The following is a 72,089-nucleotide window of genomic DNA, read 5'->3' on the forward strand; positions in this document are numbered from 1 at the left end:
CAAACACCTTCACCTTGTTGCTGAGCTACTTGGAAGCTTTATTTGAGTTCTAAAAGCTAGTTTTGGCTCAAAAGTGGTGCTGTTGTTGCTGTGCTTCAAGGGTGAGTCCCATAGCCTCTTTAAAGCCTTATTTTCATTGTTTATTTGGCCCTCTTCGCATGCTATTTTAGGCCTAACTTGCAACTACAAAACCTTTGTTTTAAAGTGTTGAAAATGGTTGTCTAAGGCCTTGTTTGAGTTAGGGGTGGTCTACCCCCTTTTGTGGCTGATTTTGCTTTGCTTTGTGCTATCCTTTAAGGCCTTTGAGATCATCTTTGTTTGGCCTTTTTACCACTAAATTCCAGAGGAATTTCAGTGGTAGAAAACTTGTTTTGAGGTCCTAAATAGGAGGGGGTGGTCTCCCCTCCTTGTCTCTCCATACTATGCCTAGTTAGCCTTGCAAAGTAGCATGTTTTTGTGACTTGTCTTAGCTTGGTTTAAGCATGCTTTTGCCACTAATTTTCCATGTTATAAGTCTATTTTTGGCTGGTTTGGTCACCTCTTGCATGCATCTTGCACTTGTAGTGTAAACTTCCTCACTAGCCTAGTGTACTTGATGGTTTAGCCTATTAATCTAGCATATGTATGCTCCACTCCAGCATGTTTTTGGCTTTGATTTAGCATGCTTTAGGACTGTTTTGAATGGTCTTGGTCATATGGTTCATGTATTGCATAGCTATAGTGCAAGTGCCTTAACTAGCTTTGAGTTTTATGGCCTCTAGCATGCTTTGCTTGGGTTGTTTGCATGCCATAACATCATTTAGCATGTAATTTCAGAGCATATACCTCTGTCACACTCTCACACATACCACTCGTTAAGTGCTTTTGAGAGTTGAGCGTTATGCCTTACTTGCGAGCCAATGAATGAGCATGTATTTCTTGCTTTTTGTGCCTAAGTTTCAACATGATTTGGCCACTTTTTTGGAGTATCTTAGGTCTGTCCATAGCTAATTTGACCATTTGAGCTTTGTGTTGCATGCCTCTAGTGAAGTGCTCTTCACTAGTCTTGATGTTTATGGCTTTTCAACACGTCTTGCATGCTTTGCTTGCATGCTTTAGTGTCTTTAGCATGCCATTTCAGTGCTGAAATTTGTGTCATTGCACTCCATGCTTCACTCTTTCATTTGCCTTGAAAGTGGTCTTAAGCCCCTTGTTGGCTTGAGCATGGAATGGAGGCTCTCATGCCTAATGGTTTTAGCCTTCTCTTGAGGGTTTCTACCAACCAAAAGCATGAGGCTTCTTTCATGCTTAAGGTGCTTATGGCTTAGGCCATCTTTCCCATTAGTGGACTCTTGCATTGGACTTAACCAATTAAGGAATGGATTGGTAATGTAAAATGTGTAAACAAAATGAACTAAGTAAAACATGCCAAGATAACATGTTTGTGTTGCATTACATGTGTTTGGATCGGACGTTAATCCAAACACGAGAAACGAGGGTTGAGTCTTGTGTGTTATTTGTGCATTCATCGACTTGTACAAACTTGGCTTCTCGACCATCGTGCATTGTCATACTTGGTTGGTGGCCCGAGAGTTGAGTACCACACTCCTTTGAGCTTGAGAAATGATAAGGAGGGTGGTTGTACACACATACCCTGCAAATGCCTTGCCTTGCCCCTTTTGTACTCTGTTTGCAGCAAAATTGAAGTGTGCAGGAGCAAGTGGCCGACCGGCCACTTTAAGTGGCCTACAGCTTCCCCTGGTGGCCAACAGCCCACCAGCTTGAAGGTGGTTCAAAGTTGTTCTAGTTCTGGAGCAAAAACAACCTGGAGATTGGTCCGGTGTTCGGGATCAAGGCGAATGCAAATAGAGGCAACCGGTGGCAAAGCGACAAATTTTCGGGAGGAAGCCGATCAAGCATGCATGCATCCTTCACCCTCGAGGCCATTTTAACTGTATTGCTTAGATGGTTAATTCGTTGGTTCTGTACTTAAATAGTTAATGTGTTTAGCTATTCATTTGTGTTTGTAATTAGTTAACTAGATAGTTAATTAGTTATGATTTGTAATAGTTAGCTTAATTAGCGTAGCTAGTTAGCATTCATTTCATTCGGACCCTCTGTCGAGAGGGCAAATGCTGTAATAAGTGTACGTGTGTGTGAATGTCTTCCAACCCCACATCTTTCTCCCTTTTATTTATCCGCTTTCAGTGGTTAGATTACGACATATCTCAATTAGCATACCTTATGCTTGCATGTTTGCATCATTCATTTGTCTTGCATGCACCGGGCTCAGCGCATCATTCAAACCGCATCGTATTTCAATACACTTACTTGAATACGTGTCTCAAAGCATGTTATCAAGTGTTGCATTCATATGCCATCTTAGATAGCCGTGCCTATTTAGTTGCATTATTGCATGTGTTACATTAGGCATTCTAGCATAATTAGGATCATGCATTGATTTCTAACTAGCTTCTGTTTTGGCTCGAAGTACACTGGGCTTTAGCATACTTGCATGAGTGTGAGTGTCATGACCCAAACCCGCCCCCGTGGGTTAAGGACATAACCAGCCAGTAATCGAGAGATTACCTACGGCCTCAAACCCAACCAAACGTATTTTAACAGAGTTAATAGGGGCCAAACAGAAGCAATTTAAAAACTTTGTCTTTAGAGCTGTGCTTACATGGCACGTCAAACAAGTCATACATATAAACATTAATAACTCGCAACAGAATTAAAGTATCAAAAAGTTCTGTACAGACAGGATCATCCAAAACTAAGTCAACCCATGAACTGTATACAGACATATACAATAAAATAAAATAACAAAGGCGAAGGCGAGTCTCATGCGTGAGACACATAGGCTGACTTTCCAAAACTCGGTTGTTCCATATAGACTTCACATGGGCTGGGTCTGGACCTCTCTTGGCTCACCTACAAACACATGAATGATCGTGAGCGGAAGCCCAGTGGATAATATCAAGGAAAGAAAATACTTTGGAACATTATGCATCAGACGGTCTTTGGCCCAATTCATTCATGTCAAGCTGGCCTTTGGCCCTTTTTGAACGTTTATATTAGGCTGGCCTTTTTGGACTTATCCAACTTTCGTATCAGACTGGCCTTTCGGCCCTTCCAAACTTGTCATATCAACTGGCATTTAAGCCTTTCAAACTTGTCATATCAAACTAGCATTTAAGTCTTTCAAACTTGTTATGTCAAACTGGCATTTAAGCCTTTCAAACTTGTCATATAAGACTGGCATTTAAGCCTTTCAAACTTGTCATGTCAAACTGACATTTAAGCCTTTCAAACTTGTCCACCATTCAAAATTAATGAACTTTACAAAACTTACATAGAAGTAAGCAATTGGACAACAATATGTATTTCAGATATTACTCACAGTGATCGGCTTGTGGATTTGCCCTGGAGCTTGACCCTACACATCACATAACACATATGGGTCACAATTAATTTAATCCGTTCTTTAATTCACATTTTCCTCTTTAGGCTTCATTTTATCTCTTTAATTCAATTACAATGCTTAAAGTATGCCTAAAAGTGATTAGAAGTGAAAGAGGACGGAAAACGAAACACAGAACGCGTAATCAAAATTTCAGAAAACAGGGTCCCTGCTCGAGCGTGGACTTCCCCGCTTGAGCGGACCCTTAAGGCCTGCAAAAGTACTGGTTGCATGAAAAATACGCTTGAGCATGAAATAGGGTGCTCAAGTGGAAGGCCTGTCTACAAAGCTCCCCCGCTCGAGCGGACACCAAGTCTGCAAAAAGTACTGGGAGCACGTATTTCCCGCTCGAGCGGACATCAAAATTCTGGGAATCCCAGATTGTGTTCTTGAGTTTCATTTCAACCTTCAACTAACAATTTATGCATTTTATAGCTCCAATTCCACACATACTTGTACTAACATGGTATAAACACCAAAACACATCATTATGGAGCTCAATTTCAAAGATTTAACACATGCATGGCTCAAATTGACACCAAACTCAATTCTAACATACACATTTATGCATTCAAAGCTCTTATCTTCATAGATTATACATGCATGTTATGTCTAGCTCCCATTCTCAACTTAGATGATACCAATGGTGATTATACATGAGCTTCAACTACAAATTTACATGGATTTCAACCAAATTGCAACATGAATCATGTAATTCAAGCTCAATTATGCAAATTCCAAACAATTACATACATGCATGCATATATGGTCTTCCAATTCAACAAAACAAATTCAAAACATGCTCTTGACCATTAATTAACTTTGAACACACAAGATTACACCTTAAACTCATGAATTCAAGAATCAATGCTTACCTAGAAGCCCAATCTATGGTTAATTCTTGAACTAGACTTCAAATTCCCAAGCTTGAGTAAAAAATTACAAAATTCTCTCCCTCTCTCTCTAACAGCCGGCCCCTCTCTCTTTCTTAGAGTTTGATCAGCCCAAGTGAAGATACAAGAGGGAATGGGAGGTGTAGTGCTCTTACACAACAAATCCCACTAACCAAAATTACAAATATTAACAATTTGAGCACAAAGCCATTAAATAAATCAATTTAATCTGACCCGAATCAATTTTCAATTAAATTTCACCGTAGGCTCTAAAAATTACACTAATCATAATGCCGCAATCAATTTCGGGTTCTGTGGCCGATAAAGCCTTCAATTTAATTTCCAAAGCAGATAATCAAACAGATATTCCTACGGTGAACAGATAGAAATTCAAAACCACATATTTTCACATAATGGTGCACAGAATCATGTCAAAACACATAATCACATTCATATTAAGGACTAATTAACATATTACGGAACAGGGGTATCACAGTCTTCCCCCCTTCAAGAAGTTTGGTCCTCCAAACTTAATTTATCTTCGTCGGGAAACAAATGTGGATAGCGTAGTCGCATTTCCTCCTCTTTTTCCCACGTGGCATCCGTCCCATAGTGTTCTTTTCATTCCACTTTCACCATTGGGATGGACTTGCTTCTCAATTGTTTCACTTGTCGATCAACGATTCATTCCGGCCATTCAGCGTATTCCATATTCTCATCAATAGCTACCCGGTGATAATCAATCACATAAAACGGGTCTCGGAGGTAACCCCTCAACATCGACACGTGGAACACATTATGTATTTGCTCAAATCCTGGTGGCAAAGCAACTCTATAGGCAACTGGACCAAGTCTTTCCAAAATCTGAAACGGCCCAATGTAACGGGGCGACAACTTGCCCTTCTTTCCAAACCTGACTTGGCCTTTCATTGGAGACACACGAATGAACACATGGTCACCGACCTCATACTCAAGAGGTCTTCTTCGAACATCCTCATAGTTCTTTTGTCGGTCTTGAGCTGTCTTGAGCCTTTGACGGATAGTCTTGATTTTCTCAAAAGTGTCTTGCACAATTTCAGGCCCAAGCAAAGCTCTATCCCCGACCTCTGTCCAACAAATAAGTGATCTACACCTCCTACCATACAAAGCCTCGTATGGTGCCATACCGATGCTGGAGTGGAAGTTGTTATTATAAGCAAATTCTGCAAGTGGCAAATAGTCTTCCCAACTCCCTTGAAAATCCAAAGCACACATCCGAAGCATATCTTCCAAAGTCTGTATTGTTCGTTCCGATTGCCCATCTGTCTGTGGGTGGAATGCAGTACTGAACCTCAATTCTGTTCCCATAGCTTCCTGCAAACTCTTCCACATTCTAGATACTAATTTCGGATCTCTATCCGACATAATGGATACTGGAACTCCGTGTAAACGGACAATCTCATCAACATAAATAGTAGCCAATCTATAAGCATTAAATGTGGTTCTAACTGGCAGAAAATGTGCAGATTTAGTCAGTCTATCAACTACAACCCAAATAGAATCCATACCTCACGAAGTCCGAGGTAGGCCAACAACGAAATCCATAGTCACATGCTCCCACTTCCATTCAGAAATAGGGAGAGGTTGCAGTAGACCACCTAGTTTCTGATGTTCAGCCTTGACTTGCTAACATTGGAGACACTTGGACACATATTATGTAATTTCTTTCTTTATTTTAGGCCACCAATAGGTTTGTTTCAAATCCCGATACATTTTATTGTTACCCGGATGCATAGCAAATACGGATCTGTGGGCTTCATCTAAAACTCTCTTCTTTAGTCCGGAACATCTGGGACACACATTCTGTTCCGAAACCTCAACACTTCATTCTCAATGCTAAACTCTGCCTTCAGATTTGTCTCAAATTCATCAATCACTTTCTTGAGGAATTCATCCTCCTTCTATTTCTGCATGATTCCATCAATAATTGACGGCTCGGCTATAATGGCGGCTATCAATCCGCCCTGTTCACACATTACCACTTCGATTTCAGACCTCTCAAAATCTTGCAAGATCTCTTTCTGTTTAGTAAGCAAACAAGCCATACTCCCCGTTGATTTTCTACTCAAGGCATCAACAACTGTATTAGCTTTCCCGGGGTGATACTGAATCTCTATATCATAATCCTTTATCAATTCTAGCCATCTTCTCTACCGCATATTCAACTCTTTTTGTGTGAAAAAGTATTTTAAACTTTTGTGATTTGTGTAGACTTCACACTTTGCCCCATACAGATAACGCCGCCAGATTTTCAAAGCAAAAACGACTGCGGCCAATTCTAGGTCATGTGTTGGATAATTCTTCTTGTGCAGTCTCAACTGTCGGGAGACGTAAGCAATAACCTTTTCGTTCTGCATTAACACACAACCCAAACCTTTATAAGATGCATCACTGAAAATCACAAAATTTTCCGTACCTGAAGGTAGTGTCAAAATCGGTGCAGTGGTCAATCTTGTTTTCAATTCATGAAAGGCTGATTCTCTTTCATCATTCCACTCAAAAGGTTGCCCCTTGCGTGTCAGTTGGGTAAGAGGCACAACTATTTTTGAAAAATCCTTCACAAACCTCCTGTAGTACCTAGCTAAGCCCAGAAAACTGCGAACTTCTGTTACATTGGTCGGTGTAGGCCAATTCACAATTGCCTCTATTTTCTGTGGGTCCACTGAAATCCCTTCTCTGTTGATCACATGCCCTAAGAAAACAACTTCATCCAACCAAAACTCACATTTCTTTAGTTTAGCAAACAATTTCCTTTCCCTAAGTATTTGCAGGACAGTTCTCAAATGCTGTTCATGTTCAAATCTATCTTTAGAGTATATCAAAATGTCATCAACAAAGACTACGACAAATTCATCAAGGTAGGTCTTAAAAATATGGTTCATTAAGTCCATAAATGCTGTCGGAGCATTAGTCACTCCAAATGGCATAACAAGAAACTCAAAATGACCATACCTTGTTCTAAACGCTGTTTTCTCAACATCTTCTGCCTTTACTTTCAACTGATGGTACCCAGACCTCAAATCAATCTTGGAAAACACCTGTGATCCCTGCAACTGGTCAAATAAATCATCAATACGGGGTAGGGGGTACTTGTTCTTTATCGTTACCTTATTCAGTTCCCGGTAATCGATGCACAAACGCAAGGTTCCATCCTTCTTTTTCACAAATAATACTGGTGCACCCCAAGACTAAGTGCTAGGTCAGATAAACCCCTTGTCGAGCAGGTCTTGTAACTGTTCTTTTAATTCTTTCATTTTGGTAGTAGCCATTCTGTAGGGAGCTTTAGAAATAGGTTGGGTGCCTGGCATAGTCTCAATTGTAAATTCTATCTCCCTGTCTACCAATTCCCCTGGCAATTCATTTGGAAACACATCCGAAAATTCTCTAACAATAGGGACATCATTCAATTCAACATTCACAGATTGTTCAGTCAACATGTAGCACAAATAACCCTGGCACCCTTTCCTGATTAGTTTACATGCTTTCATTGCAGATATCAAATAAGGTGGAGGCATTACCCTATTTCCCACAAACACAATCTCATTCTGTTCTGACGGTCTAAACACAACTCGTTTTGTCACACAATCTATGGTGGCACAATATTTGGTCAACCAATCCATGCCCAAAATTACGTCAAAATGTCTAAAGTTCAAGGGCAACAAATCTACATATAAAATAGCATCCTCAACACACATCTCACAAAATCGGTATATAGATTCACATAACACAGATTCCCTAGATGGAGCAGATACACATAGCAAATATGGCAGTAATTCTAAGGGTCTATTCAGTCTAGATGAAAATTCATATGTCACAAAAGAGTGTGTCGATCCAGAGTCAATTAACACAAAAGTATCTTGATTACATATAGAAATAGTACCTGAGACAACTGCGTTGGCATTCCGTGTATTGCCCGGAATAAGCGCAAAAACTCTTCCCTGTCTCACGGTATCCCTAGTGGTAGCGGATCTCAAAGTGTTTCTTGGGTTTGGGATCGATGCAGTGGAACTAGCAGCTTTCTTTCCTCCATTTTGATTACAATCTCGGGCCATGTGCCCTTGTTTACCACACTTGAAACAGGCCCCTGACACATGGTAACAAACCCCACGGTGCCTTTTGCTGCAAATGTTACACATGGGAGATGTGTCTTGGGAAAAATTCGAGGTATTTGAGGAGCCCGTGTTTTTCTTTTTCAGAAACTTCTTTGAAAAGAAACTTTGTCTTTTATTACCTTTCCATTTTGTTGTTGGCTTGGCTTGTCTAGCTATGTTGGCCTCTGATATGATGGCCCTGTCTAGCACTCCAATGTAGGTTTCTAGCTTTAAGACATTCACTCTTTCAAGGATGTCACTTCGAAGCCCACCTTCAAAATGTCTCGCCTTCTTATAGTCTATATCAATCACATGTAGTGCAAACCTAGCTAATTCAGTGAATTTAGCCTCATACTCAGTCACTGTCATATTGCCATGCTTTAATTCCATAAATTCTGCCACTTTCCTATCCCGAACACACTGCGGGAAGTACTTGTCGTAGAAAATTTCCAGAAATTTTGCCCAGTCAGCGTCTTTGTAACTCTCACGCATTAACATCCACCATCTTCTTGCTTCGTCCTCTAGCATAAAGGTGGCTAGAAGCACTTTCTGTGTCTCCAAACACGGCAACACTTCAAATAGTTTTCCGATCCCGAGAACCCAAGCTTCAACTTTCAAAGGATCTAGTCTGCATGGAACTGTGGTGGTTTCATTTTCTTGAACTCTTTGGTGAGGGCTATGATTCGGTCATCATTCTGATTATCTGGCACAGGAGGTGCCGGAGGTGGAGGTGGCGGATGTGGTTGCTACCACTGTTGTTGCCACTGTTTTTGCGACTCCTGTTGTTGTCTCAAAGTTTCTGCCATTTCCTGTATCAGTCTTTCCATTCTGTCCAGTCTGGTAGTAGAAGATTCCTCTATCTCATCACCTCTTGTTCTCACCATCTAATTAAACTTGCATTATATTTTACACAGAAGATTTGCAAGTACGCATATATTTAAGGGCATGCATATTCAAACAAATTACAATGCAAGCAAATCATAACTTATAACACATAGTTGTTTATATCAAAACATTTAAGCATATAGGCCCCGTTTGGTAGAGCAGTGGGAAAGTGATTATAGCTTATACCTTAACAGCTTATAGCTTATAACTGTGAGCATAAACTGATTTTTGACTTATAAATTAAGCTTCTCCTCCCCCACTCAAAGAATAAGTTGATTTTTGACTTACAAAAAGCTATAAGCTGTATTGTTAAGCTGAACCAAACACACCAAAATAGCTTAAATTAAGCTAAAAGCTAAAATAAGCTGGAAATAAGCCCTACCAAACAAGGCTATACTTGATGCTTTCAGATTCAGACTTATCGCATGAATGAATCCTAGATCTTTTCTAGACGTTTATTGCTCATTTGGACAAGTGTGTGAGTTATTAACTCGTGCTCTAATACCACTCTGTCATGACCCGAACCTGCCCCCGTGGGTTAAAGACAAAACCGGCCAGTAATCGAGAGATTACCTACAGCCTCAAACCCAACCAAACGTATTTTAACAAAGTTAATGGGGGTCAAACGGAAGCAATTTAAAAACTTTGTCCTTAGAGCTGTGCTTACATGGCACGTCAAACAAGTCATACATATAAACATTAATAACTCACAACAGAATTAAAGTATCAAAAAGTTCTGTACAGAAAAGATCATCCAAAACTAAGTCAACCCATGAACTGTATACAGACATATACAAAGGCTCCACCAACGTGACAATATAAAATAAAATAACAAAGGCGAAGGTGAGCCTCATGTGTGAGACACATAGGCTGACTTTCTAAAACTCGGTTGTTCCATACAGACTACACTGGGGCTGGGTCTGGACCTCTCTTGGCTCACCTACAAAAACATGAATGAGCGTGAGCAGAAGCCCAGTGAATAATATCAAGGAAAGAAAATACATTGGAACATTATGTATCAGACAGCCTTTGGCCCAATTCATTCATGTCAAACTGGACTTTGGCCCTTTTCGAACGTTTATATCAGACTGGCCTTTTTGGCCATATCAAACTTTTGTATCAGACTGGCCTTTCGGCCCTTCCAAACTTGTCATATCAACTGGTATTTAAGCCTTTCAAACTTGTCATATCAAACTAGCATTTAAGTCTTTCAAACTTGTTATGTCAAACTGGCATTTAAGCCTTTCAAACTTGTCATATCAGACTGGCATTTAAGCCTTTCAAACTTGTCATGTCAAACTGGCATTTAAGCCTTTCAAACTTGTCCACCATTCAAAATTAATGAACTTTACAAAACTTACATAGAAGTAAGCAATTGGACAACAATATGTATTTCAGATATTACTCACAGTGATCGGCTTGTGGATTTGCCCTAGAGCTTGACCCTACACATCACATAACACATATGGGTCACAATTAATTTAATCCGTTCTTTAATTCACATTTTCCTCTTTAGGCTTCATTCTTATCTCTTTAATTCAATTACAATGCTCAAAGTATGCCTAAAAGTGATTAGAAGTGAAAGAGGACGGAAAACGAAACACAGAACGCGTAATCAAAATTTCAGAAAACAGGGTCCCTGCTCGAGCGTGGACTTCCCCGCTTGAGCGGACCCTTAAGGCCTGCAAAAGTACTGGTTGCATGAAAAATACGCTCGAGCATGAAATAGGGTGCTCAAGTGGAAGGCCTGTCTACAAAGCTCCCCCGCTCGAGCGGACACCAAGTCTGCAAAAAGTACTGGGAGCACGTATTTCCCGCTCGAGCGGACATCAAAATTCTGGGAATCCCAGATTGTGTTCTTGAGTTTCATTTCAACCTTCAACTAACAATTTATGCATTTTATAGCTCCAATTCCAAACATACTTGTACTAACATGGTATAAACACCAAAACACATCATTATGGAGCTCAATTTCAAAGATTTAACACATGCATGGCTCAAATTGACACCAAACTCAATTCTAACATACACATATATGCATTCAAAGCTCTTATCTTCATAGATTGTACATGCATGTGATGTCTAGCTCCCATTCTCAACTTAGATGATACCAATGGTGATTATACATGAGCTTCAACTATAAATTTACATGGATTTCAACCAAATTGCAACATGAATCATGTAATTCAAGCTCAATTATGCAAATTCCAAACAATTACATACATGCATGCATATATGGTCTTCCAATTCAACAAAACAAATTCAAAACATGCTCTTGACCATTAATTAACTTTGAACACACAAGATTACACCTTAAACTCATGAATTCAAGAATCAATGCTTACCTAGAAGCCCAATCTATGGTTAATTCTTGAACTAGACTTCAAATTCCCAAGCTTGAGTAAAAAATTACATAATTCTCTCCCTCTCTCTCTCTAACAGCCGGCCCCTCTCTCTTTCTTAGAGTTTGATCAGCCCAAGTGAAGATACAAGAGGGAATGGGAGGTGTAGTGCTCTTACACAACAAATCCCACTAACCAAAATTACAAATATTAACAATTTGAGCACAAAGCCATTAAATAAATCAATTTAATCTGACCCGAATCAATTTTCAATTAAATTTCACCGTGGGCTCTAAAAATTACGCTAATCATAATGGCGCAATCAATTTCGGGTTCTCTGGCCGACAAAGCCTTCAATTTAATTTCCAAAGTTGATAATCAAACAGATATTCCTACGGTGAACAGATAGAAATTCAAAACCACATATTTTCACATAATGGTGAACACAGTCATGTCAAAACACATAATCACATTCATATTAAGGACCAATTAACATATTACGGAATAGGGGTATCACAGTGAGTGATTGCCATGATTGCATGCTTGCCATAAGGCTATTTGGTTAATTGTTAAAACTGCATGAATGCTTGTGGATGAAGGCTTCATTACTTGAATTGGAACAATTCATCCAAATATGAGTTTTAAGCCCACTTGGAGTGGCAAATCATCATGTGTTTAAACCCACCTTGTTTGGTGGCAAATCCGTGTTTTAGCCTACTTACGAGTAGCATCTTCAAACCATTTTCGAAAAACAAACATGAGATGTTTTGTTCCAAATTGAGCGATTTAGTCTATACTTGTGTGTTGTGCGCATCACATAGTAATTTAGCTAATAATCAAATAAGAACACATGTGTTTTCAAAACAACATATCATGATTAGTAGAGGCCGATCCTGTGATCGGGGGAGCGGGGGTGCTCATTTCATGACCTTCCCCTCTCGTACCCAAGTTCCCGAGCCGAAACAACTTTGGTGATGACTGACACGTGGCCTTAGGCATGAGTCAGGGTTTCCTAAATTTTCCAAAGCAAAATATTTAGGTGGCGACTCTGAAATCTGGCAAAGCAGTTCATGTTTGGTGTTTTTTTATTAAAATTGATTTTCCAAAATGATTTTCCGGATTTGGACTCTTTGGTGATTTATCAGTCTTGCATTGCACTTTGTGAGATTAGATTCAGAACCGTGATAGGAGTTCGAACTGTAGTAGCTAGAACCTAATTCGCGCCCTCTCCGAAAGAGGGGCGTGCGGAGGAAGTTCGGGCGGTCTACAATCACATATCTAACTCACATCATAACTTACCTAAATAGTAATAATTAAAAACAAATAGAAACCATAGATAAATTAAATTAGAAAAAAAAAATAGAAACCCACAACTCCATCTTAAATAAATTGAAAAAAAATAAAATAAAAAACAAACCAAATAGAAATCACAAAAAAAAAAAAAAGATAAGAATTTAAATATGGATCTCAAAAAAATATGACAATATCTAAATTTGAATTATAATTTAGTAATATAATTATCTATTTTTCTTATGTATATCTATCAAAAATTTAAATCACTTAATGGGACAAATTAATCAATTTTCAAGTCTTATTTGAAGAATAATCTGATTAGTCATCTCAACTCCTAACTTCGCGGGCACTGGCGGAAGAGCTAACAGATTGGGTTTGGTGAGATCTAAGTTTTTGGAGGTAACATTCTCTCATTCCATAAATTTATTTGTTTTTTAATTCTATTTTTTTCCCTGTGGGATTCTCTTTCTCTATTGTTGGTTTGGTTTTGATTTTGGTTTTGGTTTTGGTTTTAGTGAGGTTTATGTATTTGTTTATAGGTTTGCATGGTGGAGAAAAATTATTGGTAATTATGGTTGCAATCGAAGTATCTATGTGCGTTCTGTGCCAATGATTTTGATCAGATTTTGTTTTCTTCAATGAAGACCATAAAATTGAAGTAAAAAAAAATGGGGATCAAATTTTTTATTTTTTATTGTCATTTTACTTTATAGAAAATGTGAAAATTTATTGAGAATTCAATATTTTACTATAATAATAGATTTTTGTATAACTAGGTAAATTTAAAACTTTTAAATATCATTGTGTTATTTATTTGTATCCTCTTTCTATCCCATTATACCATTATTGCTATTTGTTGGTTTGTTAATTATAATTCAATTAATTGAAAATGAAAGCTTCATATAATTTTTCATATATATTATAGTTAATTTATTACAACTATAATTGTATATAATAGCATAATATATAGGGATAATCTCTGAATATAATTTTTATTTTTTATGTGATTAAATAATCCATCTTAAATAGTATATAGAAGAGTTAGATGACTTCTTTTATCTCTAAAAAACCTAATCTATTTTTTTTTTTTACTTTTTAATTTTTTTTTTTAAATTGAAACATCAATTGTTTATGTCTATAAAACAAAACTGATAAACACATATTCAAAAGTTACACATTTTTTTTAATATGTAGGATATTTATAAATGGAAAATGTTTGACACCTCAAATTTTTTCCCATAATTTGACTTATAATGATGTGGTCATAAATGTCAATTTTTATACAAATATGAGAAGAGAATTAATTAAATTATACATTTCAATCAACCACATACTCAAACTTTGACTATTTCAAGATGTTATTTCACTATAATTCCAATTAAGAGAATCTTCAACCCTTAATATTTTTTTTTATCAAATTCTAATTTGAAAAAAATTTAAAAAGATGAAACGTAGAAAATTATTATTTTTTCCATCAAAATTGGTGAAAAGAAAAAAAAAATGGGATAAGAATGAAATTCTTTTAAAAATTGATAAAAATTTAATAAAAAAAGTAATTCATATCAAATCAAAATTTTTATTCAAATTTAAAATCAAATTAGATAAAAAAAAAAGAAGAGAAAATGATGAAAGTTTGAAAATATTTTGAAACTTTCTTATTCTTAAAGATTAGAAATCCACGTATGTATTATATTCATATTGTATTTTTAGTTATGAAATTGAAATTAAAAGAAATATAACTTAAATTATTGGATTAATAATAGCAACATCATATTAATTATTGTTAAATATTGCTTCACTTCACATTTAGTAATAAAATTATATATTTGTCTTAATTATAACTTTTAAATTTGTATATTTTCATAACAAGAAGAGGTATGTCATAACGCATTTAATATAGCGATCCCAGTTTTTGACCCAACCTTTATTATGTTTTGAACTCGGGTTCCGTGGTTGTTTATTGTGTCCATGTGTTGTTTTCCTCCTTTAACTCTTTGAATTTGAGCTTTGGAATATGTTGGGCGTGTTTGGAACATGTTGGTTGTTAGTTGGTCTAGATTGTTGTTGCCCAGTTTTGGCTTCTTTGCTCGAGCGAGGCTTCTTGCGCTCCAGCGAGCCTTGTGAAATTTGCTCCTTCGCTCGAGCGAGGTTTCTTGCGCTAGAGCGAAAATTAGGAGTCCTCGAGTCTCTTTCCCAGACGCAGAATTTCTGGGAATGTGAAGTGCTTCGCTCGAGCGAGGCTTCTTGCGCTCGAGCGAGCATGTGCATCTGTGAAATTTTTGAAGCTTTGCATTTTATGCTTGAGCGACGCTTCTTGCGCTCGAGCAAGACCACTTGTTGTGTTTGGTCGCTCGAGCGACAACTCCTTCGCTCGAGCGAAGGTCACGTATATCAGTTCGTAGTAAAGCTTTTTTGTATCACTTTTTGTATCTCTTTCACTCAAAACCCTAGCCCAGCTTCTTCTCTCTCTAAAATACTCTCTCTCTCTCTCTCTCTTTCTCTCTCTCTCTCTCTCTCTATAAATACACCTTGATCTGGGGATCTCTCAACTATAGTCCCTTTATTAAAAAGATAGAGCATCTTGTGAGTTTCCATTTCATCCGAGCAAAATCGAGTTTGGACATCTTTGAGGTTTCTTTCATTCTTCCTTTGAGCTTCTACACTTGAGGTAGGGATATTCTACTATTTGATATGGGTTTTAACCTAGGTATTTGTCATTTTGTATAAATTGTGGCATTTGGGAAGATTTGGGTGAAGTTAGGGTTTGGGTCAACATTTAATAGAGGGGTTTCATTATTGGGTTCCATGAATACATATTTGAGGTTTTGAATAGGAGGTTATATGGGTTAAAATGATGAAATTTGGTCTTGGGTTTAATATTTGGAAAAAGGGGGAAGATTGCCCTAATTTGGATTAAATAAATTATTTTGTATAAATAATAAAATTGATGTGGGAAATATGAAATTGGAAGGGTGTATAATTGAATGGTGTAGTTGGATTTGTTAAGTCACTCACCTATGGAAATTTGATAAATTATCTGTTTGATAGATTGTATATCTGTTTAGAAATATCTATTTTAGGCTATCGGTGGAGGATAGTTATGATTGTTATAGAAACTGCATAAGGGTTAGGTGAATTGAAACTAATCATTTGAATTATGTCATTGAATATGACGGTTTGATTAAACCATTGAATATGTGATTTGGTTAGTCATTGTATGTGACAATACTTTTAAATACATTGTATATGTATCATTGTTTGAGAGGAGATAAGGAATGGACTCCATTGAAAATTAAGTTGGCCGGAGTGTTTAGAGTGAAAGTTTCAAAATCTTATATATATATATATATATGGGTGCTGATTCCGTCGGATGTGAATTCTGTAAAATGGCAAGAAAATAAAAGTGTTGGATTGATGAATGTATTGAATTGTGAACCACTGAGTTGTAATCTCATTTTTCTTGATTAGATAATAATGAACTTGGTTAATAGATTAACCCGACATGGATGAATGGAAATGGATTGAGGTATGGTTATCTATATTGAATGGTCTTGGAAAGAATATGTGTTGGTTATGAATATTGCACATTTATCTGATGCTTATATCTTAGTTAAATCTCATATATTGTTTTAGCATATCTCTACTAGGCTTTGGCTTATCCTACATGGGAAACCATTTTCAGATACAGGTGACATGCCACCTCCAAGAACATAGCTTGGGAGGATTAGGGGTTGAAGGCTCCATTTTGTTATTTCGTTTTGTGTTAAATGTTTATTCAAGCTGAGGGCTTTATATGTATAGAGCTAGGACTCTTTCTTTTGTTGTAACCAAGTGATATCTTGGATAGGTGTAAGCCCGCAGGGCATTTATTTTGTTGAAATCAACTAGTGTTACATGCTGTAATTTTAGAATGAACATTTATGAAAATAAAATGCATGTAATGTCTCTTGTAATATAAACTCTGATGAATGAATGTATAACATTTTCTATTATGTTTATGAATCTCTTGGGTTGGTTTATCCTCTTTATTTTGAGGGTGTTACATTTAATTAGGTTTAACTTTTTTTAATACAAATTATAAAAATTGCACCAAATAGATTTATATATATATTTTTAATTTTTTTAAACTAATAATTTTAAAAGTTATAAACATAAAAGTTAACTTATAAATTTCTCATATATGACAAGCCAAAAATTAAACTACATCAAGATGATTATAATAATTTTTTTAATTTATAAAATTCCGTGCATAACACGGACCACTAGTTTGGCATGGTTTGGGAGGAGAGTTTGGGGGATTTTTTTGGCTAAAATAGTCACAAAAAATAAAATAGGCTTTTTAGCCAAATAAGACAAAACATCACATTCAACCCATAATCATTACATTCTTTCTCTCACAAAAAAACCAAAAAAGCCAAAAAGCCAACCCACTTCCCAAACCATAGCTTTGTACAAATTGGAAATGCTGTAAAGCCTCGTTCAATATTCATAAAGTAGAGAGAGAGAGAGTAAAAGACACAAGTGAGAGAGAGAGAGTGAAACGACAATGGCGGTCTTTCTTTTGCTCTCACCGTCGCTGCCGAGCACCACCAGAGTCGCTGTAGTACGCTACTCGTTTGCAATACCAGACGCATCGACAATGTTGGCTTTTCGGTTGTTCATAAGGCAAACAGCAGTTAACGGCGTCCATCTCAAACCCTAGACCATTCCGTCACCACCAATCACGGCGGCTTCTAACTGAGAGATCCAGATCAAACCCCATAGCTGCTGAGATCTCTGTCAATAAACACACACACACACATTCTCTCTCTCTCTCTCTCTCTCAACTCTCTTCTCTGTGTTCATAGAGCGCAAATCCAGACTTCAAACTCTTGTTCCACTTTCTCTTTTGTTGTTCTGTTCAATAGATGCAAATCTTTGTGAAAACCCTAACTAAAAGCAACAAATAAAGAGAAAAAGGAGATGAGAGAGAGACTCTCGAGCAAGTTGAATGATTTGATGATGATTTTGTTGTGATGTTTAATCTTTAGATACATCTATAAAATTTAATCAATGTAAACTAAATTTTTGTAGTTCAAAAATGAACAAATAAAAAATGAATAGATAGAAAATTTAGTATATAAAAAATTTGAATAGTTGATAAAAAATTTGAACAAATAAAAAAAATTTAAATATATAGAAACTAGTGGTAACCCGTGCTATGCATGAGATTTTATAAATTAAAAACAATTATTATAAATATGTTTAAGTAATTTAATATTTTGTTTTGTAATATACATGAAATTTATAAGTTAATTTTTATATTTATAACTTTTTAAATTATTAGTTTATAAAATTGAAAATATATATATATATATATATATATATTTAGTGCAATTTTGATAATTTGTAATATAAAAAAAAAAAAGTTAAACCTAATTAAACGAGGTGACATGAGTTATGATATACCTCTTCTTGTTATGAAAATATACAAATTTAAATGCAACGCCCTCAAAATAAAGAGGATAATCCAACCCATGAGATTTATAAACATAATAGAAAATGTTATACATTCATTCATCAGAGTTTATATTATAAGAGATATTACATGTATTATACTTTCATAAATGTTCATTCTGAAACTACAGCATGTAACACTAATTGATTACAACAAAATAACGCCCTACGGGCTTACATCTTTCCAAGATATCACTTGGTTACAACAAAAGAGTCCTAAGCTACAACAAAAGAGTCCTAAGCTCTATACATGTAAAGCCCTTGGCTTGAATTAACATTTAAACACAAAAAATAACAAAACAAAGCCTCTAACTCCTAAGTCCGCCCAAGCTACACCCTTGGAGGAGGTATGTCACTTGTGCTTGAAAATGGTTTCCCAAGTAGAGTGAGGCAAAGCCCAGTAGAGATATACTAACACAATATATGAGATTTAACTAAAGATATAAGTATCAGATAAATGTTCAATATTCATAACCAACTCATATTCTTTCCAAGACCATTCAATATAGATAACCATACCTCAATCCATTTCCATTCATTCATTTAGGTTAATCTATTAACCATATTTATTATTATCTAATCAACCAAAATGAGACTACAACTCAATGGTTTACAATTCAATACATTCATCACTCCAACACTTCTATTTTCTTGCCATTTTACGAAATTCACATCTGAGGGAATCGGTACCCATATATATATATATATACACATAAGATTTCTGGACTTTCACCCTGGATGCTCCGCCCAACTTAATTTTCAATGGAGTCCATCCTCTATCTCCTCCCATACAATGGAGTACATCCCCTATCTCCTCCCAAACAATGATACATATACAATGTATTTAAAAGCGTTGTTATATACAATGACTAACCAAATCACATATTCAATGGTTTAATCAAACCGTCATATTCAATGACATAATTCCAATGATTAGTTTCAATTCACATAATTCTCATGCAGTTTCTACAATAATCATTGCTATCCTCCACCGATAGCCCAAAACAGATATTTCTTAACAAATATACAATCTATCAAATAGATAATTTATCAAATTTCCATAGGTGAGTGATTTAACAAATCCAACTACACCATTCAATTATACACCCTTCCAATTTCATATTTCCCATGTCAATTTCATTATTTACATAAAATAATTATTTAATACAAATAAGCGCAAGTTTCTCCCTTTTCCAAATATTAACCCTACGGCCCAATTTCACCATTTATACTCAAGTAGCATCATGTTCAAGACCTCACATACATATATGGAGTCCAATGTAGAAAACCCTCTCTCAAAATTTAAACCCAAACCCTAGTTTCATCCAAATCCTCCCGAATTTCACCATTTATACAAAATGACCAATACCTAGGTAAAAAACTATATTAAAGAGTAGAATATCCCTACCTCAACGCTAGGAGAGCAAAAGAGAAGATGGAGACACTTCAAACAAGCCGAAATCATGATCTACTTGGATCAACACGGAGCCCTCAAGGTGCTCTACCTTCTTAATAAAGGGAGTAGGGTAGAGGGATGCTTAGATCCTAGAGTATTTGTAGAAAGAGAGAGAGTTTTAGAGAGAGAATGTGTCGAATTAGGGTTTTGGGGAAAAAAGATGTAAAATTTCTGTGTAAAAATAAGCTGCTGCGAACTGATATACGCGACCTTCGCCCGAGTGAATGAGTCGTCGCTCGAGCGACTAGACACAACAAGTGACCTCGCTCGAGCACAAAATGCAAAGCTTCAGAAGTTTTACAGACGCACACGCTCGTTCGAGCGCAAGAAGCCTCGCTCGAGTGAAGCACTTCACCTTTCTAGAAATTCTACATCTGGGAAAGAAACCTGAAGACTCTCAATTCTCGCTCGAGCACAAGAAACCTTGCTTGAGCGAAGAAGCAAATTTCACAAGGCTCACTCGAGCACAAGAAGCCTCGCTCGAGCGAAGAAGCAAATTTCACAAGGCTCGCTTAAGCGCAAGAAGCCTCGCTCTAGCGAAGAAGCCAAAATCTGGGCAACAACAACCTAGACCAACTAACAACCAACTTGTCCTAAACACGCCCAACATATTCCAAAGCTCAAATTCAAAGAGTTAAAGGAGGAAAACGAGACATGGACAACAACATACAACCACGAAATTTGAGTTTGGAATGTAACAAAGGTCGGGTCAAAACCGAGATCTCTACATTAAAAGTGATAATTAAATGTGAAGTGAAGTGATATTTAACAATAATTGATATAATGTTTCTGTTATTAATCCAATAATTTAAGTTACATTTCTTTTGATTTTAATTTCATAACTAAAAATACAATATGAATATAATACGCATACAGATTTCTAGTCTTTAAGAATAAAAAAGTTTTAGACTATTTCCAACCTTTCATCATTTTCTTTTAATTATATTTATCTAATTTGATTTTAAATTTGAATAAAAAAATTTGATTTGATATGAATTACTTTAACTTTTTTCGTTAAATTTTTATCAATTTTTAAAAGAACTTTCATTCTTATTCCAATTTTTTTTCCCTTTTCATCAATTTTGATGGAAAAAATCAATAATTTCCAACACTTTATCTTTTTAAATTTTTATCAAATTAGAATTCGACAAAAAAATTATATTAAGGGTTGAAGATTCTCTTAATTGAAATTATAGTGAAATAACATCTTGAGATAGTGAAAGTTTGAGTATGTGATTAGTTGAAATGTATAATTTCATTAATTCTTTTCTCATATTTGTATAAAAATTGACACTTATGACCACATCATTATAAGTATGAAAAAATATTTGAGATGTCAAACATTTTTCATTTGTAAATATCCTACATATTGAAAAAATGAAAAAATAAAAGAAAAAGAAAAAAAAATGTGTACTTTTGGATATGTGTTTATCAATTTTGTTTTGTTGACATAAACAACTAATGTTTCAATTTAAGAAATTAAAAAGTATAAAAAAAATAGATTGGATTTTTTGGAGATAAAAGAAGCCATCTAACTTCTTTCTATACTATTTTAAGATGGACTATTTTAATCACATAAAAAAATAAAAAATATATTTGGAGATTATCTCTATATATTATGCTATTATATACAAATATAGCGGTAACAAATTAATTAATATATATGAAAAGTTATACTAAGTGGTTGTTTGGGATGTCCTAAATAAGTGCACTTTTTGACTTTTTGGACTAAAAAGTTGAGGAAAAAAAGATGGTTGTTTGGGATAACTTTTTGATTTTTTACGAAAAAATGTGTATTAAAAAATTGTATAAATTAGTGTATAGTAGAAGCTTTTTGGACCATCGCACGTGTTGGATTGGGCTGATTTGGAGGTGGTTGAGGATGCCTCATATGAGGAGAGACTGGTGAGAGTCTTGGATAAGAGGGACCAATTAGTCTTGCGAGGCAAGTCAATTCCTTTAGTTAAAGTTTTGTGGAAACATCACGGAGTCGAGGAAATGACTTAGGAGCGTAAATTAGAAGTTCGAGAGAAGTATCTGGACTTATTTGTTGATATTTTAATATGTATTGAGATTTTGATTACGATGATTGAAAAGTATAAACATTGTATATGTTTAAATTATGAGAACATTGTATATGTTATTTACATTGTGGAAACATGAGTTTATTTTAAGCATTGCATATGTTTTGGGAAATTGTAAATTTCATTTTCGTATGGGATTTGTGTATCGAGTCAATGAGGATGGATGACCAGAGGATGGGTTAAGTGTTGAACTTGTAATGTAACGTCCTCAAAATAATACAATTAACCCAACTCATAAGAGGAATAAATCTAACATAAGTGGTATACTTTCATATATTAGAATTTGTGTTACAAAGGGGATCACATGCGTTATACATTCATAAATATTCATTCCGAATCTACAACATATAATACATGTTAATAACAACAAAATAAAAACCCTACGGGCTTTCATCTTTCAAAGATAATACTTGGTTACAACAAAATGATGAGTTCAAAGCTTAATACATATAAAGTCCCTCGGCTTGAATAAACATTTAAACATAAATACAACAAAAATAGAGCCTTCAACCCCTAGTCCATCCAAGCTACATCCTTGGAGGAGGCATGTCACCTGTACCTGAAAATGGTTTCCCAAGTAGGGTGAGCTAAAGTCCAGCAGAGATAAACTAACACAATATATGAGATTTAACTAAGATATAATGTCAGGTAAAAGTCCAATACTCAAGGCCAACTTATATTCTCCCCATTACCATTCAATATTGATAGCCACACCTTAATCCATTTCCATTCATTCATTTCAAATCAATGCATAAGTGTAATTCCTTATCATCTAAACAATCTCAAATGAGACTACAACTCATTCATTCACAATTCAATAACATTCATTATTCAAACACATCAAATTTCCTGCCATTTTACGGATTTCCGTCCGAGGGAATCGGCACCCAAATATACACATATAATGTTTCGGGACTTTCACCCTGGACACTCTGGCCAACTTAATTTTAAATGGAGTCCATCCCTTATCTCCTCCAAAATAGTGGACTACATCCCCTATCTCCTCCCAAACAAAGAAACATATACAATGTATTTAAAGGCGTTGTCATATACGATGACTATCGAAATCACATATTCAATGGTTTAATCAAACCGTCATATTCAATGAAATAATTCAAATGATTAGTTTCAATTTACCTAATCCTCATGCTGTTTCTACAACAATCATAGCTATCTTCCACCGATAACTTAAAACAGATATTTCTAAACAGATATATAATCCATCAAACAGATAATTTATCAAATTTTCATAGGTGAATGATTTATCAAATCTAACTACACCATTCATTCATTCACTTCCCCAATTTCATATTTTCCATGTCAATTTCATTATTTATACAAAACAATTATTTAACACAAATTAGGGTAATTTTACCCCTTTTTCAAATATTAACCCCAAGGCCAAATTACATCATTTTAACACTAGAGAACTTCATACACAAGGTCCCATAGGCATTTTTATAAACCAACATGGAATACCCCTCTTTAACTTTTGAAATTAAACCCTAACTTGACCCAAATCCTTCAAAATCCCATCATTTATACAAAATGACAAATACTTAGGTTAAAAACCATAACAAGGTATAGAATATCCCTACCTCAAGTGTAGAAGCTCAAAGGAGATGAAAAAGAACCTCAAAAGTGCACAAAACCAAGTTTGGTTCGGATGAAATGGAAGCCCACAAGATGCTCCACCTTTTTCTCAAAGGAAGTAGGGTAGAGATGCTTGGATCTTGAAGTATTTGTAGAGAGAGAGGGAATTTCAGAGGGAGAGGGCATCATATTAGGGTTTTTAGGAGAAATGAGATCAAAAAGTGATGTAAAATTATTTTGCTACGAATTGATATACGCGACCTTCGCTCGAGCGAAAGAGTTGTCGCTCGAGCGACCAGACACAACAAGTGACCTTGCTCTAGGGCAAGAAGCGTCGCTCGAGCGCAGAATGCATAGCTGCAGAAGTTTTATAGACGCACACGCTCGCTTGAGCGCAAGAAGCCTCTCTCGAGCGAAGAAATTTACTTTCCTAGAAATTCTGCGTCTGGGAAAGAAACCTGAGAACACTCAAAACTCGCTCGAGCGTAAGAAATCTTGCTCGAGCATAAGAAGTCTCGTTCGAGCGAAGAAGCAAATTTCAAAAGCCTCGCTCGAGCGCAAGAAGCCTCGCTCGAGCGAAGAAGTAATTTTCTAGACATCAACAACTTGAATAACTAGCAACTAGCCTGTTTCGAACACATCCAACATATTCCAAAACTCAAATTCAAAGAGAAAAAGGAGGAAACAAGACATAGATACAATATTAAATCATGAAAATTGAAACCGGAATGTAACAAAGGTCGGGTCAAAACTGGGATCGCTATATGTAAGAATAACGTTGTTGTGAATGGTATAACCCGATTTTTGAACTTGATTTGTAATTTCGGGGTTGAAATTCTTTAAGGGGGGAGGTTATAGCGATTCTGGTTTTGACCCGTTACTTATTGCATTCCGGACTCGGGTTGGTTTGGTTTTGAATGGTCATTCATATCTTATTCCCCTTGTCTCCCCTTCATTTTGGTTATCGGGTTGTAGTTGTGTGTTTGGAACAGGTTGGTTGCATGTTTTTCCAAATCTTTGTTACCCAAGTTTTTGCTCCTCCGCTCGAGCGGGCATTCTTGCGCTTGGACGGGATTCACAAATTTTGCTCCTACACTCGAGCGGCCATTCTTCCGCTTGAGTGGAATTTGCCAACTCTCAGTATTTCTTTGGCAGGTTTGAAATTATTGGAAGTGTGCATTGGACGCTTAAGCGTCCAGTTTCACGCTCGAGAGGAACTTTGTGTCTAACGCTCGAGCAGGGCTTTCCACACTCGAGCGGACTGCGCATATAGCAGTCCAAGAAGATAATATTTTGAATCACTTTTTCTTTTTTCTCTCTCTCTTTCTCTCTCTAAAACTTTCCAAAAAGCTTGTTCTTGAGCCTCTCTCTCTAGAATTCACTTTCTCTCTTAGATTTCATCTAGATCGATTGATCTTTTCACCCTAGTGCCTTTGAGAAAAAGGTAGAGTTCGTCAAGCTCTACATTTTGATCCGAATAGAAGTGGGTTTCGACATTCTTAGAATTTCTCTCTTGTTTGACTCATCTTTTGTAACGCCATCAAAATAACGTAAATAAACCATTCATAAGATCTATGAACATAATGGAAATGTTATACTTTCATTCATCAGAGTTTATAGTACAAACGATATTACATGTATTACACTTTCATAAATGTTCATTCTGAAACTATAGCATGTAACACTAGGTGATAACAACAAAATAAATGCTCTACGGGCTTACATCTTTTCAAGATATCTCTTGGTTACAACAAAAGAGTCTTAAGCTCTATACATGTAAAGCCCTTGGCTTGAATAAACACTTAACATAAAAAAAAATATGACAAAATAGAGCCTTCAACCCCTAGTCCTCCCAAGCTATGTCCTTGGAGGTGGCATGTCACCTGTACCTGAAAATGGTTTCTCAAGTAGGTTGAGCCAAAGCCCGGTAGAGATACACTAACACAATATATGAGGTTTAACTAAGATATAAACATCAGATAAATGTTCAATACTTAAAACCAATTGACATATTTTCCATGACCAATTAATATCGGCATCCATGGCTCAATCCATTTCCGTTCATTTATTCAAATCAACTCATAGGTATAGTCCCTTGTTATCTAAATAATCCTAAATGAGACTACAACTCATTTGTTAACACTTCAATAACAATCATTATTCAAACACTTCAATTTTCTTGCCATTTTATGGAATTCTCATTCGAGGGAATTGGCGGAATCGGCACCCATATATATATGATTTTGGGACTTTTACCCTGAACACTGCGGCCAACTTAATTTTAAATGGAGTCCATCCCCTATCTCCTCCCAAACAATAATACATATACAATGTATTCAAAAGCGTTGTCATATACAAAGACTATCCAAAATACATATTCAATGGTTTAATCAAACTGTTATATTCAATGACATAATTCATATGATTAGTTTCAATTTACCTAATCCACATATAGTTTCTACAGCAATCATAACTATCCTCCACCGATAGTCTAAAACAGATATTTCTAAACAAGTATATAATCTATCAAACAAATAATTTGTCAAATTTTCCATAGGTGAGTGGTTTATCAAATCCAACTACACCATTCATTCATACACCCTCCCAATTTCATATTTCCCATATCAATTTCATTATTTACACAAAATAATATTTGACACAAATTAGGGAAATTTCCCTCATTTTTTCCAAATATCAACCCCAAGGCCTAATTTCACCATTTTAACCCAAGTAACCTCATATTCAATACCCCATATATATATATATATATATATTCATGAACCTAATATAGAATACCCCTCCTTCAAATTTTAAGCTCAAACCCTAGTTTCACCCAAATCCTTCCAAATTCCACCATTTATACAAAATGACCAATACCTAGGTTAAAAACCATATCAAGGTGTAGAAAATCCCTACCTTAAGTGGAGAAGCTCAAAGGAGATGAAGAAGAATCTCAAAAGTGCCCAAACTAGATTTTTCTCGGATCAAGAGGAAGCCCACAAGATGCTCTAGCTCTTTATCAAAGGGAGTAGGGTAAAGAGACCCTTAGATCATGGAGTATTTGTAGAGAAAGAGAGAGAGTGCCCAATTAGGGTTTTTAGAAAAGGGAAATAAAAAAAGTGAGGTAAAATTGCTCTGCTGCGAACTGATATACGCGACCCTCGCTCGAGCGAAGGAGTTGTTGCTCGAGCGACTAGACACAACAAGTGACCTTGCTCGAGCGCAAGAATTCATTGCTTCAAAAGTTTTATAGACGCACACGCTCGCTTAAGCGCAAGAAGCCTCGCTCGAGCGAAGAACTTCACCTTCCCATAAATTCTGCGTTTGGGAAAGAAACCTGAGAACTCTCAAATCTCACTCGAGCGCAAGAAACCTCGCTCGAGAGAAGAAGCAAATTACACAAGGCTTGCTCAAGCGCAAGAATCGTCGCTCTAGCGAAGAAACCAAAATCTGGGTAACTACAATCTAGACCAAGTAACAATCAACCTGTCCCAAACATGACCAACATATTCCAAAGCTCAAATTCAAAGAGTTAAAGGAGGAAAACAAGACATAGACACAATATTCAATCGCGGAACCCGAGTCCGGAATGTAATAAAGGTCGGGTCAAAATCGGGATCGCTATAACCTTCTCCCTTAAAGAATTTCTTCCCCGAAATTTCAAATCATGTTTCAAAACCATTATTTAGCAAATTTCCGAAATGGCTACAATTCAATTCTCATTACCATGACCCACCTACCAGTCATTCAATCCCTTCACAAGAGAACAAATCCACAACACATACCTCAACATATATTATCAATCTGCATCTTCCGAAATTTAACCACTTTCAAGACGTATATCTCATATTTCCAAAACATATTCAACGTTTATGATAAATTTGCATTTTCAAAACCGAAACAACATGTACAATGTTCAAATCAACTTGCGTTTCCGAAACATATTCAACATATACAATGCTTTCATAATTCAAAACATATCCAATGTTTTCATAGTTCATAAACAAAACTAAAATCTCAACATACACTCAAACATCAACAAATAAGTCCGGATATTTCTCTCGGACTTCCAATTTGCGCTCCCAAGTTGCTTCCTCAACCCCGTGATGTTTCCACAATACTTTGACCAAGGGAATTGTCTTGCCTCGCAAGACTTGGTCCCGTCTATCTAAGACTCTCACTGGTCTCTCCTCATACGAGACATCCTCATCTACCTCTAAGTCGGTCCAGTCCAACACATGCGATGGATCCGACTCATACTTCCGAAGCATACTAATGTGAAACACGTCATGCACCCTGGAAAGTAGTGGCGGCAATGCTAAGCGATATGTGACCTCCCCAATCCGCTCGAGGATCTTAAAAGGGCCAATAAACCGAGGGGATAACTTCCCACTCTTCCCAAATCTTATCAGACCCCGCCTAGGTGATATTTTCAAAAAGACATGATCACCCACCTCAAAAGACAAGGGTCTCCTCCTACGGTCGGCATAACTCTTCTGGCGACTTTGGGCTGTAACCAATCTCTTACGGAAAAGTGTAACTTTCTCCGTCGTTTCTCGCACTAACTCTGGGCCCAACAAAGGTGCATCACCCACCTCGGCCCAGCACATAGGCGATCTACACGGTCGGCCATACAAAGCCTCAAATGGTGCAATGCTGATACTCGACTGGAAACTGTTATCATAGGCAAACTCCACTAAGGGAAGATGCCTCTCACACGATCCTTTGAAGTCAAGGACATAGCCTCGAAGCATATCCTCTAGGATCTGAATAGTGCGCTCAGACTGCCCGTCAGTCTGAGAATGGTAAGCAGTGCTAAAGGTCAATTTAGTGCCCAAGGCACTCTACAGACTCTGCCATAGCCGAGCTATAAAACGTGGATCTCTATCCGAGACAATCGTCACAGGGACCCCGTGCAATCTCACTATGTCCCTAATATACAAGTCAGTAAGATAGTCTACCGAATCACTCACGCGCATAGGAATAAAGTGTGTAAACTTGGTCAACCGGTCAACTACCACCTAAATGGCATCACTACCCTGTTGAGTCCTTGGAAGGCCCACAACAAAATCCATCGTGACATGCTCCCACTTCCACTCAGCTATAGGCAAGGGTTGTAACAAACCCGCTGGCCTCTGATGTTCAGCTTTCACTTGCTAACAAGTAAGGCACTTCAATACAAACACGACCACATCCTTCTTCATACCTCTCCACCAAAACTGGCGACTCAGATTATGATACATCTTTGTGTCTCCCGGATACTTCCTCTCGGCAAGACTATGGCACAAACAAACGGTCACGGTATCTCACACTGAGATCAGGAAACACAATCAAGCCCTTCTCTAACTTCCTACTGGAGATCTTCTCCCAGAGGGATTCCACCTCAAGGTCACCCTTATGCGCTTCTAACACTCGGTTCACAAGTGTAGGTTGTGCAACTACTGAAAACAAGGCTGCAGACTCAACAAACTCGCCTAGATGCAAGTCAAACTCCCCAAGAGTACCCAACATCTCCTATTTCTAGATGGCAATACAAGCCACACTACTGATAGATTTCCTACTCAAGGCGTCAGCCACAACATTTGCCTTCCCAGGATGGCAATGCAACTCGAAATCATAATCCTCTATGAACTCCATCCACCTCCTCTGCCTTAAATTCAAGTCTTTCTGTGTAAACAGATGCTTCATACTCTTATGATCAGAAAACACCTCAAATCCCTGACCATATAGATAATGCCTTCAAATCTTTAAGGCAAAAATCACAGCTACTAACTTTAAGTCATAAGTAGGATAATTCCTCTTGTGGGTTTTTAACTGCCATGAGCCATAGGCTACTACCTTCCGTTCTTGCATCAATACACAACCCAAATCTTTCCATGAAGCATCACAATACACTAAATAGCCCAAACCCCTCTTTGGAATAATCAAGACTGGAGCGGTGGTAAGTCTAATATGAAGTTCTTGAAATGACTTTTCACAAGTCTCACTCCACACAAATTATTCCTCGTCAATCTAGTCAAAGGCGAAGCTAATTTGGAGAAGTTCTTCACAAATTGACGGTAATACCCGACCAACCCCAAGAAACTACGGATCTCGAAAGTATTCTTAGGCTATGCCCAATCTTGCACTGCCTTTATCTTGGATGAATCTACAATCACCCCTTCCCCAGATACTACATGGCCTAAGAACTTACCTCTTTTAGCCAGAACTCACACTTCCCAAACTTAGCATACAACTTATGGGCTCTAAGCAACTCAAGCACCACTTACAAGTGTTCCTCGTGCTCCTCCTCAGAGGGTGAGTAAATCAGAATGTCATCCACAAAGACGACCACAAAACGTTCTAAGAACTCTCAGAAGATTTGGTTCATCAAATCCATAAACATTGCTGGAGCATTGGTTAGCCCAAAAGCCATCACTAAAAACTCATAATGGCCATACCGCGTACGGAATGCCGTCTTCGGGATATCCTCTTCCCTAACCCTCAATTGATGATAACCCGATCTCAGGTCTATCTTAGAAAAACAACGAGACCCTTTCAACTGATCAAAAAAGTCATTTATACGTGGCATTGGATACTTGTTCTTAACCGTAACCCGGTTCAACTTTCGGTAGTCAACACAACGTCTTGAGGCTCCATCTTTCTTTTCAGCAAAGAGGGTCGGTGCTCCCCAAGGCGAAGTACTAGGAAGAATAAAACCCTTATCTAGTAATTTCTGGAGTTGAATCTTCAACTCACTCAACTCAGCTGGCGCAAACTGATATGGTGCCATAGAAATCGGTGTCGTGCCAGGCACTAAATCAATAGAGAACTCAATCTCTCAATGAGGTGGTAAACTAGTAAGATCCTCGAGAAAGACATCGGGATATTCATGAACCACCCGTGGCAACTCAACCCGAACTTCATCACACTCACTACTAAAAAATCTAGCAAGAAGACAACTAAGTTCACTCCGCCCACGTGGATCATGTACTGGTGATAAGACTCTATCCACCCGGTCCCCCAAGAAATAAAAGTAATCACCGCTCAAGGTACATACAGTAACCTTCTGACGGTAGCAATCTATAACAGCCCGGTATGACGATAACCAGTTCATACCCAAAATAACATCGAAACTGGTCATATTAAGCAAAACAAATGCAAAAGGTAATATACGACCTACAACCTCGATGTCACAACCCCGACACCCTTGTTTCAAGATAACCTCATTACCAATAGGTGACTCTACACAAATAGGAGATGCTAACTGCGCCAACTCCAACCCCAAAATTGATACAAATGTAAAAGAAATAAAGGAATGGGATACACCTGTATCAATCAACACATTAGCAATCGAATTGCAAAACAAAAGGGTACCTCACACTACTGATGGAGTAGGTACAAGATATGGCGCTGTAACAGCATACACGCGCCCCGTTGGCCTCTGATCTACCTACTCACCCCTCAGAGCATAGGACTATTGCACTGATTGAGCCGAAGAGGCTCCCTGATTGGCCCTCGAGGCCTGCGCTGGCTATGCTGGCTGGTGACTCTGTGTCTGTCTCGAACCAGATGTACCAGGTGTGCCACCTAACTGTGGGCAAAACCTTTTCAGGTGCCAGTAGACCACCTGAGAACTCTCGGCTCCGCGCGCGAGGGCGCGAATCGTTTGTTCTTAGCTACTACAGTTCGAACTCGTGTCACGGTTCTGAATCTAATCTCACAAAGTGCGATGTGAGACCGATAAATCACCAAAGAGTCCAAATCCGACAAATCATTTTAGAAAATCAATTTTAATAAAGAAGTGCCAAACATGGACTGTTTTGCTAGATACAGAGTCACTACCTAAATATTTTATTTTGGGAAATTTAGGAAACCCTGATTCGTGCCTAAGGCCACGTGTCCATCATCACCAAAGTTGCCTCGGCTCGGGAACTTGGGTACGAGAGGGGAAGGTCATGCAATAAGCACCCCCGCTCATCCGATCAAAGATCGGCCTTTACTAACATGATATTTTGTTTTTGAAAACATATGTGTTCTTATTCCGATTATTAACCTAGAATTACTATGTGATGCACATAGCATACAAGTATAGACTAGATCGCCTAAGTTGGAACAAAACATTTCATGTTTGTTTATTTGAAAATGGTTTGAAGTTACTACTCGCAAGTAGACTAAGTCGTGGATTTTGCCACCCTCAAGTGGGCTTAAAACACACATTTTAATGAATTGTTCCAATTCTAGCAATCAAACCTTCACCCACAGGCATTCAAGCAGTTAATCACTTAAGCACATAGCCTCATGGCAAGCATGCTAAACATGGCAACACTTACACGCATGCAAGGATGCTAAAGCATAAACACTCACAGTGTACTCCAAGCCAAAACAGAGAACTAGTTAGAAATCATGCATGATCCTAGTTCATGTGAAAATGGCTAATGCAACACATGCAAAAATGCAACTAAGATAGGCTCAGCTATTCTAAGATGTCATATGAATGCAACTTGATAACATGTTGTTGAACACGTACTCAAGTAAATGTATTGAAATACAATGCAGCTAGTATGATACGCCGAGCTCGATGCATGCAATACAGATGAATGGGTGCACGCATGCGAAGTATAAGTATGCTAATTGAAACATGCCCTAGAACTAACCAGTGAAAGCTGGTAAATAAAAGGGAGAAAGAAATGGAGGTTGGAAGACATGCATCGCATACACGCACGTTTATTACAACAGTTGGCCCTCTCGAGGGAGGGTCCAAATAAAAAAGGCTAACTAGCTATTCTAAGCTAATTAAACTAATTATTACAAAATAAATTGAATAACTAGATACAACTAATTATTACAAAACGAAGCTAATTAACTAACAAGCTAACTAACTAGTTATTACAAAACAAATTAAATAGTTAAGCGCATTAACTAATTAAGTACAAAACCAAATAGCTAACTAAGCAAAGAAGCTAAGTAAAGCAAATAAAAGGGGGACTCGAAGCGAGAAGCGCATGCATGCTAGGTCGCCTCGTTCGGAAATCCACCGCGATGCCTCAATTTGCCTCTGTTTGCAATTGCTCTCAGAACACTGCACCAAGCTCCAGATAGTTTCTAACTCACCTTGGGGACCCTCAGAAGGGCTACCGACTAGTTATTGGTGTTGCCAACCACCTGCCGACCACCTACCATTGCTGCAGACCAGAAAAGGTGGTCGGCCAGCTAGTTTTTCTGGTTTGCCGACCAGTTTTGCTACCACACTTCCAGTTTGCTATAACAGAGAATAAGAAAAGGCATGGCAATGTATTTGCAAGATATGTGTGCACAACCACCCTCCCTATCATTTCATGATCTCAAGGGAGTGCGGTTCTCGACTCTCGAGCCACCAATTGCGCATCTCAATGCATGATGGCCAAAGAGGCAAGATTGCACATTTTAATGTAAATGAACGCACACATAACACATAAATGCCTTAACCTTTATCATGCATGATCAAGAGGGTCGGCGACCGAGAATTGAGGCACGTTTCATCACTTCAAGTACGAAACGTCCCTCATTTCTCATTCTCAAATTAACACTTAATCCAAACAAAATGCAAAGCAACAACAAGCATGCAAACGTGAAATGCAACTCAAACATACTAAACACATTGTAAGGCATGCATACTGAATGCAATGCAACATGAGCAACTTATCAATGCTAATGGCATGCATGCACAATGCAAGGCAACATAAGCATTTTAACACAAAGCAAACAACAATGCAAGCATAATGAAATGCAACGTAAGTATGCATCAACAATGCAAACAACAAGCATGCAAAACACAATGCAACTTAAGCATGCAAACATGATGCAATGTAACAACATTTGAAAAACATGCTCAATGGACTTAAACTAAAAATGGACAGACCTCAATCATGCCCAAATCAGTGGCCATAATGCTAGGAAATGAAGGCACAAAAGCATATACAAGCATGCACACGCATCGGCCTATCAATTAGGCATAAGAACACAACACCCAAAAGTGCTCAAGGAGTGACAAATGTGAAAGTGTAACAACACTATAAGCATTGAAATTAGGTATGAAATGATGCCAAATCATTCAATCAACACAAACAAGGCATGCAAGGAGTCTTTAAGGCACAAGGCTACCAAAGAGGACTACTCTAGAGATATGCAATAGATGGCACAGACACATGAACCAACTATGGACAGAGCTCAAATAGGTCAAGACAAGGACCAAACACATGCCAAGATGGGGGCTCAAAGGTCTAGGCATGCATGCATACAAGCAAGGCCATAAGCAAGGCAACAATGCACAACCCTTAGAGGCACTCAAAGGGTGAAAGAAATGGTAACATGGCAATGCTACATGCTCTGAAATGTCTTGTTAAATGATGCCAAATCATCCAAACAACACAAATGAAGCATGCTATAAAGCTCAAAGCTTGAAACTAGCATAGGCATTTGTACTATAGCTATGCAAAACATGAAACATATGGCTAAGGCAATCCAAAACAGTCATAGAACATGCCAAAATGAGCTTAAAACATGCATGGAAGGAAGCCAAAACAAGCTAGCATGAAGGGCATAAAGCATGGAATATGCAAGGCCAAAAGGGAGGGTTACACTACACCTACCAAGACCAAGCATGGGATGGCTTTGTCAACAAAAATCAGAGTTATATCATGGCAAAATAATCCCAAAAACACATTGAAATAATGGTCCGCAAGCTTAGGGATGAAGGCATACACAATGACTCATGTTTAGGGCATAAAGGACCAACCCTTCAAAGCATTGAAAGAGTGACAAATGCAAGTGTATAACCACACTACATGCACTGAAACCACATATGAAATGATGCCAAATCATGTAAATAGTCTAAGCAATGCATGCAAGTGACTTGGAAACTCAAAGCTAACAAGCTAGAATGCACTGTGGCTATACAAAGCAAGGCATGCATGACCAAAAAAACACAACTCAGAGCTTAAGCATGGTAAAACATGGACAAAATCTTCTTAGAGTTAAGCCAAAAGCATGCTAGAATGATGATCAAAAGCATGATACACATTAGGCTAGTGAATAAAAATGCACTACAAGTGCATAGAGCATGCATGAGGCTATTAAACCAACTCAAAACAGATCTAAGGCATGTTAAAACAACACAAAAAACCTACTGAGATGGACTAAAAACATGCTAGAAAGACATGCTACTTCATGAGGCATACAAGGCTAGTTTGTAACATTTACACTACAAGTGTATAAAGCATGCACGAGGTGACAAAACCAAATCAAAAAAGTGGTATGCCATGTCAAAATAACCCCAAATACATGTTAAGATGGAGCCAACATAAGCTTAACAAACATGCTCAAACATGAGGCAAATGAAGCAAGCATACAAAACACAAGGAGAGGGGATACCCTCTCCTATTTGGGACCTCAAAACACCATTTCCACTACTAAAATTCCTCTGAGTTTCAGTGGTGAGAAGGCCGAAAGGAGGTGGTCCCAATAGCTTAAAAGGAAAGCACAAAAACAAGGCCCAACAAGGCACAAGAGGGGGTAGACCACCCCCAACACCAACAAGGCCTTAAACAAACATGCTAAGGACTAAAAATTAGAACTTTTTTTCAGTAGAAAGTTAGGCCTAAATAAGCATGCAAATAGGTCCAAAAGCTTAAACCAAAACAAGGGTTTTAAGGGTTAGAAGCTCACCCTTGTAGAACCACTTTAGAGCAACAACTCCAGCAGCTTTTTTGGATCAAAACCAGTCCAAAAACTCCAAAACCAACCTCAAAGGGCCTCAGTAACAAAAGGGTGGTGTTTGAGTGTGTGTTTGTGTGCAAAAGTGTGAAGAATAGTCACTTTAAGGCACAAAACAAGAGAGAAATGAAGAAGTATAGATATAGATGATATGTATAGCTCAAGCACAATTTTCCGAACCTAAGGCAAGAAGGGGGAGGTTCTCTTTTATAGAGAACCAAAGGTTAAGCTTGTTGAACAAGCTTAAGGCCTAAAGCCATCCCTCCATACACGTGGAGGATGGTTTTTGTGCCCTCCAGCTGTTACAGCTGGCTAAAAAATATCTCCAAAAAGGTGCTGGAAAGCTGCCGACCACTTGAAGTGGTCGGCCAGCTACTTACACTGGTCAGTCGACCAGTGGAAGTGGTCGGCCAGAGAGGTAAGTGGTCGGCCATGGGGGGGGGGGGGGAGGTGGTTTGCACACTAAAAGCAAGGTGGTGGTGTGGTGGCCGACCACTATTAGTGGTCCAAAGACCAAGAAAACTAGTTGGCCAACCAGAAAACTGGCTGGTAGGCAGGAAAAGTGGTCTCCAAGGGAAAGAACTGGTCTCCCACCCTTTTTCCACACTCCAAGCAGCGAAAACAAGGTTTGCGCCAAAAAAAAACCAAAAAGGATATAAGACAAAAGACCGAGAGGCAAGGCGCATAGCCGGGAGCCTCGAAAACTGGTCTATGAGCACCAAAAACGGTCTACGAGGGAAAAGTGGTCTACGACCTCAAAAAGTGGTCTCTCAGACCACAGAGTCCCTCTAGACCAATGCAACGAGGCATGGTCCGAAAACTAGGCCAAAAGGAGAACGTTAAGCGGTCCCGAGACAAGGCGCGCGGCCGAAGACTCCGGAAATTGGAAACTAGTCTCCAAAAGGGAAAAGTGGTCTACGACCACAAAAAGTGGTCTCCTAGACCTCTCTCTCCCTCCAGGGAAGGTCAACAGGGCTTGGTCCACAAACCGAGCCAAAACACAAAGAGTTCAGAGGCCCAGAGGCAAGGCACTGAGGTGAAAACTCTGAAAACTTGAACGAGCACAACATGCACTATCACCGAGCGCTCAATCGATGACGTCTGAGTCTTAAGGTCAGTCAAAAATGGGGTGTCTGTAGTACCCCACCTGCCCACACTGATAATAATGAGCGATTGGCCTCTACCCTGACTCTTGCCCTGAGAACGAGCCGAAGATGAAGCTACTCGTTGCCCTCCTCCCTTCTGTGGACAAGCTAGAGACTTGTGGCCCAACTGGCCACACTTGAAACAAGTGATGTCTCACTGACCATCTCTCCCAGAACTTGAACTCGGCACTGGAAAAGTAGACCTCGAATGCGCTCCCTGGGACTGTTGGGGATTAGAACCCCTATGCCTCTTACTGTCCCCCTGGCCTTCCTGACTCCTCCTGGAGCCCCTCATCCTCTCCTCCTCCGCATGTATTATAGTCTCAAGATGGGCTGCAGTCTTTACAAGGTGCCCATAGCCCCTAATCATGGATCCAGCCACTCTAAACATAAGCCCGGTACACAATTTTTCCCGAACTCCAAACAACGGCACTCCTCAGCCGCCACTAACTCCGGTGCAAATCTAGATAGGCTAGTGAAAGTAGCTTCAAACTCAGCCACCGGTACGTTCAAATGCTTGAGCTGAGAAAATTGATCCCTCAACTTCTCCCTCACTGTAGCTGGTAAGTACTTGTCCTGGAAGGCATCAACAAAAGCCTCCCAAGTCCCTCTAATGCGCCCCTGCGCATACTTTCACCACTGACCTACATCTCCCTTCAACTGGAAGGACGCCAAGCTCACCTTCAAACCTCCGTCTTCGATGCCAAGCATCTGAAACGTCTTCACCATCTACTCTAGCCACTCACCGGCCTTCAGTGGCTCCTTAGGATCTCTCAAAAACTCGTCCGGATTGGATCGGAAGAACTCCCTCTTCAGAAAAGATGGCCTTGCTTTAGCTACTTAGGCCTGGACTTGATTCTCAACTTTGAGAATGTCCATTGATTCCCTCAATGCTCTGGCCATTTCGCAGGCTAAGGTGCCCATGGCCTGTTGACCCACTGGCTCGGCCACGTTAGCTTGACCAATTCCCTCTTCTTGCGCTGGAACTTCATCCGGTATAGGCATCTCATGCCTCCTAGGCCTACCACGTGTACCACCACGACCACGTCCTAACATCCTAATAAAGATAACAATAGACATTAGCACATTTACAAATGTGCCGAAACTAATTCACTCACATCCTAATACGATGGACAACCATAATTCACTCCACATAAGCACATAATCACATAAACACATACAAATTTCATTTCTAGATAATGATCGTCCCGTGATGTTGCTAGAGTTCTAATTAGAAACAACAGTGACCAAGTGCTCTTCTAATAGGACTTCCAGAAACCAGTAGAGCCAACCAACATCTTAGGAACTAAATCCTATACCCATTTAATCACATAAACATGTTATCATATAAACACATGACATCCATATCTAAGTCTCTAATAAGTGAAACAAAACCACTGTGGTACTAACCAATTCCCACGTACCCAAAGTATTCAAACCCGGTATGCTCCGATACCAAGTTGTAACGCCCTCAAAATAACGTAAATAAACCATTCATAAGATCTATGAACATAATGGAAATGTTATACATTCATTCATCAGAGTTTATATTACAAAAGATATTACATGCATTACACTTTCATAAATGTTCATTCTGAAACTATAGCATGTAACACTAGGTGATAACAACAAAATAAATGTCGTACGGGCTTACATCTTTCCAAGATATCTCTTGGTTACAACAAAAGAGTCTTAAGCTCTATACATATAAAGCCCTTGGCTTGAATAAACACTTAACATAAAAAAAATATGACAAAATAGAGCCTTCAGCCCCTAGTCCTCCCAAGCTATGTCCTTGGAGGTGGTATGTCACCTGTACCTGAAAATGGTTTCCCAAGTAGGGTGAGCCAAAGCACAATAGAGATATACTAACACAATATATGAGGTTTAACTAAGATATAAGCATCAAATAAATGTTCAATACGTAAAACCAACTGACATCTTTTCCATGACCAATTAATATCGACGTCCATGGCTCAATCCATTTCCATTCATTTATTCAAATAAACTCATAGGTATAGTCCCTTGTTATCTAAACAATCCCAAATGAGACTACAACTCATTTGTTAACACTTCAATAACAATCATTATTCAAACACTTCAATTTTCTTGCCATTTTACGGAATTCTCATCCGAGGGAATCAGCGGAATCGGCACGCATATATATATATGATTTGGGGACTTTTACCCTGGACACTCTGGCCAACTTAATTTTAAATGGAGTCCGTCCCCTATCTCCTCCCAAACAATGGAGTACATCCCCTATCTTCTCCCAAACAATAATGCATATACAATGTATTTAAAAGCGTTGTCATATACAATGACTATCCAAAATACATATTCAATGGTTTAATCAAACCGTCATATTCAATCACATAATTCATATGATTAGTTTCAATTTACCTAATCCTCATGCAGTTTCTATAGCAATCATAGTTATCCTCCACCGATAGCCCAAAACAGATATTTTTAAATAGATATACAATCTATCAAACAGATAATTTGTCAAATTTTCCATAGGTGAGTGGTTTATCAAATCCAACTAAACCATTTATTCATACATCCTCCCAATTTCATATTTTCCATATCAATTTCATTATTTACACAAAACAATATTTGACACAAATTAGGGAAATTTTCCCATTTTTCCAAATATCAACCCCAAGGCCAAATTTCACCATTTTAACCCAGGTAACCTCATATTCAATACCCCATATATATATATATATATATTCATGAACCTAATATAGAAAACCCCTCTTTCAAATTTTAAACTCAAACCCTAGTTTCAGCCAAATCCTTCAAAATTCCACCATTATACAAAATGACCAATACCTATGTTAAAAACCATATCCATGTGTAGAAAATCCCTACCTTAAGTAGAGAGGCTCAAAGGAGATTAAGAAGAACCTCAAAAGTGCCCAAACTCGATTTTGGTCGGATCAAGAGGAAGCCCACAAGATGCTCTAGCTTTTTATCAAAGGGAGTAGGGTAGAGAGACCCTTAGATCATGGAGTATTTGTAGAGAGAGAGAGAGTTTAAGAGAGAGAGAGTGCCGGATTAGGGGTTTTAGAAGAAGGAAAATCAAAAAAGTGAGGTAAAATTGCTCTACTGTGAACTGATGTACGCGACCCTTGCTCGAGCAAAGGAGTTGTTGCTCGAACGACCAGACATGACAAGTCACCTCGCTCGAGCACAGAATGCATAGCTTCAGAAGTTTTACAGACGCACACGCTCACTCGAGTGAAGAATTTCACCTTCCTAGAAATTTTGCATCTGGGAAAGAAACCTGAGAACTCTCAAATCTCACTCGAGTGCAAGAAACCTCACTCGAGTGAAGAAGCAAATTACACAAGGCTCGCTTGAGCGAAGAAACCAAAATATAGGCAACTACAATCTAGACCAAGTAACAACCAACCTGTCCCAAACACGCCCAACATATTCCAAAGCTCAAATTCAAAGAGTTAAAGGAGGAAAACAAACATAGACACAATATTCAACCACAGAACCCGAGTTCGAAACATAATAAAGGTCTGGTTAAAACCGAGATCGCCATATCTTCTTCCTTTGAGGTAGTTCTACACCTTCATATGATATTTAGCTTAGTTATTTGTATCTTGTGTAACAATGATGTGATTTTAGGGTATTGTAAGCAAACCTAGGGTTTGGGTATAATATGGAAAGAAGGATTATTGATGAACATGAAATAAACAAATGCGGGTTGCGAAAATGAAATTATGTTGGGGCAAAATGGTTGAAAATGATATTTGGGTTACTAATTAGAAAAGGGAAGGTTTTGCCCTAAAATGACTATCATGATTATTTTATATAGATAATTGAAGTTGTCATTGAAAATGTAAAATTGAGAGGGTATTGGTATGAATGGTGGGATTGGTTCTGTATTGACTCATCCTTTGGAAGTTTGAAGAAATTATCTGTCATGAGATTCAATGTCTGTTTAGGAATAACTGTATTGGGCTATCGGTGGAGGGTAGCTATGATTTTTGTAGAAATTGCATGAGGATTAGGTGAATTAAAACTAATCTCTTATTGTTTTTCATTGAATATGATTATGTTTATATACATTGTACATGTATGATTATGTAGAAGTGGAAAGGGGATGTGCTCCATTGTCTGATGTTGTGTTTAAATACATTGTATACGTATGAATGATTGTTTTGGGAGGAGAAAGGGGTTGGACTCCATTATAATTAAGTTGGCCGAAGTGTCATGGGTGAAAGTCCCGAAATCATACATGGGTGCCTAGCTCGCGGACGAAATATCCGTAAAATGGCAATTGTAGTGCTTGTATAGCCTACGTTTACATGGGTTCTGTTTGACCGATGCCTGCAGACGAAATTTTCGTGAAAGAGAAGTTTGAAGTGTTCATGCATTATTAATGTGATTGTAGAACTAATGAGTTGAAGTCTCATTTAGATTTTTAAAAAGATAATGAAACTGGTCCATGTAATGAAATGAATGGAAATTGGTACTTTATGACTGTATAACTGTGGATGTCTCTATCACTGACGTTGTGTATGCATAGTGTACTTATACCTTTGCTAAGTTTCATATATTGTGCTAGATGATTTCTACTGGGTTGTGGCTCACCCTATTTGGGAATAACATTTTCAGGTGTTGGCGACTTACCTCCACAAAGGCAATAGCTTAGAGGGACATTTTGGGAGTAAGAGTTTCTTTATTTGAATTGTATATTTTTGTAAAGCCTAGGGCTAAATGTGTATGAGCTAGTCTTCTTTTTGTGTAACCAAGTCAAGGCTTGGAATGATGTAAGCCAATAGGGCATTTAATTCTGTTAAACTCTTTTGTATTATTAACTTCATGTAATGAAAAGACTATTTACTCTGATTCACGCTGTTATTAATATGTGTTTGGGTTGTATTTATTATATTATTTTGGGGGTGTTACATCTAAATTCTTATCTTTTTTATTTTTGTGTGGTTTATATTTTTTTTTTCAATTTATTTAAGATGGAGTTGTGGGTTTCTATTTTTTTAATTTAATTAATCTATAGTTTTTAATTTAATTTAATTCTTATTTTCTTTATTATTATTTAGGTAAGTTATGATGTGAGTTAAATATGTGATAGACATGTGAGTTTTATTGATTTAAAGTATGATGGTGTGAGATATTTTCAAATTAGATTTGTTTAGATAAATTTTAAAGATTTTTAAAATTTAAAATTGGATATATCTGATTTTTATTTTTTTTTTCAATTTATTTAAGATGGAGTTGTGGGTTTCTATTTTTTTTAACTTTAATTTATGTATAGTTTTTAATTTAATTTAATTCTTATCTTCTTTATTATTATTTATGTAAGTTATGATGTGAGTTAGATATGTGATAGACATGTGAGTTTTTGTCATGACCCAAACTCGCCCCTAAGGGTTTAGTATCGCAACCGGCCAGTAATCTCGTGATTTCCAAAAGCTTGCTCAACAATAATTTCATTATACAATAAGAGGGGCCAGCGGAAGCCGGTAAATAATAAAACTTAATGTCCAAAAAGCTACGAGTACTTAAATGAACAAACAACTCATAGATATATACTAATATTCACATAAGTCCAAACCACATCTAAGTACAAAATAAAAGTCATGTTCAGGAATCCCAAGCCAAAATAAATTGTAAAAATATTCACTTGACTTCAATTAACAATCAAAAGGAGTGGATTTAGATCACCCAAAAAGCCTTGACACATGACGATTTGGAACCTCGCAGTGAGGCACGGTAGTTGGCTTGACAAAACAGGGGTTCAGGTCGATGCCGCTAAACCCAGTCCGATGCCTGATCACCTACATACATATAAATATAAACAGTGAGCTAAAACCTAATGAATAACAAATGTGTAAAGGGGTAAATAATGAATGTCCTTGCAGTAATGAAAACGGTCAATTGCATCCATAGATCATTTATTCAATCAATGTCTCACATTTCATGTCATATCAGTCATTTAAAAAATCATACCAGTCATACGTGGTACATCTAATAGTAAAACAATACAGTAGGTCTTAAAAGACCGAACAGTCAATTGATGGCCATCAAAACAGTTGTAACGCCCTCAAAATATGATATAAATCAACCATACATACGATCTATAAATATAATAGAAATGTTATATTTTCATTCATTAGAGTCTACATTACAAAAGATATTACATGCATTACATTTTCATAAATGTTCATTTTGAAACTATAGCATGTAACTCTAATTGGAAACAACAAAATAAATGCCCTACGGGCTTACATCTTTCCAAGAGATAGCTTGGTTACAACAAAAGAGAGTCATAAGCTCTTTACAATTAAAGCCCTTGGCTTAAGAAGAAAACATATAAACATAGAAATAATAAAAATAGAGCCTTTAGCCCCTTCCTCTCAAGTTATGCCCTTGGAGGTGGCATGTCACCTGTACCTGAAAATGGTTTTCCCAAGTAGGGTGAGCCAAAGCCCAGTAGAGATATGCTAAAACAATATATGAAGTTTAACTAAGATATATGCATTAGTTAAATATTCAACATTCGCGACCAATTTACATACTATCCATGACCATCCGGTAATGACATTAACAATTCAATTTATCTCAATTCATTCATTTCCAATCAATTCTTGAGTATAGATCATTATTGCCAAATCAACCCAAATTGAGACTACAACTCAATGATTCACCATTTAATATATTTATCACTCCAACACTTCTATCTTTGCCATTTTACGGAATTCTCATCCGAGGGAATCAGCACTCATATACACAAGATTTCGGGACTTTCACCATGGACACTTCGGCTAACTTAATTTTAAATGGAGTCCATCCCCTATCTCCTCTCAAAACAATGGAGTACATATACAATGTATTTAAAGACGTTGTCATATGCAATAACTATCCAAGTCACATATTCAATGGTTTAATCAACCGTCATATTCAATGACATAATTTAAATAATTAGTTTCAATTTATCTAATCCTCATGCAGTTTCTACAACAATCATAACTATCCTCCACCGATAGCCCAAAACTAACATTTTTAAACAGATATACCATTTATCAACAAATAAATTATCAAAATTTTCATATGTGTGTGATTTATCAAATCCAACTACACCATTCTTTCATATAACCTCCCAATTGCATGTTTCCCATATAAATTTCATTATTTAAACAAAATAATTATTGGGAACAAATTAGGGCAAATTTCCCCATTTTTCAAATATCAACCCCAAGTTCAAATTTCATCATTTCAACCCATATAACCTCACATTCAACACTCCATATACATATTCATGGAGCCCAATATAAAAACCCTTTTTTTAATTTTGAAACCAAACCCTAACTTCACCAAAACCTTCCTAAATCCCACCATTTATGCTTAACAACAAATACCTGGGTTAAAACCTATATTAATGTGTAGAATATCCCTACCTCAAGTGTAGAAGCTCAAAAAAGAAGATGGAGACACTTCAAACAAGCCAAAACTACGATCTACTCAGATCAACACGGAGCCCTCAAGGTGCTCTACCTATTTAACAAAGGAACTTGGGTTGAGAGATCCCCAACTCAAGGTGTATTTATAGAGAGAGAGAGAGAGAGAGAGAGAGAGAGAGAGAGAGTATTTTAGAGAGAGAAGGAGCTGGGCTAGGGTTTTGTGTGAGAAAATGGGCGAAAAGTGATACAAAATATCACTGCTGCGAACTGATATATGCGACCTTCGCTCGAGCGAAGGAGTTGTCGCTCGAGCAACTAGACACAACAAGTGACCTTGCTCGAGCGCAAGAAGCGTCGCTCGAGCGCAGAATGCAAAGCTTCAGGTTTGCCATAGACGCACACGCTTGCTCGAGCGCAAGAAGCCTCGCTCGAGCGAAGAAACAATTTCACAAGGCTCGCTCGAGTGCAATAAGTCTCGCTCAAGTGAAGAACTTCACCTTTCCAGAAAATCTACGTTTGGGAAAGAAACCTGAGGACTCTCAATTCTCGCTCGAGTGAAGAAGCAAAACATACAAGGCTCGCTCGAGCACAAGAAGCCTCACTCGAGCAAAGAAGCCAAAATCTGGGCAACAACAATCTAGACCAACTAACAACCAACCTGTTCCAAACACGCCCAACATATTCCAAAGCTCAAATTCAAAGAGTTAAAGGGAAAAAACAAGACACAGACACAATATACAACTACAGAACTCGAGTCCGGAATACAATAAAGGTCGGGTCAAAAATTGGGATCGCTATAACCTCCCTCTTTAAAGAATTTCGTCCCCGAAATTTTGGTATTAAGTTTCAAAACCATGTTTATCCCATTTTCAAAATGATCACAATTCAATTCTCATTATCATGACCCACCCATCGGTCATTCCATCTATTCTCAAGAGAACAATTTCACAAAATATAGCTCAACAAATATTACCAATATGCATATTCCGAAATTTAGCTAATTTCAACACATACATCTCATGTTTTCCCAAACATATTCAATGTTTTATAACAAGTTTACATTTCCAAAACTTAAACAACACATACAATGTTCTCATAAATTCAAAACATATACAATGTCTTTATAGCTCATGAACGGAACTTTAAAATCTTAACATACACTCAAACATCAACAAATAATTCCGGATATTTCTCACAGACTTTCAATTCACGCTCCCAAGTTGCTTCCTCAACCCCGTGATATTTCCACAGTACTTTGACCGAGGGAATTGTCTTGCCTCGCAAGACATGGTCTCGTCTATCCAAGACTCGCACCGGTCTCTCTTCATACGAAGTATCCTCATCTACCTCTAAGTCGGTCTAATCCAACACATGTGATGGATCCAGCTCATTTTTCCGAAGCATACTAATATGAAACACGTCATGTACTCCTAAAAGTTGCGGAGGCAACGCCAAACGGTATGCAACCTCCCCAATCCGCTCAAGGATCTCAAAAGGGCCAATAAATCGAGGGGATAACTTCTCACTCTTCCCAAATCTCATCAAACCCCGTCTAGGTGATATTTTCAAAAAGACATGATCACCCACCCCGAATGACAAAGGTCTCCTTCTATGGTCAGCGTAACTCTTTTGACAGCTCTGGGTTGTAACTAACCTCTTACGGATAAGTGCCACTTTCTCCATCGTTTCCCGCACCAACTCCGGGCCCAACAAAGGTGCATCACCTACCTCGGCCCAACACATAGGAGATCTACACAGTCGGCCATACAAGGCCTCAAAAGGCGCAATGCCAATACTTGATTGGAAATTGTTATTGTAGGCAAACTCCACTAAGGGTAAGTGTCTCTCCCATGACCCTTTAAAGTCAAGGACACAGCCTCGAAGCATATCCTCAAGGATCTGAATAGTACGCTCGGACTGCCCATCAATCTAACGATGGTGAGCGGTACTAAAGGTCAATCTAGTACCCAAGGTACTCTGCAAACTCTGCCACAGCCAAGCAGTGAAACGCGGATCTCTATCCGAGACAATTGTCATAAGCACCCCATGCAACGTCACTATGTCCCGAATGTATAAGTTAGCAAGGTAATCTATCGAATCTCTTACGTGCATAGGAATAAAATGCGCCGACTTAGTCAACCAATTAACTACCACCCAAATGGCATCGCTACCCTGTAAAGTCCTCGGAAGGCCCACAACAAAATCCATCGTGACATGCTCCCACTTCCACTCAGCTATAGGCAAGGGTTGCAACAAACCCGCTGGCCTCTGATACTCAGCCTTCACTTGCTGACAAGTAAGGCACTTCGATACAATCATTGCCACATCTTTTTTCATACTCATTCACCAAAATTGGTGACTCAGATCATGATACATCTTCGTGCCTCTCGGATGCACCGCGAGGTGTGAATGGTGAAATTCTCGAAATGCTTCCTCTCAGCAAGACTCTGACACAAACAAGCGGTTACAATATCTCACACTCAGGTCGGAATACACAGTCAAACCCTTCTCTACTTTCCCACTGGAGATCTTCTCCCGGAGGGATTCTACTTCAAAGTCACCCTTCTGTCCTTCTAACACTCGGTTCACAAGTGTAGGCTGTACAACTACAGAAAACAAGGCTGCAGACTCAACAGACTCGCCCAGATACAAGTCAAATTCACCAAGGGCACCCAATATTTCCCATTCCCGGATAGCTAAACAAGCTACACTACTGATGGATTTCTTACTTAGGGCATCAGCCACAACATTGGCCTTCCCTAAATGGTAATGCAACTCGAAATCATAATCTTCTATGAACTCCATTCATCTTCTCTGCATCAAGTTCAAGTCCTTTTGTGTAAACAAATACTTCAGACTTTTATGATCAGAAAATACCTCAAATCTATCACCATACAGATAGTGCCTCCAAATCTTCAAGGCAAAGATCACAGCTGTTAACTCTAAGTCGTGAGTAGGGTAGTTCCTCTTGTGTGTTTTCAACTGTTGTGAGCCATAGGCTACTACCTTCCCCTCTTGCATCAATACATAACCCAAACCCTTTTGTGAGGCATCACAATATACTGAATAGCCCAAACCCCTCTCCGGAATAATCAAGACTGGGGTAGTGGTAAGTCTAATATTAAGTTCTTGGAATGACTTTTCACAAGTCTCACTCCACACAAATTTGACCCCTTTCCTCGTCAATCTAGTCAAAGGCGAAGCTAATCTAGAGAAATCTTTCACAAATCGGCAATAATACCCGGCCAACCCCAAGAAACTACGAATCTCGAAAGCATTCTTACGTTGTGCCCAATCCTGCATTGCCTCAATTTTGGAAGAATCTACAGTCACCCCTTCCCCGGATACTACATGGCCTAAGAACTTAACCTCTTTTAGCCAGAACTTACACTTCCCGAACTTAGCACACATCTTATGGGCTCTAAGCAACTCAAGCACCACTCGCAAGTATTCTTCATGCTCCTCCTCAGAGGGTGAGTAAATCAAAATATTATCCACAAAGACGACTACAAAACGATCTAAGAACTCTTGGAAGATCCGATTCATCAAGTCCATAAACACAGCTGGTGCATTGGTTAGTTCAAAAGGCATCACCAGAAACTCATAATGGCCATACCACGTACGGAATGTCGTCTTCGGGATAGCCTCCTCCTTGACCCTCAACTGGTGGTAACCCGATCTTAGGTCTATCTTGGAGAAACAACGAGACCCTTTCAACTGATCAAACAGATCATCTATACGAGGCATGGGATACTTGTTTTTAACCGTAACCCGGTTCAACTTTCGATAATCAATACAAAGTCGCAAGACTCCATCATTCTTTTTAGCAAAGAGGGCCGGTGCTCCCCAAGGTGAAGTACTAGGGCGAATAAAACCTTTATCTAATAATTCCTGGAGCTGAACCTTCAGCTCACTCAACTCAGCTGGTGCAAAACAATACGGTGCCATGAAAATCGGTGTCGTGCCAGACACTAAATCAATAGAGAACTCGATCTCTCGGTAAGGTGGTAAACTAATAAGATCCTCGGGAAAAACATCTGAGTACTCACAGACCACTCTTGGCAACTCAACTCGAACTTCACCACACTCACTACTCAAAAATCTAGCAAGAAGACAACTAAGCTTGCTCCGTCCACGCGGATCACACGCCGGTGGTAAAACTTTACCAACCTGATCCCCTAAGAAATGAAAACAATCACCGCTCAAGGTACATACAGTAACCCTCTGACGGTAGCAATCTATAACAACCGGTATGACGATAACCAGTCCATACCCAAAATAACATCAAAACCAGACATATCCATCAATACAAAGGAAAAAGGGAGCCGACAATTGGCGATCTCTATATCACAGCCTCGACACCCCTGTTTTAAAACCATCCCACCCCCAATAGATGATATGAAACATATAGGAGATGCTAACTGTGCCAACTCCAACCCCAAAACTGATGCAAGCAGAATGGGATGCACCCATATCAATTAACACACTAGTTCTGAATTGTAAAACAGGAAGGTACCTCTCACTACTGATGGAGCTGGTACAAGATCTGGGGTTGTAACAACATACACGCGCCCCGTAGGCCTCTGATCAACCTGCTCACCTCTCGGAGCATAAGACTACTGCACAAACTGATCCCGAAGAGGCTCCCTAATTGGCCCTCGAGGCTTGTATTGACTGCGCTGGCTGGTGACTCTGTGTCTGCCTCGAACCAAACGCACCAGGTGTGCCACCCAACTGTGGAAAAAACCTCTTCAGGTGCCCCGCCTGCCCACACTGATAACAAGTGAGCGGCTGGTCTCTACCCTGGCCTTGGCCTTGAGAACGGGCCGAAGATGATGCTGCTTGCTGCCCTCATCCCTTCTGCGGGCAAACTGGAGACTTGTGGCCCAACTGGCCACATTTGAAGCAAGTGATGTCTCCCTGACCACCTCTCCCAGAACCCGAACTCGGCACTGGAAAAATAGACCTCGAATGTGCTCCTTGGGACTGCTGGGGGTTAGAACCCCTCTATCTCTTACTGTCCCCCTGACCATCCTAACTTCCCTTGGAGCCCCTTATTCTCTCCTCCTCCGTATGCATGATAGTCTCAAGATGGGTTGGAGCCTCCACAAGGCACCCGTACTCCCTAATCATGGATCTGGCCACTCAAAACATGAGCCTGGTCTGTAATTTCTTCTCGAACTCCAAACAACGGCGCTACTCTGTCTCCACTAACTCTGGTGCAAACCTCGACAACCTAGTGTACGTGGCTTCAAACTTAGCCACATGTGTGTTCAACTGTTTGAGCTGAGAAAACTGATCCCTTAACTTCTCCCTCACTGTTGCAGGTAGATACTTCTCCTGGAAAGCATCAACAAAGGCCTCCCAAGTCCCTCCAATGCGCCCCCGCACATATTTCCACCACTGACCCGCGTCTCCCTTCAGCTGGAAGGACACCAAGGTCACTCGCAAGCCCCCGTCTTCAATGCCAAGCATTTAAAGGTCTTCACCATCTGCTCCAACCACTAATCCGCCTTCAGTGGCTCTTTAGGATCCCCCAAAAACTCGTCCGGATTTGATCGGAAGAACTCCTTCTTTAAGAAAGATGGCCCCGCCTCTGCTACTTGGGCCTGTACTTGATTCTCAGCCCTGAGAATGTCCATTGATTCCCCCAAAGCTCTGGCCATTTCGCGGGCTAAGGCAGCCATGGCCTATTGACTTATTGGCTTGGCCACGTTGGCCTGACCCACTCCTTCCTCTTGCGCCGGAATCTCATCCGGTATAGATATCTCACCACACCTACCACCACGTCCTCTTCCTGACATCCTAATAAAGGTAACAAAGAGATTAGCACATTTATAAATGTGTCGAAGCTACCTCACTCACGTCCTAATACGATGGACAATAGTAATTCACTCCACTTAAGCACATAACCACATAAACACATATGAATTTCATTTCCGGATAATGACCGTCCTGTGGCTTTGCTAGAGTTCCAGTTAGAAATGGCAATGATTAAGTGCCTTTTCAACCGGACTTCCAGAAACACATGGACCCAATCAACATCTTAGAAGTTAAATTCCATACCCATATAATCACATAAACATGTTATCATTCAAGCACATAACATCACACCTAAGTCTCTAACAAGCGAGACAAACCCATTGTGGTACTAACCACTTCCCACGTACCCAAAGTATTCAAACCCGGTAGGCTCTGATACCAAGTTGTAACACCCTCAAAATATGATATAAATCAACCATGCATAAAATCTATAAACATAATAGAAATGTTATATTTTCATTCATCAGAGTCTACATTACAAAAGATATTGCATGCATTACACTTTCATAAATGTTCATTTTGAAACTATAGCATGTAACTCTAATTGGAAACAACAAAATAAATGCCCTACGGGCTTACATCTTTCCAAGAGATAGCTTGGTTACAATAAAAGAGAGTCATAAGCTCTTTATAATTAAAGCCATTGGCTTAAGGAGAAAACATATAGACATAGAAATAATAAAAATAGAGCCTTCAGCCCCGTCCTCCCAAGTTATGCCCTTGGAGGTGGCATGTCACATGTGCCTGAAAATGCTTTCCCAAGTAGGGTGAGCCAAACCCTAGTAGAGATATGCTAAAACAATATATGAAGTTTAACTAAGATATATGCATTAGTTAAATATTCAACATTCGCGGTCAATTTACATACTATCCATGACCATCCGGTAATGACATTAACATTTCAATTTATCTCCATTCATTCATTTCCAATCAATTCATGAGTATAGACCATTATTCCCAAATCAACCCAAATTGAGACTACAACTCAATGATTCACCATTTAATATATTCATCACTCCAACACTTCTATCTTTGCCATTTTACGGAATTCTCATCCGAGGGAATCGACACTCATATACACAAGATTTCGGGACTTTCACCCTGGACACTCCGACCAACTTAATTTTAAATGGAGTCCATCCCCTATCTCCTCTCAAACAAAGATACATATACAATGTATTTAAAGACGTTGTCATATGCAATGACTATCCAAGTCACATATTCAATGGTTTAATCAACCGTCATATTCAATGACATAATTTAAATGATTAGTTTCAATTTAGCTAATCCTCATGCAGTTTCTACAATAATCATAACTATTTTTCACCGATAGCCCAAAACAAACATTTCTAAACAGATATACCATTTATCAACAGATAAATTATCTAATTTTCCATAGGTGTGTGATTTATGAAATCCAACTACACCATTCATTCAAATAACCTCCCAATTGCATGTTTCCCATATAAATTTAATTATTTAAACAAAATAATTATTGGGCACAAATTAGGGCAATTTTTTTCCTTTTTCAAATATCAACCCCAAGTCCAATTTCATCATTTTAACCCATATAACCTCACATTCAACACCCAATATACATATTTATGGAGCCTAATATAAAACCTCCCTTTTTAATTTTGAAACCAAACCCTAACTTCACCAAAACCTTCCTAAATCCCACCATTTATGCCTAACAACAAATACCTAGGTTAAAACCCATATTAATGTGTAGAATATCCCTACCTCAAGTGTAGAAGCTCAAAGGAGAAGATGGAGACACTTCAAACAAGCCAAAACTACGATCTACTTGCATCAACACGGAGCTCTCAAGGTGCTCTACCTCTTTAACAAAGGAACTTGGGTTGAGAGATCCCCAAATCAAGGTGTATTTATAGAGAGAGAGAGTATTTTAGAGAGAGAAGGAGCTGGGCTAGGGTTTTGCGTGAGAAAAGGGGCGAAAAGTGATACAAAATATCGTTATTGTGAACTGATATACGCTACCTTTGCTGGAGTGAAAGAATTGTCGCTCGAGTGACCAGACACAACAAGTGACCTCGCTCGAGCGACGCGCAGAATGCAAAGCTTTAGGTTTGCCACAGACGCACACGCTTGCTCGAGCGCAAGAAACAATTTCACAAGGCTAGCTCGAGTGCAAGAAGCCTCGCTCGAGCGAAGAACTTCACCTTTCCAAAAAATCTGCGTCTGGGAAAGAAACCTGAGGACTCTCAATTCTCGCTCGAGCGCAAGAAACCTCGCTTGAGCGAAGAAGCAAAACACACAAGGTTCGCTCTAGCGTAAGAAGCGTCGTGTGAGCGAAGAAGCCAAAATCTAGGCAATAACAATCTAGGCCAACTAACAACCAACCTGTTCCAAACACACCCAACATATTCCAAAGCTCAAATTAAAAGAGTTAAAGGGAAAAAACAAGACACAGACACAATATACAACTATGGAACTCGAGTCCAGAACATAATAAAGGTCAGGTCAAAAACTGGGATCGCTATAACAGAAAACAGTAGTTCCAAACATCGGAACTGACAGAGATCTCTGTAACAATAGCAGTAACTATAACCGTAACAGTCAGTTGCTATGGATGCCACGAGTACTGTTCATAAAATAAGACAAACATTCATTTAGTGAACAATATCATTTTAGAAAGCAATACAATTAATCATTCAAAAAATAATTATAATTGAACATAGCTTTACAACATTGTTACTCATAGTGGGCTCCTTGAAACACGTGCTAAAAGGCACTAAAGAAGCGGCGTCTGACCTAAACAAACAATTTAAAGCACAACTACTCAATACACAATTCATACATTCAGTCGATTTTATTCAGTTCATTGTCTACTTAATCGGTTTCTATTTGTTGTTCAATCATTTGGTTCTAACTTTCATTCTATATTCATTTGTGTTCATGAGATGCAAATGCACAACAAACACTTTAAAACCATGCAAACAGAGGCTTGGAAGGTGGAAAAATGGAGTGAAAAGCAAGATCAGGACTACCTAAAGGGCTGCACGTACGGAGGTCTTTGCCGCACGTGCGGGACCATCACCGCACGTGCCTCCTGCACCTACAATTTAAGCATCATGCTCCACAAATCTGCCCTGTTTTCTGCATGTGCAGTGTTGGGTTTGCTTGAGTTTGAAAATTGCTATGTTTTTGGGTCCCTTTATTTCAACATCAAACTTCATTTTTTTGCACAATTCAAGACTCAGAACCTTACATAAAGATGGTAAATAAACAATCTTTACTTCATTTGGAATCAAAAGAAATTCATTTCAAACTCAAAACCTATGCAATGAAGTCAAGCTCTTGAATTTGCAATTTACGTCCATTAAACATACAAGTTGAGTTCTCATCCTCAATTCTCATAAAATTCCCCTTTGTTTTGGAAAAACATGTAAAACAATAATGAAGGAGCATGAATTTACAAAACATTTGCCATGCACGGTGTGTGTGCTGTTTTCTGAGCACACTGCCGAACATGAACTCAGCTGGAGAACACCGGTAGAATAGATTGCGCCCGAACGACTTGTGATAGAAAGATGAGACTCCGACGATGGTTCTTCTACCCGAGGGCACTCCGACGATCAAGTCAGTACTCAATTATCTCTCAAAGATAGCAAATAGTGCTTAACTCACTAGCCAGAATGCAAAAAGTGTACCTTAGACCCATGGGGGTGCCTTACTTTTATAGTCAGCACTAATCTGATCCTTGTAATAGCCCAGCTTCTCTTGGACTCTGTCCCAATGCTCATCTTGGAATCTCCAATAGATAAAGATAAACTCCCTAAGAGCTTTATCCTTATCCTGGCTGAGGTCCTCCATCTTTCTAAGACTCTTATCCCTTATCCGCTCACCTCGAATTTCGGTATCTTCACAGATAACCAAGGCCTAGCCGAGATCATCTTGGCGTCATGACCAGGACATGTGGCACCTCGGGTGGCACTTCGGTGCCACCTCGACCACGTGTTGTTATCAAAAAAATATGTCTCCACAACTGACCCCTAGGTTCTATTACTTCGGCATTCTGAGGTGATGGAACCAATTTCATAAAGCCATATAGCACGTCGGCTAAGCTTGCTCTATCCTTCATTACCGAGGTCATCATTCGTCGGCTCTATATAACCGAGACTTGTAGTCTATTTTCATCAATGCCTTAGAACCAAGAACCAAGTTTTTCCAAGTTCTTTAACCGTGATCATCCCCATAGCCGAGGTCTCTGTTTCATTAAATCAAGAACTCCAAGAGTTTCTACATGCGTATAAGCTGTCACGCACAATAACTCAACCGTTTTCGCCACGCGTCTCTTCCCCATTAAACCGTACCTGACACGCGCTATCAGGTCGCGTCGCTTCTGCGCACGCCGCCTGACAGACACGTCATCCTAGGCTCACTAAATGCGTTTTTGCTGCCTTTTCGCGTTTTGATCAAAATTTCTCCTCTCTTCCCGTCTTTTCACTTTTGCACCACCGTTTTCGTTCAAGCTCTCTCTCTCTCTAACTTTCTCTCCCAAATCCTCTATTTCTGTCTTCTTGAAGCTTTCTGCAACTATTCCGTTCACCTTCTTCGATGAAACTTTTGCTGCTCTTCTCCGCTCACTACCATCGTCTGACCCCGGCGTACTTCACACCGGCTTCATTTTCTTCAGTGAGTTACTATTTTCCTCTTTTTTAGTCTCATACTCTGTTGCTTCTATTTATTGCCATGGTGAATGTATTCATATTCTCCAGTCTTTTGTCTGTATTATAAATTTCATCCTTCACATGTTTAACCATGTTCTGTTCCATAAGTTTACTTTTGCCCAATCTTTTTTTGGGTATACACACACACACACACATGCTGTTCATACACTTGATGTTCTTGATTTTTTTCTACCTTCTTGAGTCTAAATCATGCTTTTTGCCATGTTTTCTTGTTGTGTTTTCCAGATTCTTGCCTTTTATTCTCTGCGTCTATATCGATTAGGCTTGGGTTTTGTTTTAGAACTTCTGGCCTTAGGAAAAATTGAAACGAATTCCTTCTAGATCTTGAAGACACTTGCCCCAGTTTCTGTTTTGCGTTAAGCTGAGGTCCCTCAAACCCATACAAGCCATTTTCTTCTAAAATCCAACACCTTCCCCACTTAGCCGACGTTATAGGTATGTTCAGGTGGAAGGTAGACACCCCAATTAAGCTAGAATACTTCAGGCAGGAGTTTGCCATTCACCATTCCTGCCAATGTCCACCTTAGGTTGGCAAGGAAGGAAGACTTCATCATGCCTGATGTGGACTCCATGCCTTTCCCAGTAGTAGCCTTTATTGAGTGTGAGCTTAGGTTCCCCTTTGACATCCTCTTCCGCGAAGTCTTTCGCTATTACAAACTGAACCCAATGCAGCTTGCCATTAACTCTTACCGAGTTATCAATGGAATAATTGCCCTAGCTAGCCGAGAAAATGCTAGGGTAACTCTAGTCGACATCCAATACTGCTACACCATGTGTGGTCTGAAGTCAGAGAAGGGCTACATATATTACCTTAAGCCGAGATCCACAGAATACAAACTCGTTGCCGACCTCTCAAACTCCAACAAGGGTGCTGGAGACGATTATTTCATCGTCTCGGGTGTAGACGCGCCCTGGGGCTTCATGATACAGTTCGGACTCGATGTCACGGTTCTTAATCTAATTTCACAATGTGCGATGTGAGATTGATAAATCACCAAAAAGTCCAAATCCGGTAAATCATTTTGGAAAACTGATTTTTAAGAAAGAAGTGCCAAACATGGACTGTTTCGCCAAATACAGAGTCGCCACCTAAATATTTTATTTTGGGGGAATTTGGGAAACCCTGACTCGTTGCCTAAGGCCATGTGTCCGTCCTCACCAAAGTTGTCTCGGCTTGGGAACTTGGGTACGACTGGGGAAGGTCATCTATGAGCACCCCTGCTCGCCGGATCAAAGATCAGCCTGTACTAAGCATGATATCTTATTTTTGAAAACGCATGCGTTCTTATTCCGGTTAATTAGCTAGAATTACTATGTGATGCGCACAACACACAAGAATAGACTAAATCGCCTAATTTCGAACAAAGCATTGCATATCCATTTGTTTGGGAATGGTTTGAAGTTTGCTACTCGCAAGTAGGCGAAAACACGGATTTCAATGAATCGTTCCAATTCGAGTAATCCAACCTTCACCCACAGGCATTCAAGCAGTTGTATCATATAAGCGATTAGCCTCATGGCAAAACTCACACTCATGCAAGATGCTAAAGCATAAACACTCACAGTGTACTCCGAGCCAAAACAAGAAACTAGTTAGAAATCATGTATGATCCTAGTTTATGTTAAAATGGCTAATGCATCGCATGCAAAGTGCAACTAGAATAGGCTCGGCTAATCTAAAATGGCATATGAGATACGACAATTCGATACATGTATTCAACTTAGAATTGAAATACAATGCTGTTAATATGATGCGTCGAGCCCGGTGCATGCAATACAGATGAATGATGCAAACATGCATAGCATAAGGATGCTAAATGAAATATGCCCTAAAAGTAACCATCGTAAGCGGTTAAGTAAAAGCGAGAAAGAAGTGGGGTTGGAAGACATGCATCACATACACGCACGCTTATTACATAATTGCGCCCTCTCGACGGAGGGACCGAAAGAATAATACAAATCATCTAATTAACTAACTAATAAGCAAATTAATTATTACATAACCAAATTGAAATAAATAACTATTCTAAGTTATTAAAACACTGAAATGGCCTCGAGATGAGGGATGAATGCATGCTCGGACGGCTTCACTCGGAAATCCATCACCATGCTTCATGTTGCCTCTGTTTGCACTGCTCTGTACCTCTGAAAATTGTGCCAACTTCTGTGACACTTCTGAACCACCTTGTGGGCATGCTGTGAGGCCATCGGCCAAAAAATAAGGCCACTGGCCAAGGTAAATTGGTAATCGACCAAAAATAGGGCTCTCGGCCAGACACCTTTAGCCGATCGGCACTGAATATGGTCGACTGACCATTTATTCCTATGAAAAGCTCCTATTGCTGCAGCAGAGGACAAATAGAGCATGGCAATATATTTACAAGACAATGTCTGCACAACTACACCCCTTATCATGTTTAAGACTCAAAGGTGTATAGTTCTCGACCCTGGGGCCACCAATCACGCATTCCAATGCATGATGGCCAAAAGAGCCAAGTGTGCAATTCAATATCAAATGAAATGCACAAAAACACACAAGGGGGCCCCAAACTCTATCATGCTTGATCAAGAGCCAAGAGAATGCACACACAATGCTATGCAACCTAAGCATGCAAGCAAGCATGTAAACAACTCAAACATGACACAAATCTAATGCAACATGAGCATGTTAACAACAATGCTATACAATGCAACTAGCATGCAATAGGCATACAACCTAAACATGCAAAATGAAGCAAGCATGCAACAACATGCAAGATAAGCATGCAACAACATGCAAAGATAGACTTAAACTAAAGATGGATAGACCTTAGCCATGTCAAAATCAGTGGCCAAACATGATGAATTGAAGCATGAAAGCAAGTCAAAGCATACACATGTAAATGGTCCAACACCTAGGCATAGTAGGGCAACTTTCAAGAACGCTTAAAAGGAGACAAATATGGACATTTGACAAACATTTTAACCTCTGAAATTATGCATAGGAAGGTGCCAAACCAACCAAACTACACAAGTAAAGCATGCAAGAAAGCTCAAAGCCTAAGGCTAGCCAAAGGACTCAAACCATGGCTACACAAGGCAAGCCCCAAAGGGCCAAGGGAACCTAAAACAGTCCCAAGGCAGGTCCAAACAAGACCAAAAACAAGCTTGAAACTCGCCAACACAAGCTAGAACACAATACTAAAAGCATGAGGCATGCAAGGCTACAAAAGGGGTGTTACACTACACCTATCAAAATCAAACATGGCATGACTTAAGCCAATAAAAACAAAGCTATGGCATGGTAAAATGAGCCCAAAAACCCACTTAGATGGCATCCCAAATGACCTAACCATGGAGGCATGCACAATGACCCATTCATGAGGCATAAAACATCAACTCTTTAAAGCATTAAAGGAGTGATAAGTGCAAGTGTACAAGCATGAAATATGGACTGAAATAGTATAACAAATGATGCCAAATCATTGAAATGAGCCAAGTAAAGCATGCTAGTGACTTGGACACTCAAAGCTAACAAGCTAGAATGCCTTACGGCTGTGCAAAACGTGGCATACATGATCAAAACAACTCAAATCAGAGCTTTAACATGGTAAAACGAGGCTAAAAGGTTCATGGAGTTGAGCCAAAATATGCAAGGATGATAGTCTAATCACAAGATGCATGTTAAGACAAATGAGAGGATTGTAAAACAAGTACATGAAGCATGTAAGAGCCAACTAAACCAACTCAAAACAGAGGTATAGCATGACAAAATAACACCAAATACTTGCTGAAATGGAGCTAAAACATGCTAAGAAAACATACTACCAATATAAGCCATTTATACTAGCATACAAGACAACAAGAAGAGTGGATGACCCTCTCCTTTTTGAGACCTTAAAACACCATCCCCACCACTTAAAAGTGAAGCACAAGAACAAGGCCAAACAAGGCCTAAGAGGGGGTGAACAAGGTGATCTTAAAGCTTAAAAGTAAAGCACAAGAACAAGGACAAACAAGGCCTATGAGGGGGTGAAAAACCCCAAGCACAAAAGTGACCTTAATCAAAGATCTAAAGCATGCAAAAAGAGAACTTATTATAGTTTATAGTTAAGCTTAAAACAATGAGAAAAAGGGGCTAAAAGCTTAAGCCAAAATGGGGTATCTAAAGCAAGAGTGCTCACCCTTGAAGAACACCTTCAAGAACAAGGTTCCAACACCTTTCTCTGATCAAAATCACCTCAAGAACCCTAACACCAACTCCCTAACACCTCAGCAACCAAGGATGGTGTTCTACTAGGTGTTTGTGTGCAATAGTAAGACAATACTACACTTTAGAGCAAGAACACACACACAAATATAGAGAGAGGGAGATATAGAGATAGATAGATACAACTTCTCTAAACCTATTTTTCAGAACCCTTGAGAAGGGAGGAGGGCCTCCCCTCTTATAGAAATCTAATTTGCAAAGCTTCTTGGAGAAGCTAAGCAAGGGGCAAATCCCTCCATACACGTGTATGGAGGGGGGAATTGTGCATGCCAGCTAAGCCAGCTGGCACAAAATATCTGCATAAAGTAGATGAACGGGGTTCGGCCAGAAAATATGGCCGATCGACCAATACAAGGGCCGACCGACCAAAAAGAGTGCCGATCAGCCAAAACTTTTGGCCAATGGCAAGAAGACAAGGCTAATGGCTTCATGCCTTGGCCGATGGGTTGAGGGGATGGCCAACAAGCCACCCTCTTCCCTCAAAAGCAAAAACACAAGTGTTTGTTCCACAACCAAGCACAAAACAGACAAGTTAAGAGATCATGAGGCAAGGCGCGCGGTCGAGACCTCCGGGAACTCAAAACGAACACAAACATGGATGATCATCGAGTGTTCAAACGATGACGTCCAAGTCTTGAGGACGATCAAAAATGGGGTGTCCACAGTTGCCCCTCTTTGACAGAACTCGAAAGTCATAACAATGACGAGAGTGAATGTCAAAGCCCAAAGACGACCCATTTTTGACAAGGCCGAAGACTTAGACAAGCATACAAGAAGCAAAGATATGCGCCCGAAGGCAGGGCAAGGTGCAAATGCCATGCACGGTGCCAAACATAACTTATAATCATACAAAGAAAGCTGTAACGAAGCAAAACATGCAACAGCATAACATGCAACAGTTTTAAGCAAGCAAATACAAATCCGACTACATTACATGTAGAAAGGATGTAAGAGAATTATACAATTCTCGCTACGTCTCACACGGAGAATACAATACCGTCCGATTCGTCTGGTCTTGCCAGCTTCAAATGAACCGCACATACAATATCGTGCCTGCAAAAGAAAGAAACTTAACAGATATAATATCGTTAGAAACATGCATAGCAATGCAAGTGAAAAGCGCGTGACAATGCAAGTGAAGTGTGCATAACAATGCAAGTAGAACGTGTAAAACAACTCATGTTGAAGGGTGCAAGACAATGCACCCTAAGTGCGACGCATAACAATGCGGAATGGATGCAAGACAATGCAACCTAAGTGTGACGCATAACAATGCGGATAAAAGAGGTGCCTGACAATGCAGCCTAAGTGTGACGCATAACAATGCGGTGTGGATGCAAGACAATGCAACTTAAGTGTGACGCATAACAATGCGGTATGGATGCAAGACAATGCAACCTAAGTGTGACGCATAACAATGCGATGAAAGAGGTGCATGACAATGCAACCTAAGTGTGATGCATAACAATACGGTGTGGATGCAAGACAATGTAACTTAAGTATGACGCATAACAGTGCGGTATGGATGTAAGACAATGCAACCTAAGTGTGACGCATAACAATGCGGTGTGGATACAAGACAATGAAATTTAAGTGTGACGCATAACAATGCGGTATGGATGCAAGACAATGAAACCCAAGTGTGACGCATAACAATGCAATGAAAGAGGTGCATGACAATGCAAGTGAAGTGTTCATAACGATGCAATGCACTAACAAGTGCAGATAAGGTGTGCAAGATAGCGCGAGTAATGCACTAACAGGTGCATGGGGTGCGCAAAATAACGCGAGAAATGCACTAACAGGTGCATGTATGTAGTGCGCAAGATAGCGCGATGCGCAAAATAGCGTGAAATGAAATGCATGCAAAATGCAATGCACTAACAGGTGCATGTATGCAGTGCGCAAGATAGCACGATGCGCAAAATAGCGCGAAATGAAATGCATGCAAAATGCAATGCACTAATAGGTGTATGTATGCAGTGCGCAAGATAGCGCGATGCGCAAAATAGCGCGAAATGAAATGCAAAATGCAAATAAGATGCACAAAATAGTGCGATACAAAATAACACAGTAGATGCAAAAGGATGACATACTCCAACCATGCTGGAATCATGAGAGGAGGAAAAACGAACAATCAGGCGCGTACACAACGCAACCTGGGATAAAACCCGCCCAGGCCCGCGCCTCACGTATCCTGAGATAAATTTCAAACACGCTGAAATCGTGTAAGGAACGGGACACTCAAACCACGCTGAAATCGTGAGAGGAGGTCCAAAACAACCCGCCCAGGCGTCTACCAAACACAACCTGAGATGAAACCCGCCCAGGCCCGCGTATCACGTGTCCTGAGATAAATTCCAAACATGCTGAAATCGCGTAAGGAACGGGACATTCAAACCATGCTGATATCGTGAGAGGAGGTCCAAAACAACCCACCCAGGCGTGTACCAAACACAACCTGAGATAAAACCCGCCCAGGCCCGCGCATCACGCGTCCTGAGATAAATTCCAAACACGCTGAAATTGTGTAAGAAACGGGACAGAGGGAGAAACATAGGGACGTATCCCAAAGTTTCGAATGGCATGAGCATTGGAACATATTCCAAATGCTCTTATCCAAAAGGGGAGACACATAAGGACGTATCCCAGTGTTTTCGAAAAGAAAAAGAGACATAGGGACGTATCCCCGTGTCTTGGAATGAAAGAGAAACGTAGGGACATATCCCCGTGTTTCGAAAATGTATGAGCATTGGAACGTATTCCAAATACTCTAAACCAGAAAAGGAGAAACACAGGGACACATCCCCATGTTTCAGAATGGTATGAGCGTTGGAACGTGTTCCAAATGCTCTAAACCAGAAAAGGAGAAACACAGGGACATATCCCCGTGTTTTAAAAGGAAAGAGAAAATCTCACAACGTATCACACGCAAGAGAGGAAAGGGAAAACTTCTCACGTGTCATACGCAAGAGAAGAAAGGTAAACCTTTCAGCGTATCACACGCAAGAGAGGAAAGGAAAAACTTCTCAGCGTATCACACGCAAGAGAAGAAAGGTAAACCTCTCAACGTATCACAAGCAAGAGAGGAAAGGACTGCACAAGAAAGCGCAGTCATCCAAACGCGTACCAAACGCAAGAGGAGAAAGATAGGTCCAAACATATGCCAAAAGCAAGAGGAGAAAGGTATCAGTTAAACTGAACCGGAACGTCTCAGAATGAACAGTACATACATTACTATGCATGAACGAGAAAGGAACCAGGTAGGTACAATGTAATACAATGCATGATGTCTAGGGAAAGCAATAAATGGACAAAGCGGCGCTTTAGAAAGTGCCTCAAGAGGTGAGTGGCGGTGAACCACTCTACTTTGAAGGAGATCTCCTCCTGTGTTCTTTGAACACTTACCTTTAACTCACAGTTCAAAGGTCCTGAAATGCTGACAAGGAGCAACATCTGCTGGGGAAACCACGGATGCTGCTTTTCTTCCTGATCATGCTCACAACTTTCCCTATTCTTCAACGGAGTGACAGACTAGGTTGGATCAGTATCCAGAATCGAGATGCATACCCGCTACCTCAACCTATGGGGCTTCCATACAGATTTCAAGCCGGGCATACACCCCTGGGTATTCAAACCAAACTTTAGTCTCGAAAATTCCAAACCTTTGTGTTCTAGGCAACAACCATTCGAACTCTAGTTTCCACCGTCGCAGTTGATCTCCTAGGAACTCATTGCAAACACAACCAAGATGCCTCTGGTAGGAATTAGTACTCCGAGAGAGCACTTCTGATTGCCATTCTGGCATTGAAACGGTCAACACAGTATTCTGTTCATGTTGAACACACAGCCCATACAGCACACTGCTCATTCTAAACACATAGCCCGTAACACAGTACTCTGTTTCTCTAAACGCACAGTCCATAACACAATACTCAATTTATTCTGCACACAGTGAATTCTGAACACACAGTTCATTCTGTACACACAACCCACTCTGAACACACAGCCCATTCTGAACATTGCTCATTTTGAACACACAGTTCATAACACAGTATTCCGTTCATTTTCAACACAAGGGGTGCAAAGAGGGAACTTGCAGAAGCCGAAACAAACTCAGATGCTCCAAGTTTTCCCTCTTTTCTTTTGCTTCACAGCTTGGAACCCACGTAGCTTCAGATAGATCCTGTTTCTACTGTTCTCACGTGACTTGGGTTGAACCCTGTGGTTTTTATGAAAGAAGAAATCTTGTTTTGCACAAATGTGGAGAATGACACAGTACTCTGAGCATAAAACGATTTATTTTTGAAATTGAAATGAGAAAGGGGTTCTCAACCGGGTATTGAGCCTACAACTGACCGCAGTCAAAATGACTCAACAACGGAAAATCAAAGGTAAACAACCTAAACACATCTAGTGACACCCAAAATGACTCAAAGCAAGAATCGAGATAAAACAAAACAACAGACACGACACTCAGACGTGTATAGGGAGCCTGTTTCTTTGGGTATCGTTTCCCACCCTTTCTCATTTGTGATTCTCACATCACTCAGCCCTCAGGCTCTGTTTTTCTGAAAAAGCCCTTTTTCTCACTTTTTCTCTCAGCGTACGTCTCTCTATTCTTCAATTTCTCATTTTTTATCCCTCCCCTGGGTGGTTGATGGATAAACAGGGATTTGTGGGTTCACGCCCAACATTACCGTTAGATTCTTCTTCTTCTACTCAAAACAGTGAGCTTCTTCTGTAGAGGTGTTACGCTACAACTGGGTGTGTAGCAACTCCGCAGCTGACATCAGTTGACGATGCTCTGCTGGGGAGTTTGGACGTAATCAGTTGTGTCCAAACGAGGGAGTGAAATATCTAGATTCCTTCCAATTCGTGCTTCACACTTGGCTTGATACCTCGTTGCTCGGAGAATGAAATAGCTTTCGATATGTAACAACCCTCCCTTCAACTTAGTCATACTTGCATACACTTATGTATGATCTTGTTTTGTTATGTGCATTTGCAATCTTGCCTTGTTTTGCTCGAATGTTGCTTGCATGCTTTGTACTTGCCTGGTGTGTCACCGAGGTCATCTTAAGCCTAGACGCCTTTGAACCTTTCTACACTTAGAACTACCTTGTAACCACTTTAGTTGACCTCCATCTTCACCCTGGCATATTTGCCGAAATGTCTCTATCTAGGCCGAGGTGTTCAGCACCAAGGCCGAGATGTGTATCATCTAGGCCGAGATGTTTATCCTTGCACCCCAGTGATTTTGTTCCTGGAATGATATGACCTAGACCGAGGTGTGGCACATCTAGGCCAAGGTGTGGCACAGCTTAGTCAAGTGTTGTCCTTCCAAGCCGTTGTTCTTGCCCCTTGCTTGCCGAGGTCTTGTTGTTAGCCGATGTCGTTACTCGTTGGAGTACCCTTGTCGTCTAGCTTGTTGAACACACTTTGTCATGGTCTTGTCTTGTCAAGTCAGTCACCTTTTTGAGTAGAGCCAATCAGCCGATGCCACGTGTCCCAACGGAGGGTTAAGTTAGTGACTGTCGAGAAAACATATCATTTTGTATCAAATCTTGTCTTTTAGAGAGAGAAGCTCTAGGAAAGAGAAGGAGAGGTTTTGAGTAAGAGAGAGGGAACTTCCAAGCTCGATCGTTGGAGCTTGAACCGTTAGATTCGAGTTTTGAGGTTAGAATCTTAACCTACTCTTGTTGTTCTTATTGATCATCTAGCTGCATTGCACGATCAAACCTGTTCTGTACGTCATGCATTGATTTAAAGTTGGTTTTAGAAAAAGAAAATGGTTTTCTTGTGTTCTTGAAGAAAAGTCTTGTTTTGATCCGAAAGTTCGCATCTAGAACCATGTTTTTGTGTTTGTTTTCGTAAGATCTTCGAGTATGGGTACCCAGGTCCATGATTTCGGATTCTTAGCATTAAATCTCAGATTTTGTAATAGCAAGTTTTAATCTTTGCATTCATCTTCCTCATGTTCATATTCTTCATGTTCTTCAAGAGAGGGAAACCCAAATTTTCCCGATTTCATTTCCTTGACTGTGGCCATCGGGGCCACACCTCGGCAAGGAGGTGTGGGACCTCGGCCTAGACTTGGTAGTGGCCCAACTTGTTTTCCAGCGATGAGAAACTATGTTTTGATTTGATTTGACTTAGTTTTTGAAGAATGCCGAGGTCATTTGCATGCATGCAAGACTTGTTTTGAGAAGTACATTCAATAGACTTTGCCATGTGTTTATAGGACTGGGACTTGCCTTGACCCCGACGCTTGAAGAACTATGTGAGTGGTATTTTTAATAAAGCTATGTTATCAATGTTTTGATGAGCTTTACTTTTCTTTGTTTTGAAAAGTATTTGTTAAGCATGAATGATTGTCCCTATTTTGTATATCAAGCATTATCTTGTTTTGATGACCTTCTCGGAAAGTCCCTTGTGCTGGAGGACTCTAAACTTTCGCAGCACATCTTGTTTTGAAAGTCCCTCGTGCTGGAAGACTCTAAACTTTCGCAGTACTCTCGTGTTAGGAGGCTACGGGCCTTTGTAACATAGGTACTTTGTGCTAGAGGACTCTAAACTTTTGTAACACCCTCATTTGAGATATCCCCCTTGTTTTGTCTTGTTTTGCCACTGACGGTTTACCGCGTGGGTTTGTTTGTCGGAGGTGTTATTATTTGCAATATGTTGATGCTAGTAAGCATCCCTTGAAGCTTTGAAGATTTGTTAGATGGACGAGGTCCATCCCTTGTTATGTAAAGTTTTGACATGTATTGTTTTGAAAAGACTTCGGCTATTATTCATGCAAACCCCTTTATTATCTATATCATTCACTGAGTATCCAAGCTCACCCTCTCTATATATATATGTAGGTGATGAGCAAGAAGGCGGTGACGCCTAGATGTGATTCGCAAGCTTGTTTTGGATTTTTGGTTATGTCAGCCAGACTTGTATTTACATCGGCAGTCTTGAAAATTATGCTTCTCGACTTGTAATATTTGTATTTTGCATACGTCGGCTTGAGAAGCCTTTTGATCAAGATGTAATTTGTACTTTGCTTCATTTGTAACTAAGTTGTAACCCATGAGAAGATGTTTGTTATTTCATTTGACTTACGCACAGCTCTTATGGACTAATCTAATTTGTATGTATTGCTTCCGTACTTGTGAGCCTCGTATATTTATACTCTGAATGTGTGTGAATTTTGAAAGTTGGCCTTCGGTAATCTCGGATTACTGGCCATCACGGCACCAAACTACTAGGGGCGGTTTGGGGTCGTGACACGGCATTTTGCTGTTAGCTTCAGTTGTGCCCTTCTGGCAAGTAGAGTGCCCTTTCTGGCAAGTGTAGTAACAATGGGGGAAAGACAGGACACCTGACTCAACTGTGCCCCTAGTTCATCATTTGTCCATTTTTGTTTTGGCTTTCTACTAAAACAAATTTAATCAATATGAGAGTTAGATTAACATACTTGTTCGACTTTTTGATTTGAAAGCATGCAAGTTAGGCTATGAGCACCGAAAATTTTCTTTTTTTGGGTCCAAGAAATGGTCCAGTTTTAGAAAAATGGAATAATTTTCGAGAAAATTAGTCAACTACAGTAAAAATTCTCAACAACAGTTTTTGCAAATGGCCACTGCTCGACCAACACAGAATTTACTCTTGAGATGCACAACCTCAGATCCAAAACAATGGAAAATTGCCCCTTGCCTGAATGGCACTACAGCACACTGAATGGCAACAGAAAGTTGCCCCTTGTTTGAATAGCGCCGCAGCATACTGTAATCAGTCCTCAAAGTGAAGATCACAACCGAATTCTCGGATACAGAGAAGGCATAGATGATCAAAACCAATACATGGGCACAATTGATTTGGAAGTGTTTATGGCTGGACTTCAGAATGAAGTTGCCTACGTATCCCAAACATGGGAATCAAGCCTTATGTAGTTCGGGTTAAGGTACACTCAGGTATTAACCTCTCCTTTTATGCTCTAACTTTTACTAAGGCCGCCCTTCTGGGTTTTCAACCTTGCGAGCTTTGTTTTTCTTCTTTTCAATTCTTTTCATTTCTTTTTCTTTTTTTTTCTTTCTTTTTTCATCTTTTCTTTTTTCATTTTTTGTTCTTTGCATTTTTCTTTTTTTTTGCTTTTTCTTGCTCTAACTTTTGCCTGGATCGCCCTTCCGGGTTTTCGGCCCAGCGAGCCTCTCAAGGATAAAAGTGTAGCTTTGTCCATGTCAAATGGTTTTGAGATCTCGAAGCCATTTGAATCTAGGAGAGTGGCTATTGTTCGCTGGTGATGTAAAAGTCCATTTCAGCAATACCTTCTTCTTTCCTCCCTTATGGGATTTGGCATTCTTGCCGATCTTTGTTAGCTTGAGAAACATCCCAATTTTTTGACTCTTCGAGCGCATCTGACATTTTTGGCCCCTAGTTCGAGGGGTGCTTTTGATCGAGCTTTGCAAGCTTCCTTTTGATGATATTTGATCTTCTTGATCTAACTTCGTTGCTGCCAATTCATGGGCTGCTTCGAATCTGGCCACACAGGCTTCCTTTGATGGTTGACCATTGAACATTCTGAATTTCAGCTCAAGGTTTGAAAGTGAGGGGTCGAGTCTCGAGGCTGAGAACGATCCTAAGCTGCACAATCTCAAGAGCGATTCCACACAGGTCTTCGCAAGACCGCGCAAAACATTTTTTGAAATCTTTTAAGAAAGCGACTAGTCGATTGCGCGGAAGACAGTGTAGAACCAATCTGGATCAAGCCAGGGTCCTTCTCAGTACTCACACTAACAAGCATGATCTCATTCATTAAGGGCTTAGCACGCCTCTCTTTCTCTCAGTTGATCAAATTTTGCAAATCCCGAGGAATTCTTTCCTCTTTGTTTTAATCACGATGTTCAAAAAGGTTTTGAAAAACTTAGGTCAATGCAACAATTTCAAGGCACAGAAGAGCAGGTGAAAAGCACTGTCGTTTCATTCAGATTTTCTGGCACAACCGGCTCAAAGCAGAAACAAACACAGAAACATGAAAACCACAGCTGTTTTATTCAGATCTTCTGGGGTAACTGGCTCCATGGCAGAAACAAACCCAAAAGAAAGCAAAAAGACAAACACAAAACAAAATAGTGGTGCCCGAGGTAACATCCCTGGAATCACCCGGCTCCTATACAACAGGACAGACTTAATACAACAAGACAGACCCTAACCAAAAGACAGACTCAAAACAAAACAATAGAACTGACTCAACACCCAAGTCAGAAAGTACAAAAACTAGCATTCGCAAATGCTCAAAATTGTGCGTGCCATACGCCACATCTGAAGTAAACTGAGTGCCGCCCGCAGGTGGTTCAACCCTTGATCACATCACATTATCCTCCAGGTTCACTAATCCAATGAGGATAGACTTTGCTGAGCTTGGTGGGAGGACAACCCCATTATCAAACAAATCTTGTACTTCGTGCCAAAAACGGAAGCAATTGTCGGTGCTATGGCCAGTCTGTTGATGGTACGCGCAGTACTGGGTAGCGTCATGACTAGATAGAAGACGACTAGGGAAAGGCCGAGGCTCAAGGGGTTTGAGATGCCCCATTTCAGCTAGGATTTGAAGAGCCTTGGACAAAGGCATGTAGAGGGGATGGAAGACCCTGCGACCTCGGGGCAAATACTTTGAGGTTTGTGGATTTTTGCTGGATGTACTAGCAAAGGGGTCGGCAGGTGCTAATTTGGTTTTCTGATCTTTCTCGGGTGCAGGATTAGGGTTGGAAGGAACGGTTCTGGTACGATGGCCCTTATCCCGATTTTTCCCTTGGCTTGAACTGCCCTCGGTCTGAGTGGGGAAAGTGTCATCCATAATTTTTGCAGCAACTGCGAGCACCCACTATTTGTTCAGTCCCCCGACTTTCAAAGCCTCAATAGCCTGCAGAAGTTGTTCATAGGGATCAGTGTCTACCTGACCTTGTTCTTACCACTAGCTTCAGCTTGGTCGAAGGTTTGGGTTGCTACATCAGTGCAAAGTCCTGTTGTTGTCGACATGCCATTGCCCATGCTTGGGATGGCTTCAGGTTGACTGAGTTCAATTACAATTCGCCCCAATAGCGGAGGCTCTTCCGGCATGAAGTTTCCGGCATATGAGGCGGTTGGTGGTGGAGTTGACATTCCGAAGGCTAGATCAGCCACCGATCTCTGAATATCACCTATCATTCCCATCAGCTCAAAAGCAGTGGGCTCACGGTTTTGAAATAGTTGGGGATCCCAGATTGGATGCGGGGCAGGTGACCTAGGCGGGTGCGGCATGTCAACATCGGTCTCGCCCTGCCTGGCGATTCCCTAGTTTAATGTTGCTGCCATGACCACAATTTCTTCTGAATTTTGCGTCATTACGAGTCTGCTGAACTGAACAGAGGGGGTATGATTGGTGACTAATGGATCAGATGAATCGGTGAGCCTTGACTGGCCTTTCTCTGCCTTGCCTCAGCGAAGGAGAACACTGGTTGCTTTGAACTGAACCTCTGAACTGAAAGAGAAAACAGGCAGCATCTCAGCTCAATTTCACCATAACAGATACAAGCATAACTGAATAACTGTATTCAATCACTGATCACTATTCCCCAAATTACTGCCCCAAAACTGAATCTGATACCCGCAGATATAACTGTTTTTCAAATACTGATACTAATGTCTGCAGGCCTGATACCCAGACTTGCAAACTGATACGTGCATTTCCTGTAGAGACACACTCTAAAAGCACATAACAAGCAACGAGAGCCAAAACACCCCTATGTTAGGGTAGGGTTTCCTTGTCCTATTTTGTCAGGAGCTAGGGTTTTACAACGCACACAGCAGTTTAAAACAACCTACAATCGGGTAAGCAACGTGTCCTAGTTTGGAATAGTCACTATGGATTCCGAATATGCACTAGGTCGAATGGTCAAAAAGGGTGCCCCAGTAAAAATCGAGGATTGTGTTCCCGTCGTGGCAGAGCTCGCAACCGGTCAGCCTTATGGCACGTTTCTCAAAGAGAGCCTCCGGCAAACCGTTCAGGATAGCATACGGCAAACACGGTGTCCTAGGCGCACCAAATGCAAATGCAATGCAAAGAAACACATAAGTGTAATCAAAACAAGATATCATGAGTTCGAGTTAAGTTCTCTAAGTCCCCAGCTGAGTCGCCAGAAACTGTCGACGTGCCCTGGGCCTTCATACTAAAGTTCAGACTCGATGTCACGGTTCTTAATCTGATTTCACAATGTGCGATGTGAGATTGATAAATCACCAAAGAGTCCAAATCCGACAAATCGTTTTGGAAAACTAATTTTTAAGAAAGAAGTGCCAAATAAAGACTGCTTTGCCAAATGCAGAGTCGCCACCTAAATATTTTATTTTGGGGGAATTTGGAAAACCCTGACTCATTGCCTAAGGCCACGTGTCCGTCCTCACCAAAGTTGCCCCGGCTCGAGAACTTGGGTACGATTGGGGAAGGTCATCTATGAGCACCCCTGCTCACCCGATCAAAGATCGGCCTGTACTAACCATGATATCTTGTTTTTGAAAACACATGCATTCTTATTCCAGTTAATTAGCTAGAATTACTATGTGATGCGCACAACACACAAGAATAAACTAGATCGCCTAATTTGGAATAAAGCATTGCATATCCGTTTGTTTGGAAATGGTTTGAAGTTTGCTACTCGCAAGTAGGCTAAAACACGGATTTCAATGAATCGTTCCAATTCGAGTAATCCAACCTTCACCCACAAGCATTCAAGCAGTTGTATCATATAAGCGATTAGCCTCATGGCAAGCATGCTATCACGGCAAAACTCACACTCATGCAAGATGCTAAAGCATAAACACTCACAGTGTACTCCGAGCTAAAACAAGAAACTAGTTAGAAATCATGCATGATCCTAGTTTATGTTAAAATGGCTAATGCATCACATGCAAAGTGCAACTAGAATAGGCTCGGCTAATCTAAAATGACATATGAGATGTGACAATTCAATACATGTATTCAACTTGGAATTGAAATACAATGCTGTTAGTATGATGCACCGAGCCCGGTGCATGCAATACAGATGAATGATGCAAACATGCATAGCATAAGGATGCTAAATGAAATATGCCCTAAAAGTAACCATCATAAGCGGTTAAGTAAAAGCGAGAAAGAAGTGGGGTTGGAAGACATGCATCACACACACGCACGCTTATTACATAATTGCGCCCTCTCGACGGAGGGACCGAAAGAATAATACAAATCATCTAATTAACTAACTAACAAGCTAATTAAATATTGCATAACCAAATCAAAATAAATAACTATTCTAAGTTATTAAAACACTGAAATGGCCTCGAGACGAAGGATGAATGCATGCTCGGACGACTTCGCTCAGAAATCCATCACCATGCTTCATGTTGCCTTTGTTTGCACTGCTCTGTACCTCTAAAAATTATGCCAACTTCTGTGACGCTTCTGAACCACCTTGTGGGCATGCTGTGAGGCCATTGGCCAAAAGATGAGGACATCATCCTAGATAAACTGGTAATCAACCAAAAATAGGCCTCTCGGCCAGACACCTTTAGCCGGTTGGCACTGAATATGGTCGACCAATCATTTATTCCTGTGAAAACTCCTGTTGCTACAGCAGAGGATAAACAGAGCATGGCAATACATTCACATGACAATGTCTGCACAACTACACCTCTTATCATGTTTAAGACTCAAAGGTGTATAGTTCTCGACCCTCGGGCCACCAATCACACATTCCAATGCATGATGGCCAAAGGAGCCAAGTGTGCAATTCAATATCAAATGAAATGCACAAAAACACACAAGGGGGCCCCAAACTCTATCATGCTTGATCAAGAGGCAAGGAAATGCACACACAATGCTATGCAAACTAAGCATGCAAGTAAGAATTCAAACAACTCAAGCATGGCGCAAATCTAATGCAACATGAGCATGTTAACAACAATGCTATACAATGTAACTAGCATGCAATAGGCATACAACCTAAACATGTAAAATGAAGCAAGCATACAACAACATGCAAGATAAGCATGCAACAACATGCAAAGATGGACTTAAACTAAAGATGGATAGACCTCAGCCATGCCAAAATCAGTGGCTAAACATGATGAATTGAAGCATGAAAGCAAGTCAAAGCATACACATGTAAGTGGTCCAACACCTAGGCATAGGAGGGCAACTTTCAAGAACACTTAAAAGGAGACAAATATGGACATTTGACAAACATTTTAACCTCTGAAATCATGCATAGGAAGGTGCCAAACCAACCAAACTACACAAGTAAAGCATGCAAGAAAGCTTAAAGCCTAAGGCTAGCCAAAGGACTCAAACCATGGCTACACAAGGCA

The sequence above is a fragment of the Camellia sinensis genome, chromosome 9, assembly GCF_055761805.1.
Source record: "Camellia sinensis isolate YWXY chromosome 9, ASM5576180v1, whole genome shotgun sequence".
In the NCBI taxonomy this organism is placed as follows: domain Eukaryota; kingdom Viridiplantae; phylum Streptophyta; class Magnoliopsida; order Ericales; family Theaceae; genus Camellia; species Camellia sinensis.